General features: G+C 39.6%; 1 protein-coding gene across 3 annotated transcripts; it reads right to left on the bottom strand.

Moving 5' to 3' along the window:
* Positions 1-7528: 7528 nt before the first annotated feature.
* slc6a15 (solute carrier family 6 member 15) lies at positions 7529-51497 on the bottom strand. 3 transcript variants are annotated; one of them, XM_087997147.1, is made up of 13 exons: positions 51354-51497; positions 41333-41799; positions 40419-40576; positions 33832-33958; positions 32668-32849; positions 20432-20542; positions 17802-18043; positions 17519-17711; positions 16793-16985; positions 15218-15377; positions 12948-13110; positions 9927-10251; positions 7529-8081 (listed from the first exon to the last, which is right to left on the bottom strand). In XM_087997147.1, the coding sequence occupies exons 2-13, from the start codon at positions 41622-41624 to the stop codon at positions 8047-8049; spliced, it is 2181 nt and encodes a 726-aa protein (XP_087853273.1). In that variant the 5' UTR covers positions 41625-41799; positions 51354-51497; the 3' UTR covers positions 7529-8046. The 3 variants fall into 3 exon arrangements, with proteins under 3 accessions (XP_087853273.1, XP_043565627.1, XP_043565626.1); XM_043709692.2 differs by having other exon boundaries at positions 7529-10251; XM_043709691.2 differs by having other exon boundaries at positions 7529-10251; positions 41333-41802; positions 51354-51468.
* Positions 51498-59032: the final 7535 nt, after the last annotated feature.

Below are 59032 nucleotides of genomic sequence, written 5' to 3'. Positions count from 1 at the left end.
AAACACTACAATGTTGCATTGCCAATCCACCTAACCTGCACATCCCTAAACACTACAATGTTGCATGGTCAATCCACCTAACCTGTACAGCCCTAAACACTACAAGGTAGCATGGTCAAGCCACCTAACCTGCACATCCCTTAACACTACAATGTTGCATTGCCAATCCACCTAACCTGCACATCCCTAAACACTACAATGTTGCATTGCCAATCCACCTAACCTGCATATTCCTAAACACTACAATATCACATAGCCAATCCATCTAACCTACACATCCCTAAACACTACAATTTAGCATGACCAATCCACCTAACCTGCACATCCCTAAACACTACAATGTCGCATAATCAATACACCTAACCTACACATCCCTAAACACTACATGGTAGCATGGCCAATCCACCTAACCTGCACATCCCTAAATACTAGAATGCAGCATGGCCAATCCACTTAATCTGCACATCCCTAAACATTACAATGTAGCATGGACAATCCACCTAACATGTACTTCCCTAAACACTACAATGTACCATGGCCAATCTACCTAACTTATACATCCTTAAACATTACAATGTAGCATGGCCAATCCATCTAACCTGCTCATCCCTAAACACTATAATGTAGCATGGCCAATCCACCTAACCTGCATAACCCTAAATATTATAATGTAGTATGGCTAATCTACCCAATCCACAAAGGGCGGCATGATGGCTCAGTGGTTAGCACTGCTGCCTCTCAGCACCTGGAACCAGGGTTTGATTCCTGCCTCAGGCAACTGTCTGTGTGGAGTTTGCACATTCTCCCCATGTCTGAATGGGTTTCCTCCAGGTGCTCCAGTTTCCTCCCACATTCCAAAGAATGGCTATGCAACATCGAAGTGTTTAGGGATGTGCAGGTTAGACGGATTGGCTATGCGATATTGTAGTTTTTAGGGATGTGCATGTCAGGTGAATTGGCCTTGCCAAATTGCCCATAGCGTTAGGTGCATTAATCAGTGGTAAAGATGGGGTAGGGGGATGGGTCTGGTTGGTTTCTCTTCAGAGGGGCGGTGTGGACTTGTTGGGCTGAAAGACCTGTTTCCATATTGTGGGGAATCTAATCTAATCCCTAAACACTACAATGTAGCATGGGCCAATCCATCTAATCTGTAAATCCCAAAACACTACAATATCGCATAGCTAACCCACCTAATCTGCATATCCCTAAACACTACAATGTAGCATGGCCAATCCACCTAACCTGCACATCCCTAAACACTACAATGTAGCATGGCCATCCATCTAACCTACACATCCCTAAACACTACAATATAGCATGGCCATCCACCTAACCTACACATCCGTAAACACTACAATATAGCATGGCCATCCACCTAACCTACACATCCGTAAACACTACAATTTAGCATGGCCAATCCACCTAACTTGCACATCTTTGGACTGTGGGATGAAACTAGAACACCTGGAGAAAACCCATGCAGACACGAGGAGAATGTGCAAACTCCACACAGACAGTCACCCAAGGCAGGAATCTAACCAGATCCCTGGTGCAGCAGTTCTAAGCACTGACCATCTGCATTGCCAGCAAGATGGTAAGGTTTTCCTTAAAGATATAGATTGTGTCCCAATGGTATTATCAGGTGTTGACCTGCCCCATTTACCCAAGACCTGCTTGGTGGACAGGAGCTTCCTCACAAGGGCAAACGTCTGCTGGGAACAGAAGTAAGGATCAAGAGGATCCCAGAAAAGTAAATCCTTTCTGTTCTCTATATGTTCTGTTTCTCCAGGTCATACAAGAAAACCATTAATTTCACTTCTCCAGAGATAAGATTCCCATCTTTCAATCTCCAACCAGGCTTACCCTCCTGACATTTCCATGCACTAGACTTGTGTCAGTGCCTATACCCCAGGGTCTAATCAGCTTCTTGCCACTTGAGTTTAATATCTTGACAGCTTCCCATCAACTTTGGTCAGCAAACATTATAAGGTAAAGCATTAATCTCAGGTCTAGGCTGCCTTGTGCATTGCACAGACATGAAAAGACGCATACTGCCATGCTCCCACCCTGGAGTTCAACTTGAACCCAAGATTTCTAATATAATTGTGAATTCACAGTTAAGTTGATAACTTGTGTTTGTATTCTTCTAACATGGCTAGTCTCTTGGTCCTAATACCTTTGACTGAACTTGTGTATTGTGTGTCTTCTCAAGTTCAAAATATAACCCAAATGTACTTTATTTTTATTCTTACTTTAAAACAAGGAATTGGTTACTGTAAATTAATTCAGAAATATAATTTCACCCTTGCTTTGAACCACCCTTAAGCCCACCCAGGAAAGGGAGAATTTAGAGTAATTAGGATGCTTTAAACCAAAATGTATAGTTCCAAGTTTAGAAACAGATGGTTTAAGGCATTATCTTTACCACAGTGTTATGCATGCTTGTTGCAGGCATCTGTATTTTGGCTACCACATTATTTCCCATTATTAGTGCACAGTATCTATTAAAGTGTTTCCCAAACATTTTCCCACTGGGACCCAACTTCAAGGTTTGGAAATTGTTGTGATTTCCCCTAGAACAGGAGTCCATCAGTATGAGAGCACAGCTGTTTGTAACGTTGTCAGAGCTTCACAGTGGTGGGTACTGCCTCAGATCACATGACCCCGAAATTCTGGCTCGTGATTGCTTTGACTCTGACTTTGGCAAACCTGATCTATTAGGCCTGATGTAGCTTTAAGGATTATGGTAACCTGAATTAAATTGGGCCATATCGTGGTATTATCAATATCCTTACCTTCCTCCCTTGCCAATTAATGCTTTCATTTTGTTGTTTTTTCTTCCATGTTTTTCAGACACCGTAGTGACATTTGAATTAAAAACTTTCCTTTGGGATTTTTTTCCTTTCTTACATTGCCTTTTCAAGAGACTATCAGTTTTAATTTGGTTTAATTTGCCTTAATTTGGTTCTTCAAGTTTTACACAAAGGTAATTTCCATGGCCAGCACGTATTGTGGAGTGCATTAGCAGCCCTGAAAACACAATTTTGATTTCTTAAATTTCTATTGAAGTTTTGATTTGTATTGCAGTGCTTTGATGAGAAGCAGTAATTAGTTACATTTATTTCTTGGGTAATTGGACCTTTTTCATTGTTTATATAAAACAATATAAAGAGAAGTAACTAGGACACTGAGATGGTCGAAATAGCCCTATCTTTGCTTCTCCCTCATACGTGTACCTACCTTTTCCTTAAATACATCTAGACTAGACCATTTGCTTTAACTACTCTTCTGGTAGTGTGTCCAATAGGCATCACCAATCTTTGGGTAGAGATCCTTCCTCTGAGTTCCCTATTGTGTTTTTGGTGACCATCTTCTAATGATGCATGTCTTTCCCATAAGAGAAGCATATTCTATGTACCCATTCTATAAAAGTCGTTCAAAATGTTAAAACCTGAACCCTTTTTTAAGAGAGACTATCCCAGTACTTTTCTCACCCTGACCCCATTTCGGGACTTGAAAAATGTCTTGATTCCTCAGTGAGCTTTGGGAGCTCGAGGAGAAGACATACAGTCGGTTCTGATATAATGTGATAGTTCCCATCTCATGTTATAAGAAAATTACAAAAAAGCCACACCATTTAAACTATTTGGGCTGGAATCGCATTATTTCCAATACAGGTAAGGAAAGTTCGTGTTCCACAAATAACGGTCTAAATTCTGCAATCATATTAAAGCGGGTTCGTGTTGAAGAAGCACACATTAAAGCAAGGTGAAAGGTGGTGATCATTGCTGCCTGTACGTTACAATTCCCTGAGGGTCCCAACCCATACTTTGGGAATCCCTGCGATAGACCGTGTCAGTCCCTTTCTGATCTGCACACCAACATATTTCAGGATTTAATCGTTGTAAATCTTCTCTGAACTTCTCTTGTGACCCTATAGGATGAATTATACAGCTTTTTGGATAGCTCTAAGTTGTACTGAGTTTTAAAAGGAATTTCCAACGCAGGGCCTGGCATTCGTGATGAAGGGTTTTTGCCTGAAACGTCGATTTTCCTGCTCCTCAGATGCTTCCTGACCTGCTGTGCTTTTCCAGCACCACACGCTTGACTTTTTTCTAGCTGTGTTGTACTAAACGCAATGCATTAATTACCCACTACTTTGGCATCCTACATGTCAGACTCCAGCCCCATCTTATCACAGACCATTCTCAGAACAATTCACCATTTATAGCTGATCCCACAATTCACCATTATCCTTTGTACTCATGCCAGCTTTAAAAGTCTGATTGTCCAGGGTGACCGACTGACCATATCCAAGCCCCTGGACTGGTAACAGGAGCTACCCTTGACTGACTGTGTTGGAACTCCCTGAGCAAAGACTTCCCCCCCTTAATTAAGAACTACTGACAACCAGGTCAAAGATACTTCCTTTGTGCCTGCTCGAAAAGTCAAGACAGCACAGAAGTAATGTGAACCTGGTATCTCTTGCTGAGGGGACAAAGCACAGAAGGGCAAGGCAAGGTAGGAATGCTGTGAGCAAGCAGCTTGGCTTGGAGTGAGTTCACATCAACAAAGACCCTGATGATGCAGCCTGGTCCAGCCCATGAACTGGATGTATAACCCTGGGGATATGGTGTCCCTGCTGCAACATTGCAATAACAATTGCTGTTATGCCCCCAAAGGTGTGTCACTGAAGTGCAGAAACGTCCTATAAATACATTGCAGATATGCCAGGAAGGTTCTTAGAGGTTGGCACATATCAGCTGCCAATATCAGTGGATTTGGGCACTATGGAGCATAGGGTTTGGTTCCTGTTGTCCAATATGGAATTCATTCAGAGCAAGCAGTGAGCTAAATTCACCAGGTAACTACTCACCTTGGTTTCCATGAGTTTTCTCAATGTCTACCTTGTTTGGCGAGTTTCATAAGAATATTAGTGAAGTTAGTTGAGCCATCAATAAGGCATTTTATTTGCAATTACCCCCTTAATTGGCATCTCGCTACTGCCTAACAAAAAACACCCCCCCTTGTTTGTGAGAAGTATGAGATAAAGCAAAATGCTCTCCGTGTCAACATTAACCTCGTCAGACTTCTCATTCGATTCTGCCACAAAGTTTACCAGAACCCATGTCACTCAGGACCCTAAAAGGTTTCACCTTTTGTGCCTCTTTTTTAGTTAATTCGTGTTTGTGCCCATGGGCAAAATGACATGCTTAGCAAAATGCTGGCACAAACATGTTGCATTTAATGGCTTCTCTTGCTGTAAGTCATTTCCACTGCATCATGTAAACAGGCAATTCTGATGTAAGTGAAAGAGAAAGCTACAATTAAATCATCACATGTGCACATCCACAGCAATTTAAATCTTCATATTCCCGTGAAAATGATCTCTTCTACTGGGGTGGGAAGGAGTGGGGAGTTGCATATTTGCCGTGAAATGCATGCATCTAATGTAAAAGATCCTCAGAGATTGCTTAAAAATGAGCCAAGTGATTTGGCATCTAATTTTCCTCCTCATTTTAGAGATATGTTCATTTGCCTGCTTAAAATGTGTGGTCAGAGAAGCAATCTTACATTGTCACTCAGAATGGTGCATGAATTCGCTGATGAGTGTACAGTGTCAATGTTCCACTATTAAAGATTTCAGAATGGTTTTGTCTACAGCACAGAATGCATGGATGGTGGGCATAGCAATCACATTGCCTGTATGATGGCACCAGTGAGAGAGCCAAGACACATTCAAAGATATGCCTCATTTGATTTGATGAACAAGCTGTCAGCACAAAAGTTTTTAAAAAGCCTCTTGCCAATTAGAGAGGGTAAGAGAAAATGCAATAGTTCAGCTATGGAGTCAAGCATGAAGAAAACTTTTAAAGTAGTGGGGTAGTGGGGTGGATGATTAGAATTTGAAAATGTTGGATGAACACAGTGATCAGTGTTCCAAGTTTTTTGGGGGCTTTTCAGACCAGAAAGCTGCTCAATACTTAATTCTCCCAAGAAGCACACACATTCTGCCCTGTGAGCCACCAGAGCTGTGTTGGGTAGATTTCTAGAAACAGTGCAGGACCCCATATGAAATATTTTGCAGAATCACATGGCTGTTTTGTGCAGGATCACTGGTCACTTATTTTCATTTTCACCAAAGTTGAACATCAGAGTAAACACCACATTTTAATATTTTATCATTCCCTTTACTCTGCATAAATGGGGTGGGAACAAATGTCAATAGCATTTCTCCCCAATTTGATTTCAAAATGTGATATGTTGAAATTAATAAATTCATTTTGAGATGCTTTGCACTTGTTGAGGTATTTCCTCTTCAGTGACTTTGTATGTCTGCCCAGTTTGAAATGAGGTGAACTATGAACCCAGCCCCACCCACCCAAAATGCCACTTTCACCAGGAAATTGAAAGTGACGACTTTGGTGCTGGTGAGTCCAGCACACGCAGTGGAGGGGCACAGACATCATTAGGCAACTGTCTCTGGGTGGAGGTGGCAGAATGAAGATGAACTTTCTTTCAGCTTGATCTTTTTATTCTTAAATTATTCAAATTGCATCAGATCATGGTGACAGTTGCCATTTTTCACCGTATTTTGCCATGTTGTTCATTGTAGAGTACAGTGACCATTCACTCATTCTTTCAAATGCCAATAGCGCAGTGGTAGGTGAGGCTTATTGTGTGCAGGTTATGCCTGATACCTGGCATACAGCAATTAATAATGTTGGCTCTTATCTCCCAATCGCTTTACAAGATATCATTTCAATCAAAATAACAAACACAACTTTCGATAGATGCTTCATCTTCTAAAGATGACAATACTATTTCATGAATGACTAACATTTTCATGCTAATTTCTCTCTCAAAGTGCTGAATGTTTTTATTCAGTGGCTATATAATAACATGCAATTAATAATTTGCACAATACTGCAGGTGACCATTTTAACCATTGAGTTCATGCTGACATTTTGAACAGTTAAAGCCTGCAACCTTTTCTCACTCAGACATTCAATTCCCTTTTGAAAGCTAGTATTGAACCTACATACAGCACTATGTCAGGCAGTGCATTCCAAATCTTAAACCTTTATTGGAAATGCCTGTTCACTCACAGCAATATCAACAGTACTATCTAGTCTTGCGTAGCTGTGCCATTTTCTCCCAAATTTCAATAAGCATTGATGTGACGTAAGGCTAGAAGAGGTCATAGCCCAACTTTGTTCTCCTAGTCAGAAGTTGTAGCTTGCAAAGTTAAAATTACGTGGAACTATACATCTTCACAACTCTTGCAAAATCATATGCATAAATCCCCGGAAGCTTTTACAATCGATAACAGGGTAAGACAACACTGAATTATGACTGAATAGCTTCAAGTTTCACATATCCAATAAACAGGCCAAGCATTTGTCCTGCCAACTGCAAATCAGATGTAGAATGTAAACATTATAAAAATTATAAAAGAGGACATGTATTGTTTAAGTTTGAATGCAAAGTCACTTAGACCACGAGAATAAAAATCACAAAATCACAATTAAGCTTTATCACTGGGTGTTTAATTTCACATGAAATATAACAAAGGACTACAGAGCTCCAGAAGAACTCGAACCTCTCCTTCCTTTGCAGGAAAAGTCGTGGTACCTTTTCTATAATGAAACCAACTTAACCAAATTAACAAAGAATTTCATCGAAGGCTTATCAGTGCTGAAAAAAGCTTTTTTTTTGCATCAAAATGTTCAAACAAATCCAGGCAAATATACATATGTACACTTTGCAATATGCAATATAAATATATAACTTGTTCACTAAATATTCTAAACCACAATAAATATCTAAAATCATTAGGCACCAAATTAACTGTACTGATCAGTTTGATAGTACGAGTCAGTTTTGACTCTTCAAAATAGGACTTTACCTCTTCAAATTAATAATTGCAAACACTTTACACAAAATATATAGCCAGTTTTAAAATTACAACTCCCTCTAGCTACCTATAGCTCATGCCAGCCACTTACTTGAGGTCACACAGCAGAGAAGCAAATAATCTCCATTTTAGATACAACTGTTGAAAGGATCGATGCTGTAACCTGTGTGTTGAAGGATAAATTCTGCTCAAACGTGAGTATATCTGTTTTTCATCAGAATTAGCAAACAGCTAAAATAATTTGTAGCAATTCATGGGTCTGACATATGTAAGTTATATAAGTATTTTGCTAGTTTATTAATAATGAAGTGCGATAGAAATTCATGGGGAGGAGTCTATGATTCAGTCATTCCCCAATTGGGTACTAGTTTAGAAATGCGACATCCCCAGAGTCTAAGACTTGATCTCATTGTAATAAACAGTGATGAGAGTGCTGTGAAGAATGAGAATGGTCCTCTAGAACTGATGGTAAGTGACTCCAGAAAAAAAGCAACTGGGATGGGATTAAGAATCAGTGTAGAGAGTGCAGGGGATGAAGAGAAATATGAAACCAAGGAGCTCAGCCTGGTATGGGGGCAGTATTGAGGATTGCAGTTGCCTGTATCTGGAATTGAGAGTATTAGTGATTCAGCGAGGAAGTGGAGTTGTGGGGGAGATCTTTTTTTTAATGTAGATTGTTCTTTTCAGATCAACAGCTGATCTATTTCATTTATGTTCTTTTTTGTTACATGATCCAGCCCATAAAGTTTTGGCTGATTCAAAATAGACTAATTTTGGAAAGATGACTTCAGACTTGAACCCTGTGCACATTCAAATGACATGCCTTTTTGTATTAATTTGTAAGATGAGACGAAAAGTAATTTCTTCAGTCAGTGAGTGGTGAATCTGTGGAACTCATTGCCACAGAGGGCTGTGGAGGCCAAGTCATTGAGTGCATTTAAGATAGAGACAGATAGGTTCTTGATGAGTATGGGGATGAAGAGGTATGGGGAGAAGGCAGGAGAATGGGTCTGAGAAACAAAAGTCATGGTCAAATGGTGCAGATTCGATGGGCCAAATTGACTAGTTCTGCTCCTATACGTTATGGTCTTATGTGAGCATCACTTGTAAGGTCAACACTTATTATCCATCCTGAACTTTTCTTGAAAAGCTGAGGGTGAGCCATGGTCTTTAATCATTTAATTGATGTGGTATTGGTACAGCGAAAAATGGTTTTGGAGAGCGAGGTCACCTCTTGTTTGTCAACTTAGCCGGTATGGCAGGTGAATTATTTCTAACTAGAAATGTGTGCATGCTTGCTGCCCACACATTGGGCTTTAGCAATCCAAACATCTTCCTAAATTCAGCACTGCATGAAGTACCACCTGGATTTGTGTGTCAGGGAGCTGGGGCATTTATGCTGTTGCCACAATACTCATTGATGACCCCTATGGGCAAAAATGAGAAATTACCCCTTACCGGACTAAAGAATGTTCTCTCTAAATGTTTTCTTTTTTAAAAGAAATTTGAGAATGTACTGTGGTTTGACAAGGTACTGAATAATTTAAGATAAAAATCAGTTTGTATGTTGATTCAGTGTTGAAATGCATTTTAAATATTTGTCGTAACTTACATAAAAGTTCAAGAATAGAAAAATCTCAAATTTGCTAGTCTCAGTGATGTGGTAAGAAAGAATGCTCTGATCTAGGAAGCAAATTGATGTCCTTTAAGAAAAACAACATTTTTTTTTCTGGGAGGGATCACTGAATAAGATCTGTCAGACGCAGAAAAGTATAATGTTCAGCTTTGCTCGTAGCTACTTGTAGGCAACAATATTTCAGACAATATCATTAATATGGAAAAATATAGTCTATCTACAGGATATACATGATACATGTGCCACATCAGTACTTTGCGTGCTTTTTGAGTGGCAATTATGCTCAATGTAGCAACAGACACATAGACAGGCAAAGCTTGTTCAGAAGCTACAAGTCTGATTCAGGCATGTCAGCCATTAAGTATCCAATACCATAGCGGCCGTTTGGAGCGGTGTCTGCTTCCGGAGTGGGGGATCCATTTTGTTTTCGGTAAATGTTGTTTCCAACCATTGGCGAGTGCATCTCAGTTGGGGTCTTGCTGTGTAGAAGACTGGCATCATCTTCTTCCAAGTTGGAGTTCTCCTTCAGAATCCGTCCTTTTTTGTAAGAGACTGAGGCCAGAGAGTTGGAGCCATCATCCATTATGTTAAAATAACGGATGATGAAGACAACTGGGACAGGGAGTATGGCGACTAACACAAGGCCAATACAGACAGCCAAGCCCCACGTTGGGTAACTCAGAAATCTGTCAGCACCCTAGGAAAATAGACAGAAGAATTCTAAAACAGACGTATTTGAATAATTTGTAATTTGCTTCTACTATGGGTTCAGCACTTCTTGGATTTTGTTTTGAATTTGCACTAATTTTCATAGGGAGTGAAACTGGCCTCTGTCAGAACCCAAGCCAGTATGACAGGAAATAAGCAAATCCATTTCCTTCATTGGAAAATGTTGCAAAGTGGGCTTCCAATTGGTTTCACATTCCTGTGATAAATTAATATTGCCCAAACAAAATCTTGTATTTTTCAATCACACCTCGGGATCTCTAAGACTGAGACTGACTCATCAATTCAAGCAGCCATTTTTGCAATCTAAGCGACAATGATAGATATCCAAATGAGATGCAAAACACTTTTTTTAACAGATCTAAAGGATTTAATATAATTAATTAGATAATTTTTAAAAATCCCATGTTCAAAATTTGTCAGGGCTCAATCTTAAAGCATACAACTATCATGGATGACCCATGGCAATATATTTGACTCCAAGATCAGCTGCTGATTGCACAGCTCAGCTGTCATTACTTTCACCTCTGTAACATTTCCCAGCTCCATTCATTTCGTGCACAGCTGTTCTTTTACAACTCTAGGGGCAAAGCTTTTCCCTCGCTGAAAGTGATGAAAAAGGTAATGAAAAGGACAAAGATTGCGGGAGGGGGTGGCCCTGGAGAGATATTCAGCCCCTTCTTGCCTCAGCAACTGTGCTAGGAGAGCGGCTCCTTTGGGATCACATTCTTAGGGACAAGCGTTTGTAAGTTGGTCATTTGTAAATTCGAGGACGCCTGTATTTTTAATGTAAATCTTGTGCCCTCACTTCCTTTAACTTCAACAATTTCTCTTTCATTTTACAATAGTAGTAACTTCTGCTATTGACAAATGTAGCTTTCGACAGTATTTTTCAAATTGTTGGATGGAATTATTTGAACACCGATTTTTCGTCAACGAATGAGGAGCATTTTGGGGTGACAATAGTTTGGCCCGCACCTTTAACTCCTAAGCCATTAGTTTGCCATCTCACTCCTGATAATCTGATGGACAGCATGTTATCATGCAGAGCTAGCTATTTTCAGGTTGTCCAGCTGACACTAGGGACTCCCACAGAAACAATTTCCAACAGGATAAGGGGGTGAGGAAGGAATTGGAAAAGTTTGCCGTTGGGAAAGACGAAACAGTGTACCAAGGTACCTTTATGTGGTCAACAACAGCATTCCTGCTCCACTTGGCCAACAAGGAACTGCAACAGGTCAAAAGTAAGGACTTGCCTGCGTGTTGTGGTCTTTTGCTACCTTTTCTCAGCATTAATAACCCCTGGTCAGCCAACAGACAATTTAAAAAAAATTCTGTACTGTTAGTATTAATGGCAGGGCCAGTATTTGTTGCACAACCCTAGTTTTCCTGATTCTCTAAGCCATTTCATAAGGCACTTAACAGTCATCAACATCGCTGTGACCTGGAGTCACATGTAAATCAGACCAATTAAGGATGACAGATTTCCTTCACTCAGGGACATGAGTAAACCAGATTAGTTTTTACAACAATTGGCAATGGTTGTCTTTAGACCAGCTTTTGATTCCAGGTTCTTTTTTTAATTGCTTTCAGATTTGACCATCTACCACAGTGGGATTCAAACCCATGTCCCAAAACGTTAAGCTGACAGTCTGAATTACTACTCCAGTGATTTCTCTGTTACACCACCACCTCCTCCAGTCACAGTGGTACACTTAATGTGATAACATCATCACAATGTGACTCAACCAATTTTACATTAGTTCCTATCGCTGTGGCAGGTGATTGTTCCATGTCTGACTTCGAGCAAGTTGTGGAGGTTCCAGTGTTGGACGAGGATGGACAAAGTCAAAAGTCAGGTTATAGCCCAATAGGATTATTTGAAATCACCAACTTTCAGAGCCTAGCCCCTTCACCAAGCTCTAAAGGTTTGTGATTTCAAATAAACCTGTTGGCTATAACTTGGTGTCATCTGGCTTCGGATTTCAGGCAAGTTGATATTGTAGGTACAATTTGTGAACACATTGCAAAAACAAATGATGCTTCATAACTACCCTCAAGATTCCCATTTAAGTGGAGAAAGTGAGGACTGCAGATGCTGGAGATCAGAGCTGAAAATGTGTTGCTGGAAAAGCGCAGCAGGTCAGGCAGCATCCAAGGAACAGGAGAATCGACGTTTCGGGCATAAGTTTTCGGTTCCTGAAGAAGGGCTTATGCCCGAAACGTCGATTCTCCCCTGTTCCTTGGATACTGCCTGACCTGCTGCACTTTTCCAGCAACACATTTTCATTCCCATTTAAGTACCCATTTAGAACTCAAACTCCAAATAGAGTTTTTCTAGTTTGGATCTCCAGCTCATCTATCAGTTCTTTCCTCTAAGGGGATGGCAGTTTAAACATGACAATACTATGATTACAGTCAATGTTGGTCCATGGCTGAACATATTGATCAATATTAACGTTGGCCTGATATTTTTTCCTCCTGCAATGACAGATTCTGAAGTTCTGGAGCAGATAAGGCTAATTGGTACTTCTGATTGGGAATTGCATTAATTGTCTACCTATCCTTCTGTTAACAATTGAATGTTATGACCCCAAATAACACATGTGCACATATATACGCACAGAATCACAAAGCAGCATGATTATTGATGTACACAACACTCACCAATTCACTAATCCAGGCCTCGTAGCCTGGTGGACTCAAACACATCTGGACAATGCTTGCTACAAGCAAAGCAATCAAAATAAGTGGAGAAATGTATTTCCATGTGTAATAATAATATCGGAAAGGAGTGAATCCAAGCATATCCTTCAAGTCCTCCATGAACCTGATAAAATTCAACAGAAAATCAAATGTTCTTTTTGTACAATTACTTTTATCAGTCTATAAAACAAAGTTCCGGAAGAAAGGGCCTCTTATCATGTTAGTTTTATTGTGGCAAATACACCTATGGCATGTTTCGTTTTAGGGTGAGTTCGGCAGCTTTGTAATATACTGAGTGGAGAAATACTTTGGCTCTTCGTTGAGGACATAGAAAATCTGAGGGGAGAACTTCCAATTCTAGAGGCAGATGGGCAACATAAACAGGTAGGATGATGGCAATACCAGAACAGTGCCATCTTCCAACTGGGATTGAATTCTGGGTTGAAAGGTCAAGTTTGGGTTTTCCTGTCCCGCTGCCAGTTGAGACTTTAAGTAATTTATTAATGATCGCTGTATGAGCTATTCTCGCTAAGGCTGCAATTATTTCAACATCAAGCTGGACAAGTAAGAGTTGGCCAACCCAAATGGCAAATCAGCGAAGGTGAATAAAATAACTCGTATCCCATCACCAAACCACTCCTTATTTACATTTGGAGTGTCCTTGATGCTGATCCAACTCCCTCAGAGCCAGCTCTCAGAGTGAACAGAACCTCTGGCACTCCTGTTTATATCTGCCAGCCAGGGCTCCCTGATTGGAATGGATTAACAACCCCACTCTGAGGACTACCTGGCTGACCTGGTCACAATCACTACAACCCTCCCCTCTGAATCCCAGGACAATGGCCAGTTTCCTTTGTAGCTCCTCCTGGGGCAGTTTAGCACTGGGTCAGCTTCACCCAACTCTGCCTCTGACACGGGCAGCGTGTCATGCACAGTAGCTCGCCTCTTGTGCCCGGAGCGTCTCGGAAGAAATTCATTCTCCTCTTCAGGTGACACATGTATTGAGGTGGCGACATATGCCATGTCTATCTCAGATTCCATGGTATCTTCAGCACCTGATGAAGTGGGAGAACCCACAGGTTTAGGAACAGTCCAAAAGGCAGTTGAGGAGCTGGGCACATTTTGCGCACACACAGTTTGCGTTTTGCGTGTTTGTAGCTTTCATATTGTTCATGTGCTCGTTCAGGATCGTCACACCTACTCGAACTTTATATGTCACTAGACCTGACCTTGCATTGACCCCATGCCTCTTACCCATGCAAGGCCATTACCATGGTCCCTACACCAAACTTTATCCTCTGAAGTAAACTTTAGCAGAATCTTGTGTCTGGCACTGGCATTCCTAATGCCATTTCACCAACACCACCCCAGGTCCAGGAAGATCAGATTTAACATGGCTTGGAGTCTTCTGCCCATTAGCAATTCTGCTGGAGTTATCCCTTTAGTTGCATGATGGGTGGTTCTTTTATCAAATCGGAACTGGGACAGTTTGGCATCTAGAGAAGCTCTAGGCTGTTTGTTCAAGCATGCCTTCAAAGTTTGAACCTCTCTTTCAGAAGACCATTGGATAATGGATGGTATCCAGCTGTCCTTATATGAGGAAAACCATTCGACTTTAGGAAATACTCAACTTCCCTGCTAGCAAATGATGGCCTATTATCTTGACCAACACTTCTGGGAGTTCATGTATTGCAAAAGACACATTCAGTTTTTCTACTGTAGTCCCCGTGTTTGACGAATGAACTCTGACTCAAAGTGGCTGGATGTGCAGTGTCCACAATGACTAAGAATATGGAGTCCATGAAAGGACCTACATAGTTGATGTGGAACTGACTCCTGGGTTTACCCAGCAACTCCCATGAATGTGAGGGTGCTAATTTATAATGCATAAATGAACAGCTTTGTTTACGTCACTCCAATAAGGTGTCTTTGAATCTGAATTCAGAATGGTCAAGTATAAATATTAATCTTCACTCAGATGATCTCCGAGTTCTCCTTTAAGAGGTAATTCTCTATCACTAATTCTCATTTGTGTCACTAGATGGCGTAGTACAGAGTACAAAGCTCACAAAGAATAACTGCTGCCTGAACTGTGGAATAAAAACCTTGCATAACAAAACTAGAATATAATTTGATGGGAAATTATAATTGGCAGAACCAATATTTTCAGTCACTTCTTGTTACACCGCTTTTAGTAAATTTTGAAGTATCACAGGACTGTTGGTACATACTTATCTGTGCCATAAACCCAAGCGATAACAATATTTTCCAGGATGACCACAATTAGCAGGGGTAGTGTGGCGGAGTAATCATCAAACATGGTTACAAAGTAGTTTCCAGAGCGCTGCACAAAGAGGAGACCTACACTGAAAGCCACGAGACAACAGCCAACTAGAGTAAAGGAAAATATATATTACAGACCTGACAGATGGCCAAAGTACATTGCAAATCACCTACAAATAAGCTGACTGTAATCCTGTAATTGCTAGCAGAGTGAGCATGAAAAGGAAGCAGAGTTTTAAAATCGTAAGACTTTTCCACAATGTGATACTACAAGCAATACTCATTGAATAAAGGCACCAGTGTTCCCTGTCCAAAGCCATTCATGGGTCCACATTGAAAATAAAATTTATACATTGTCCACTGTGAGAGTTTCAATATTTATTTCTTTCACGTACAAAGTCAGAGACAGAGAACTTGCTTGTTGGCCGATTTTGTATTTGAAGAATTGCCCTGAAGTCAAAGCTCCACAATGAAATGCTGAATCTTTCATATAATTCCCAGGCAAGATTGAGCCACTGAGTCAAAATGTATGCTGAGTAAGCAAACTTTCTATTAGCTCAGTTGTGGCTCTTAACAATTTTTCTTTTTAATAATAACAGGGGGAGGAAGAACTGTTAGATTAACAATAATTTCTCAAGCTGTCAGTCGCAGTCTGCAATCAGCATGTGTGGCTGAGTAAGGGAATTGCATTTGAGGGTTTCCATCACTGACAAATCCTGGTGAAGTTAAGTTTCAGTTTCTGAAAGCAGTGAGGCATGGATCATGGTGAAAACAGAGAAAGCAGTATTAAGCATGTAAGCAAGCTGTTTTAGACGTTTTGAACTTTAAATTACAGAATGTTGGTAATAAACTCAAAGGGCATTGATAGGGTTGATAACAGGAAACTTTTTCCCATAGTAGAGGGATCAATAGCTGGGGAATAAATTCAAAGTAAAGGGTTGGAGGATTAGAAGAGATTTAAGGAAGAATGTTTTCACTCAGTAGGTGATGGTTCTCTGGAACTCACGTAGAGGTAAGTGCCATGACAGCATTTAATAAATATTTAGATGACCATTTGAAGAGCCATAGCTTATCAGACTACAGACTAAATGCTGGTAAATTGAACTGGGAAAAGTAGATTCTTGATGACCAGCATGGACACAATGAACTGAAGGGCTTCTTCGTAAAACTCTATGGCTATGATTCAAGAGGATTCTGTTTCTGCAGTAAGTTCCAAGTAGGTTAATAGCAGAAGGGGTCAATCTATCCATCCAAAGAAACTTTGGTACCGATGTATTTATTTTCTATCTAAATATGACTTTGTTTTTTGACAGCCTTATGTGACCAATCAAATATTATAAGAAAATCGACTGATGAAAACATAACCTCTAAATGTGCAATTTTAAATGGAATGATAAAGCCAAGCCTTCCTAAATCCTGTTCACTCGTATACAATTGAATGTTAACTGTCCTGGTAAAATTATCAAAGAGCAAAATCACAGCTTATTTTGGAACAAGACAAAATGTTTCACAAAGTTACTTACTGGTGAGAATTTCTTTGCGCATTTTGAATGTGTCAACAAGAGGGGTGAGTATTCCTTCAATGGTGCCAAACATGCTGCCCAAGCCTAGATTTACTAACATCAGGAAGAACAACACTGACCAGAAGGGTGATGCTGGGAAGTGAGTCATGGCCTCAGTGAAGGCAATGAAGGCTAAGCCAGTTCCCTGCACAGCCTGCAAAACAGAAAGCAAATAAAGAACATGTTAAGAATCAGGTTGTATGCATGTTAAAACACTGCAGAATTATGCTCCAGGATCTCGAATTCATGGGTAAATTTGGAATTTTTCAGCCTGTCTATAGTAAAGGTTTATTGGTGGTTCTAGAGACTGTACTCAGTCAAGTATAAGGTTTCTTCAGAACCTGAATCATTCACTGTTACTTTCGTATGAGTTCAGAATGGATCAGTTACTGACTACGTATGGCAAGAACAGACATCTCTTTTATTCAGGCAGATGTACCAGAGAGCATATGGCAGATGGAAATAATGATATTTGGGATGGCTTATATTTCCCTTTTATTCCAATAATCTCATCATTTCCATATACTCGCTAGGGTTGAGTGAGTTCTGCTTACACCTGCCCTCAGATTCAAAAGAATCTTTGACAGATGTTAAATCAATCAGTATCCTACAATAAATAACTCCATTACCCAGATAAGGTTTCCTTTATCCAGAAAAGCTCTATTCTTAGATTTACTGTAGACTTACCTGGTTAAGTTCATCCTCTAATTGACATGAATCCAGGCCTAACTTTGGAAATTCCTCTTCCTTCACCTCCTTTATAATGTTGTACATCTGATGATAATCCGTTGCTGAAACATCTGATAAATTAACATGATGAGGAATGAGATCATGACTGACTGCACCTACTTTAAGCATTTCCAGGATCTTGTCTGTGTTTCTGCAATGTAACACATGGAGCCAAATCAGTGTGAGTAACAACATGCAATCCTTGGGTGAAACTGGTATGGAATTGGGAATCATTACCCACCTCACAATACATTTTTCATTGATAATATTCGCTTTAAAGCCTAAGACAGCAAACACTACCAGTGTTGCTAACACAGATGTAAAGAAATTGATGAAGGAGACAAGGACAGCATCAAAATGGCAGTTGTTATCTCGTTTGTTGTAACTGGAGAAAGCAATCACACCACCAAATCCCAGCCCGAGGGCAAAGAATACTTGGGTAGCAGCCCCTCTCCAGACCTGAGGGTCCAACATAATTTCCAACTGTGAGGTAAGAAAAGATATTGTCATTAGTGCTCTGTGCAGACTCAGCCAATTCCATCATATATTCAAAGTACAGCAAAGATTTTTTGCTTACAAAGCACTACAGACCATCCCTAAGATTTGCTACTGTAACATAAACTAGCTAAAACACATTCACCTTGCAGCCTTGGCATGACCATTGCCACAGGGCACTCTAAATGAACATTCAAGATATTGCCATAAAAAACAATTTAAAATTAGCTGGTGACTGCCACAGAAGGTTCCACATAAACTTCTACTTACTATTACATTTTCTGATATATCTCCCCTCTTGTCACTCATATGGTACTGCGAGTTATTTCTGCATTTTCTCTGCAGCTTTCTTACTTGCTATTCATCTGTTTAGATATCAACTGTGTTCAAACTACTGTAATGACACACCAAATGTGTTCAAATGGCTTCCAATATCATGACAACTACCATCTAGAAGGACTAGGGAAGCAGATATGTGAGAATACCACAACTGCAAATTCCCCTCAAAGTCACTCACTATCCTGATGTGGAAATAAATCCCCAATCCTTCAGAGTCACTAGGTCAAAATCCTGGAAATCCTTCCCAGTGGCATTGTGAGTTCACCTACACCAAGTACTCTGCAGTGACAAAAGGAAGCAGCTCACTACCACCTTCTTAAGGGCAACTTGTGATGGGGCAATGAATGCTAGCCCACCCAGCAATGCTCATATCCAATGAATAAATGACAAAAAGAGGAGATATTGGAATAAGAAGAAAGAGAATGAATATATAAATAGAGGTTTTAAATAGTGGTGCTAGGTGCCATTTCTAAAAGTGAGAACTAATCGGAATTGGGACAACAGACAATCTTTCACTATGGTCTCTTTAATTAGATTGGATTTATGATGTATTTTGTAGATAACTAATTGCAGTACAATTTAAATGGTAAAATTATGTATAATTTACAATACAGAAGCATGCTATTCAAAGAAACTGGTCTTTTCTGGTGCTTATGCTTGTATACTCTACTTCCTCTAACCTCACCAGCATATTAATTTAGTCCTTTCTTCTCTCATGCCTCTCCTTACAGACACCAATACTAATCACCTCATCTGCTCCATATAATAGCAAGTTCTACATTATAACCACAGAGGAGAAAGTGAGGACTGCAGATGCGGCATGGTGGCATACTGGTTAGCACTGTTACCTCACAGCGCCAGAGACCCAGGTTCAATTCCCGCCTCAGGCGACTGACTGTGTGGAGTTTGCACGTTCTCCCCGTGTCTGTGTGGGTTTCCTCCAGGTTCTCTGGTTTCCTCCCACAGTCCAAAGATGTGCAGGTCAGGTGAATTGGCCATGCTAAATTGTCCGTGGTGTTAGGTAAGGGGTGAATGTAGGGGTATGGGTGGGTTGCGCTTCAGCGGGTCGGTGTGGACTTGTTGGGCCGAAGGGCCTGTTTCCACACTGTAATGTAATGTAATCTAATCTAATCTAAAAAAATGCTGGAGATCAGAGCTGAAAATGTGTTGCTGGAAAAGCGCAGCAGGTCAAGGAGCAGGAGAATTGATGTTTCCTGAAGAAGGGCTCATGCCCGAAACATCGATTCTCCTGCTCCTTGGATGCTGCCTGACCTGCTGCGCTTTTCCAGCAACACATTTTCAGCTACATGATAACCACACTCTGGATAATGAGGTTCCAAATTATTTACTGGTGGCTGTCTTATATGTAAGTGCTTGAGAACTTGGCCTCTTGTAACTGTTATAGCTATTTATGTTTGTCCATTTAAGTATTGCAATCTTTATAATAAGGAATATTTTGCTGGTGTAGCTTTTTAATACTGTCCATAATATAACTAGTGTCTGTTGTTGAAACTGCAAACTATACGAACCATTAATTATATTGACAGATTCATTAATCACATAACCTGTACATATCTAAGCAATAAAGTCTTGTTTGTAATTCTTTTGCTGAGTTTTGGAATAAAATTCCCTTGTGAGGAAAATAAATTAAAGTTTTAGATCTTTTTTATGATTCTTGTATTAGCTTGAGTGCATAGTTTGATCTGAATAGATTTATTCCTGGACTGGAATAAACTGGTGATACCTGATGAAGGAACGTCGCTCCAAAAGCTAGTGTGCTTCCAATTAAACCTGTTGGACTATAACCTGGTGTTGTGTGATTTTTAACTTTGTACACCCCAGTCCAACACCGGCATCTCCAAATCATGGAATAAACTAGTTTGTGACCACCATGAAGCTACTGGTACACTCTCTACCACTAGGTGGCATGCAATATAACAATTGTGTGTGCTTATCTGGAATTTCAGCACGACATGGTACTGACAGAGTCATTACGAAGCATTTTTTAATTGAACAATAAAACTGAGCAGACCATACCTTAGGGGTAAACATGTAACGGATTCCATCCAAAGAACCTTTCAGGAGAAGACCTCGAACCAGGAAGCAGATAAGTACAACATAGGGAAACAGAGAACTAAAATACATCACCTGAAAAATACGTGGAGGTTAATTATTTTCAACAAAAGAATAAAAAGAAATCCTTTTCACTTACAGAAAATATGTGGACACTTAACAATTTCATTACTGCATTTCAACCAATCTGCATGATTGAAACTTTGTTAAATGCAAGGGTTTTTCAGTTGTAATCAGTATTGGCCTTTATTGTATTTTTAGTGTAATAAAAGATTTTAATAAAGCTGGACAGTAGAAAATGTGCAGTTGACAATATTAATTAGATTCATACTGAACTAAATATGCAAGATGATCTGCAATTAAAACTACAAGATAAGGTAGCTGGTTAGGAACTCTAACCTCCTTGGCTGCATGATGGCTCAGTGGTTAGCACTGCTGCCTCACCACACCAGGGACCCCCAGGATTGATTCCACTCTCAAGGGACTGGCTGTGTGCAGTGTGCACATTCTCCCTATGTCTGCGTGGGTTTCCTCTGGGTGCTCCTTCCACTGTCCAAAGATGAGCAGGTTAGATGGATTGGCCATGCTAAATTGCCCGTAGTGTTCAAGGATATGTAATTAGATTCATTAGATAGACTTTGGAAGGCAGGAAGTGAGTCATTCACCATAGAATCCTGACAGTGCTGAAGAAGACCATTCATCCCATCAAATCCACACCAGTCCTCCAAAAAGTATCCTACACAGACCCCCCCCCCCCCCCCCCCCCATTACTGTAACCCTGCATTTCCCATGGCTAACTCAAGTAGCCTGCACATCCTTGAACACTATGGGCAATTTAGCATGGCCAATCCACCTAACCTGCTCATCTTTGGACAGTGGAAGGAGCACCCAGACAAAGCTTAAGTCAAGAGTGTATTGGAACATTCTCTACTTGCCTGGATAAGTGCAGCTCAAACAACACTTCAAAAAGCTGGCCCATCTGGCCTGCTTCATTGGCACCATGTCTACCACCTTCAACATTCATTCCTTCATTACTGACACACAGTAGCATCAGTGTGTCCCACCTGCAAGATGCAAAAGTTTAGCTCGCCTCATTCGACAGCACCTTGCAAACTCATGACCTGGACCATATAGAAGGCAGATGCTTGGGAACACTACCATCTGCAAGTTACGATTCAAGCCAATCATCATTCTGACATGTAAGTTTATCTCTGTTCCTTCACTGCTGCTGGGTCAAAATCCTGGAACTTCCATCCTAACAGCACTGGGTGTCCCTTCACCCCAAGAACTGCAGAATTCAAGAAGGCAGATCACCTTCTCCAGAGCAGTTAGGAATGGGGAATAAATCTTGGTCAGCCAGTGATACTCATATTTCATGATTGAATAAAATGATTATAGCTTATTTTTTTTAGAACCTCAGCAATTTTTTCTTCCTGGAAGAAAGTGAGGACTGCAGACTCTGATCTCCAGAGTCACAAAGTGTGGTGCTGGAAAAGCATAGCCGGCCAGGCTGCATCCAAGGAACAGGAGAGTTGACGTTTCCTGATGAAGAGCTTATGCTTAAAACATTGACTCTCCTGCTCCTCGGATGCTGCCTGACTTGCTGTGCTTTTCTAGCACCACACTTTTAGACTCTGATCTCCAGCATCTGCAGTCTTCACATTCTCCGAGTTGATTTTAACCTTACTATGAAGCCTCTTCCAAAAGGATGCTTACTCTGAAGAGGTTCTCCTCTTCCCTCTACAACTTCTTTCTTCCTGTCAACATCCTACAAATCTCTAGACAGCAATGGCTCTCTAACTGGTGGACAGTGCTACACCTGCCAGTCATCCTTTGACATGTTCTTCAAAATGAGCTTCACCAGCAGATTTTCCTGAGGGGTCAGATTGTTTCCTCACCAGAAGCTCACTCTAAAACAACTAGCTGAATTTGTATCGTCCTGTTAATACACTGCCATGTTTCCAATCCGGTATGTTTGGAAGCAAATCATTTCTGGATTTCAGAGGTTTGTGGATTAAGGAATGATATGGGCAAAATTAATTACAGCCACTGTAGAGATCAGTAGTAGAGAAGCAGGAGGCTGGAAGAACTCAGCAAGCCAGGCAGCATCAGGAGGTGGAGAAGTTGACGTTTCAGTTATAACCCTTCAGAGCAAACATTTATAGTTATATTGATATCAAAGTGATAGAAATGGGTAAGCGGAAGGATATCTGACATTTAAAACATAGCAGCCTGAATAAAAAGCTTTCAGCAGCTTCTGGCTACTTGCATTACATGAACAGTTGGAATGGGTAGTTCATGAATTGAGTGGGTCCAGTCATAGAAGTTCCAGCCAGTGGTGTTTCTGAAAAATAGACTTCCAGACTATAGAGGTCACAGGATATAGGAACATATTTCAAGGTTGCTTCCAGAAATTTAATTCGACAAACATTAACATCAGTCCAAAAAGGTATAACCAAAAGCCAAACCAAGGTATGGATTTTAAAGAACAATATGGAAGGAACTCCAGTTAGGGCACCTTTGGCTGAAAATGTGGTTGACAATGGTGAGGTGAAGAAACCTTGTGAGGAACAATGCAGAACTCTTAGAAGATGAGCAGGTTACAGAGACAGGGAGGGATCATGCTGTGGGAGATCTGAGGTCAATATAAATCAATAAGCATAGGCTAATGAGTGAATGGGTCTTTAGTTTCCACAGGATATGAACAGTAGCAGAACATGGATAGAACGATAGAAAGCAGAAGACATGCCTAGAAACCTCTAGAATAGTTCAGGTTATAAGTGACTGAAGATCTGGATGAGAGTTTTGGCAGCAATTAAGATAACGATGGAAAAGGGACAAATGACACTTTGGTGCTGGGGGTGGATAGGGAGTGTAGGATTTGAAGCCTTTTATGGTGCCAGAGAAAATGAGGGGCTCAGTGCAGGCTGTATGGATTTTGCAGAGGGACTAGACAAAGATCAATGATTTTTGTCTTCTCATCGTTTTACTGGAGGAAAAGGAGATTACTGAGAATGCATATTTTACAAGCAACCTCATAATAGGCAGAGCAGGAGATGAGATGGATGATACTGGATGAAGCCTATATATGTGTGAAACCCAATTCCATCTCTTCGGATGCTGATAGCTTAAAGCTGTAGGTAGATAAGGATGAGAAGACAACTTGATGCCTTAAGGGTATCAAAACGTAATTGTCTCAAAGTGTGTCATGAAGCCATCGATAATCAGAATCATATAGATGGAAAAAGACCTAGTGGTCTAACTCATCCATACGAACTACGTTTCCCAAACTAAACTATTCCCATTTGATCCATATCCCTCCAAACCTTTTCCAATCATGTACTTGTCCAATTGGCTTTTAAATGGTGTAACTGGACCAATTTCTTGGCAGTTCTTTCCACATATGAACCACACACTGTGTGAAAAGGTTCCCTCTCAGCTCCCTTTTGAATCTTTCTCCGCTCATCTTAAAAATATGCCCTCTAGTTCTGAACTCCCCTACCCTTTGCTCTTCACATTATCTATGCTCCTCATGAGTTTAAAAAACTCCATAAAGGCATCCCTCAATCTCCTACAGTCCCAGGCTGTCCAGCCTTTCCTTAAAACTCACCCCACCAGTCCCAGTAACATCCTTGTCACTGTTTTCTGCACCCCTTCCAATTTAATAACATTCTTCCTATAACAGTGCCATCAGAATAGGACACAGTATCCCAGAAGTGGCCTCATGTATTTAGATAAGTCAGAGTGCACTTCCCTGAGGACTTCACAGACTTCACTGTCAGCTTGGATTATAGGTTCAAGACAAATAAAGTGGGGTGGGGAGGGCGTGGGTTTGGAAAAAGATGGGTTCTAGGTTAGGGATAGGAAGCTTTTACAGCTTGGAGGGCAATGACTGTGGCACAAGTAGCTAAATAGATAGCCTATGAAAGAGTTCCTGGTGACCTTCATATTTGCTGGTGCTGTGAGCAGTTGGAGATGTTGTGGAGAAATATGGAGATTGTTGATCAAATGGTGAACAGGGAGAGAGCTTATTTGAGTATCCAAGATTGATCTAGAATAATAAAATGTTTTGAAGAGTATAGAGACTCAATAGTGTTTGATGCAATTCAGCAATACCTGACAACAGATAGTTAGAGCAATTGAGAGGAAATAATGGAACCTAGAAGATTTTTAGGGTTACAATGACAGCCAAAATACACACATGAATGGACATACCAGAAATACAAGTTACAAAGGCATAGCAAAGATTAGAGGAAATATGACTTAGTTGTGAGCAGACAATAGAGAGGAGACAGCCCCAAGTTAAAGCCTGAGGTCATCTGATGGGATGATGGTACCTTTAAAGTTGGCTTGGAGCATGACTGAAAAAATGTCCACTTTGGTCACACTTGTCAACTTAGGTGGTCTTTTATTAGACACTGCTTGTGTAATGGAATCTCCAGCACCAGGTGGCAACAGACAGGGAGCACACTAGACAGGGCAGCTACAGCAGTTATACCCGGACCTCCACTGAGCAGGTAGCAACAATGAGGGAACGTAGCTGGAGCAGTCAAATTGACCCTCTCTGAAAAAGAGGGTGTCTTTGGGGAAGAAGGTCTCATAAGAAAAAGGAGCAGACAAGCAAAGGATTCCTCAAGCTGATGTGAACTATATTTTCATTCATGTGCAGACAGCAACTGCTTCCTGGATAACTTTAATTTCCCTTCATGTTTGTGATGACCTGATGCTTTTAGAATAATAAATCCATGCTTCATGATTTTTGGACTGTGTGTGTGCATTCAAGTCTTATGTTATATTTCATTTCAATAAGGAGTGTCAAAAATAGCTGTGCTGCCCTCACCATGCCACTAACTTTAGTCTCACTATACTAGTGCACTCTGGGAGGTCAAACTCAGTCCTTTCAGCTCTGCATGTCTAGTTACTCAATCATCTTTTTAGACTGATCTTCAACATTGTGTTGACCTCTGAATTTCTGCCGACTTATCTTCAAAATATATCTTTCTATTCTTTATTTTTTCTAGTGGTTTTTAAATGTTATGGCTTATTTTAAAAACATTGATAATGGATCACTGTCACAGTTTTATGTTGAATAAACATAGCCCTAGAAAGGACCAACGGTTTCACATCAGTAACTTATTTTTGGGAACAGCATGGTCTCTTCTAACATCTCCTAACCATAACAAAGGTCATCAAGAACAAGTGAAACCTAAGTCTGAGAATCTCCTTCGAACTTCTCTAATGACATTTTGAGAAATCCCAAAAATATCTACTCAGCCTCAGGAAACTGGAGCCAGTTCAGTTAATGTTAAATCAACTTATTTTATTATTTTCATTGAATGGCAACTTTGAAAAGTTAGCTTAGTTTAGGGCTGTTCACTATAGATGCATGAAGGATTCACTGCATTACAGACAGAAGTGTCTCTCTATAACCAAACTTTTTCATTTAAATGAAGTTCTCAGGTCTCCCAAGGTGTGTCTTATTTTAATAAATTCAATGCTCCTGAAATATCTTGGACATCTTTTTCCTGTGACTATGTTCGTTCCACAATTTTCAAAATATAAGTAATTAACAGGCGTATGACAGCAATCAAACCACTTTCCAGATATGGACTTCCACAAATGTTAATCTGAAGCGGTTCTAGTGGTGTTTGACACAATAGTCTTTTCAATATATCAAAAATGAACTACTCATTCATCTCAATGACATCCATTGGACATTGCTAGTTCACGCATAACAAGTAGTGCTCACCAAAGGTCAATGCTGGTGATGTTACAAGCATGTTTTTCTAAAATCACATAATTTATGGAGCTACAAGAAATATATTAAGTTACTGGTTGTTTTCAACCATAGAATTGTGAGGTACTTTAATACAGTGCCGAGAATAAAGGCAACTCTAAAGGTTGGACAGTGTAAATGGATACCAGACAATTGAAAGGTCTCCAAATTTGATCTTGTTTATTAGTGCAGCAAAATTATTGGGCTGGCTATGAAGAAAATCATAATTTAAAGGCGATCTATCTTCAATTATTTGGTTGACCTATGCTAAACAGAACATGAGTGCTATTGCAGGCAGGCAATACTTGAAAGGCTGCATGAGCTTAGGGTCGTTAATGGCTTGGATTCAGTGTATTAAAGGAAGATGGGATCGAGTTCTTTTTCAAGCTCCATTAGAGAACAGGGGGTGAGGGATGGGGGGGGGGGAATTCACAATTTTGAGATGACACCAAACTTAAGAGGTGTGGTAAACAAGTGGTATAAATCACCTGCAACAGGTTAGCAGAATGGGGAGACAAGTGGCAGATGGAATTTAATTCAGCCAAATGAAAGGTGATGCAATTTGGCAAAAGAGATCAGAAGAGGCGATCTCAGCTTAGTAAACAATTCTAAAAAGACTGCAGGAACAGAGGGACTTGTAGATGCATGCATATTGATTTTTCAAGGTGTAAGGAGGACATATGAAGAGAGTGGTTAGCACAGCATATAGAAGCTTGTCTTCATAAAGATAGGACGGAGTACAAAAACATGGCTATACTGAAATTGTATAGCCCTCTGGTTAGGATACAACTAGGCTGTAGCATCCAGGCTGATCATCGCACCTTGGGAAAGGTATGAAGCACCTTAATGGGTTGCAGAGGAGAAGACCAAACTTGTTATAGAGTTGGAGGGTTTTAGTTTCAAGGTTCAATTGGAAAGGTCAGTGTTTTCCTTGGAGACAGAGAGAATAGGGTAGATTGATAGAGATGTCCACAACTATAACAAGTTTCGACTGAATGTAAAAGGAAAAGCTCTTCCACATCGGCTAGTGGTCAAAGGTCTGGGACTCAAATAAGATTCTGGGCAAGGCACACAGGACAAGAAAAGGAAGAAAACTTTTTACATTTTTTCTAATCAAACTGTTTAGATATATTATTAAATGCATTTGGACCATAGGGCTCTTGAACCCAGGCCTCCTGGCCAGAGGCAGGGGCACTACCACAGTGCCACAAGAGTCCTTAGAGCAATTTTTCCACAGAGAGTGTTGATCACCTTAAAATCACTTCCAATCAGAGTGGCAGAAGCAGAAACAATCAATTATTTCAACAGGAAGTAAACCTGTAGGGCTATAGGAAAGGAGTGGATGAGTGGGACAAACTTGATAGCCCAGCTGGGAAATGGTAGAATTTCAATAGGCCAAATGGCTTCCTTCTGTGTCCCAAATGATGATGATCATGGCAGCAACAAAGCTGGGGACAATTCCTCAGCAATCATTTCCCCCCAACCGAAGTTGACATTCTTCAGGCATTACCTGGTGGGTGACTGGGTCCAAGGCATCTTCAAAGCAGATGATCCACCTCCAAGACCTGCCAGCTCATCAGAGGCTAGCAGCTCTCTATTACCAATGGCACTACCATGAGCAATGGCCACTGATAGCACTACTGTCACGTCTAGAAGTAGACTCATAACTGAAGGCTTTGAGGAATATAGGGAGGATCCAACAGTAAGGGAGTGGGTCTGTTTAAAAGGAAAGTGGGGTCTTCTCATATGGGTCTTCCTTGCCATATGATCGTCCCTTTGTTTGAAAAGAACTATCCAGGTAGTAAAGAATTCCTCCTTAGCTGCATGTTTGCTTTGCAGGACTTGTCTGGCAGTTTATACTCATGCATGACCCCTTCTGGCTGCTAGGTGAATACCAGCTACAATAGAATGAGGCCAGTTCAGGCTTCAATTTGCCTCCTTCTTCCCAAATCTTAATCAGGGTAGCTGAGACGACAGAACGGTCTCCACACTTCTCTTTCTCATCCCATTATACACCAGCCCCACAACACACCGTTCTCCTTGCCTAAATCAGGAGGGTGTATTTACAGTCCATCTATTCTTGCTACATTCTGAGATTACCCTGAAAGAAATCTGATGTAAAATAAGGGAGAGAATAACTGGTTATCTCAATTTCTCATCAATTTTAGGGTCTAGAAATCAGACAGCTCGTTTTTCATCTGTTTAAACATTTCTATAATTACAGGCATATTATTGAAACTGCATCTACATGAATATTTATAATATTGTTAGGGCAAGGAAGGGTGTTTTATTGATGTAGCACATTTTCCTCAGGGAGCTGAGTAAGAGCTAATTAATTCTGCAAGTAAATGAATAATGCAGCTTACTGTATAATACACATTGAAGTGCATTTGAGGGGGATAAGGAAGCACATTTCTAATAATGTCAGTCTTAAAGGCTGCTGTGTGGCTGGTTGTTCACTTAGTTTTAAATCACTCGACGCACGTTTAAAAGGAGTGGTAAATACAAGACGACCACTCTGGGTTTCGACTGAGCAAGCGGTTCAGCTCGATTTTCAAGAAAGTAAAACCCAAAAGACAAAACAGGAGCACTCGAAAGAAATTTTGTAGAAATTCCCAGAGACATGCACAAAAGAGTCATAAGTTTGGTGTTTTTGTAGACATATTCCCTTAACCTGTGTATGAAATGAGATTTACCAACTAATACATGCATGGTTAAAATTAATTTTTTTTAAAAATTATGAATTAAAAAGTTTCTTTTTAACTGGTCCAGCCATAAATTTGTCATATGCAGGAAATTGGGTGTATAATTAAATAAGCATCAGTGGAGTGATTTAGCAATACTGGACAGATGGCATCATTAATAGACTGACTAGACTGTGACCTTACAAGCAGACATCTGAGCTAATCTCATTTAAATCCAGCCTACTTCACTGTGTATGCTTTCACAGCCAGGTAACTCAGGAGCTTCTTTGAATCAAAACGGAACAGACAATTATGATCAGAATTATTGTTTTGAGGGGAAAATAAAACTTTGGAAATTTTAGAATCCAAATCCTTAGAAATGCTGGAAATACTCAACAGGTCTGGCAGCAGCTGTGGAGAATGACAGATGTTTGGAGGTCTGTGACTCAAATGCTGTCTGACCTGCTGAGTATTTCCAACATTTTCTGTTTTTACTTCAGATTTGCAATGTTTGCAGTATTTTGCTTTTGCCTTGAGAATGGCAAAGAAGGATTTTCAGGTGAATTAATAATTGGACTTTGCTGAGTTATTCGAATTATATTATAGATGAGAACAAGGAGCAAAATGAGCCCATACACTAGTTTAACAAAGATATTATTTAAGCAATTAAATACATTTTTTTCCGAAATCACAGACTTCCATCATGGTTTACTTTAAAAAATCATTATAAAGTCTGGATGTTAGAATACATATTGCAAATTATCTTTTTTTAAAATCAAAGTACCATGTGTAGCCAGGCTATCATGTATGTTATGACTTCCATATCTTTCTGTTAATTTGCTTCTTTGTGGTCTAATTGTCTTGTGTTTTATATTTTATAAATATTCATCCACCATGCTGCACAAAGTAATTCTTATCACACCCTCTAACCAACCACTTGCAAGGGAAAATAACTTTTAATAAAAAAAACAAACAGGATATTTTCTTATCCCCATGTACTGCCCCCTATATCCCCTTCAAAGAAAAGGCAAACACTGAATCGTCACACAAACCATAAATATATCTACCATTCCAGCTTCAATTCCCCTGCCTTAATTGATGTTCTGAACTTGGGATAGAGCCTTCCTTCCCCCCCACATTCCACAGACTTCATGATTGTCACACAATTACCTGTCACAGATGTTCAGAAACTCCACCATAATCAGAGACAAAATGCATTTTCAGGGGAAACATTCCAATCCTTTGAACTAGTGCACTGCTGGGACTCAGAACCATTAAAAAGTGATGCATTTCTTTTTTTCATGTAACACAGACTCCCTGAGGCATACGCGCTTGGGGATTTTGTCTCCATTGAATGAGCTTCTGATTTTAATTTAGTAAAGCTGCTGTCGGGTAATCAGAGAGACACACACACATACGAAAAGGTAAATTTTCATCTTCAATGCCAGTGTGATCAGTCGATGCGACCAAACGCCCATCCTCTGTAAAACTTCTCTTCCTTTTTTTTTTATTTGCCTGGTTTTCCCTCCAGGTGTTATTCCATGATGTTAAATGAAGGTAAAGGAATTGATCTAACTGAGTTTGGATGGGAGAAAGAGTGTGCTGGGGATGGTTGAGTGAGGGGTGGGTGTGATGGAGGGAGGAGCTGGATCTGTGAGTGTCTAGAACCAGGGTCACAGTCTCAGAATGAGGACCAACCCATTTAGGAAAGATAGGAGAATGAATTTCTTCACCCAGTTAGAATGATCTAAACCAGGGAGCTTTGACTGAGTATGTTGATGTCAGTGAGTATGTCAAAGACAGGAATTGATAGATTTCTAGTTACTCAGGATATCAAGCAAGTTACAGATAGAACTGGAAAATGTGTCTGTAGATGATCAGCCATGATCTAGAACGGTGAAAGAGACTTGAGAGGCTGAATGGTCTATTCCTGTTCCTAAGTCCTAGAGCCAAAGACACAATGGTGGTTTGGGGTCCAGAGGGAAAATAAGCAACCAGATGTCTTTGCTGCTGCCTAAAAACATTTCAGAGACACCTGGCTTATTTTAGTTGTTACCACCACATTCAAAGAAAGAAGGTGCACAATTGGTGAACTGATTGGCAGCTTGTCATTTGGTAAGGTGGAAAACCTGGCAGTACAGGTATCTCACAAGGGCATCCAGTTTAAGGAAAGCAATGGGAGCTAAATAGAACAGCAGATTTGAACAGCACGAAAAGCAACAAAGAGATGGACTTTATAGCAGCCTTTAAGGCTCAGAACTCTCAAGAGACTAAGAAAACCTGCGTGAAATGCTTCCCTTTAAAGGATACCAAATAAATAGTGTTACAATAGACTCTTCCTGACTTACGTCATCTATGGTTTATGGGCAGATTAAGAAAATACGAGCAGTCGCTGGGTAGTGAATGGGTTCCATGCTGAAATCCATTTGCATGTAAGTTTATTTACAAGTTGGAGCACAATTCAGGGTAATAGAGAACAACTGTTCATAAGTAAGGAAACATCCATATATCACATCTTTAAACTTTAAAACCATGTCACATTTGTGAAAATGGGCATTTGTGAGTCAGATGTTTACAAATTGGGGAGATCTTCTAATCCAACAGTGCAAATTAAAACATAATGGTAAGGGTTCATATCATTTGACTTCTTCTTAAATACTTTAATTACTTTTCTCTCTGCTTGCATCTAGAGTTATAAATTATAATGTACTGACATGAACATTGATTCCACTTTTCTGGGATGCTGGAAAATTACTGTTTGAAATACAGAAATAAGAAAGGTACATTATTTTGATGGACACTTTTGTACCATGTTCTATGAGACAAACAGAAAAACAGCTTGGAAGTAGAAGAAGCTAAAGTCAAACATTTGATTCAGGAAACTAGAAATGTTAAAGTAGGGTTATATCATGACCCCAAGAGCCGAAGCTGCAGCTGAGGTATTCTAAGTAAACAAAACACATAGTAACATCAATTCTTGTTCGTGAAGTCTGGAATGATAAGATAGTGGTCAAGTTTACATGCCATCTTTATTGTCATTCAAATTAAAATGGATCTGTGATTTAGTAACAAGACAATGAGAAGAAGCTGTAAAATTACCAAGGGTAGTAGGGTACAAATAGTATGTGGCTTCAGCAACTCTTCCATTTCAGTGTAACAATTGCTCGATGCCTCCTGTGATGAAATTTTGTGTAATTCATCCCAGGTTGAAACCAAGAACCTACCATAAACTGATTGAAGCATGATGTTGTGACTTTTTTTTGCTAACTGCATTTTCTGAGCCCAGGTCATGAACAGTCAGGAAAAGAGTTTTTTTTCACCGTTTGGCTAGATTGTGTCAAAAACACATCACATCAACGTGAAAGGTTTGAATTTGAAGTATGTTTTGGATTGATTAATTCTCTGTTAAGAAATAGGGAAATATTCTTGTTCCAAAGATCAAAAAATTTAACCAGTTTCACAATTCTGTGTGTTAAATGAAGTCTGGATTCTTACGAGTAATGACTAAACATAGGCAGTGCTCTGAATCAAGCACAATGAGGTAATCTGTATGTCTCTTAAGCAAGCCTCAAAATTTTCAGGCCTGTAATTTCTATTTGAGAATAAATGAGTAAATATAATTTCTCATACTTCCAAATGTGACCAGAAATAAGTTGGATCACTGCAAAAATAGGTAGATCGGAGACAATCTGGAAAAAGATGGAAATCTTAATACTGACAGAGTCAAGAAAAGCACTAACCTTTCCTGAAGATTGAATGCCTTTGATCATGGCAAGACAAACCATAAGCCAGGCTATGAAGAGGCAGATAGTCATTTTCCAATTCAGACCCCCACTCTCTGAGATAGAGTTAGATATATCCAGCGCCTCTCGGTACCAGAAATATGTAGTGGCAGAGCTTTTCTCACATTCAGGCACAACAACTGAAAAGACAGGAAGATATCCACATTTGTTCAAAAGAGTCATAAAGGTGTACAACTCGGAAACAGACCCTTCGGTCCAAATCTTCCATGTCGATCAGATATCCGAACCTATTCTAGTCCCATTTGCCAGCACTTGAGCCATATTCCTCTAAACCCTTCCTATTCATATACCCAATTAGATGCCTTTTAAATGATGTAATTGTATTAGCCTCTACCACTTCCTATGGCAGCTCATTTAATACAGGCACCACCCTTTGTATGAAGAAGTTGCCCCTTAGGTCCCTTTTAAATCTTTCCCTTTTCACCCTAAATCTATGCCCGCTAGTCTGGACTCCCCCATCCCAGGGAAAAGAGTTTGCCTATTTCCCCTATCCATGCCCCTCATGATTTTATAAACCACTATAAAGTAACCCTCAACCTCTAATGCTCCCAGGAAAACAGCCCCAGCCTTTTCAACCTCTCCCTATAGTTCAAATCTTCCAACCCTAGCAACATGCGTGGAAATTTTTTCTGAACACAATGTCATCTCCTAACAGTAGGATATTATTCAGCCCACTGTGTTTGTTCAAGCTCTTCAAATGAGAAATGTTAACTAGAGCCAATCTCCTACTTTTATCCCATCATCCTTGAACACATGTCCAAATAATCATCCAATCCTCTCTTCAAAGCCTCTAATGAACCTGCCTCCACCACAGTTTCAGGCAGTGTTTTCCATATCCTAACTACTTGCTACCTTTTCTCATGTTGTAGACATGATATGGAGGTGCTGGCATTGGACATGGGTGGACAAGGTCAGAAGTCACACGACACCAGGTATAGTCCAACAAGTTGATTTGAAATCACAGGTTTTTGGAGCATTGCCCCTTCATCAGATGACCTGACAAAGGAGCAGCGCTCCAAAACCTTGTGATTTCAGTGTGACCTCTGACCTTTTCTCACATCACCTTTGCTGTTTTTGCACAAAGTTTTGTTGGATACTCACAGGTCTGGCTGCCATTTTTTTCCAAGGGACATTGATCCCAGGGCAATGGATGCTGAAAGGACTTTGACAAATAAAAGAAGCTCCATCCAATAATAACATTATAGTACAGAGCGACAAAGAAGCACACCTACAATGAAAACAACAAGAAGTATTTTATAATCCTTTCACTGGCCTGAATACAAGACATCCCACTGATTTTTTCTTATTAACAATATTTTCAAAAAATTCCTTTCCATTTAGACCAATTATAATCTGCAAATCATGCTGTGCTGAAATAGCATTTAATTGTAGACATCAAATTCCTTTCATTGCATAGTTAACACTGTTGGAGATTTGATATGAATGCATTCAATTAACGCATTCTATGTTATTCCAATTTTCTGGGTTGAAAGTTATTCGAACCTGTCAAGTTTGTAGCTGAGTCATGACCATCAAATCTTTGAATATGTTTTCTACCCTATAACTTTCAATGATTGAAAAGAAATTTCCGAAGTAATTTGTTTCACTTGTTTAATGACGAGTCACTGACGGAAGAAGGACAGCAATTGTATTAGCTTGAATCAGATCTCACATGTTTAAGTGTAGAAAAGCAATAAGAATTCTATGGGTCTTATGCTTTTTAATCAAATGTGATTCATTGAATAAGTCAGTGTGGAAGTGTGAAAATAAAGCTGGGTTGTGTCAGTATAGATGAAATTGGTGCTGTGTATTGTGTATATGAAGGACCACTAAGAGAATGAAGTAGCAATACAGATTTAACAGGAATCTCCAATTTGTATCCCTTCTGTAACTAAGATCTTGGGAAACATTAAATTTCCTTCCCCTGTCATTGTAACAAACATGCACGCTTAAAAATAATTCATTCTGTCGTTGTCAATGGCACATATTTCCTAATTAAGTTCAGGATTTACAGCAAAACAAAAGCCGTCTGGCCGGTAATTGACCTCTTGATCTGTGTCATACAATAAGTTTCTAATTGATCAGGAAGGCATGAAGAATCAAAGCCATAATTTTTCCTTAAAGGTACATACAGAACTCTCAATATTTATTTGATCTTGGAAGAAAATGTTGGAGTCCAAACGTTTTTTGGACTTTTCAGGCAAGGAACTTACAGATTTTCTTGACGTTCTGCAGAAATTAACTGCAAGATGATTAACATTTTTTCAATATTTTTCTCATTTCAAACTTTGTTCAGGATTCAGTTGACCTGTTAGGCAGGGAAGCAAATGCCATGTAATGTGAGCATTCTGACCAGACAGGAGAGGGCCAAGTTGGACATCATGAGGAACTTAATTATGAGAGTCAAACTGGAGGAGTCAGCCCATTTCTTTAACATTCTTTCACAGGATGTGGGCATAACCTGTTAGACCACCATTTATCAACGACAGCTCACTGTCAGTGAAAAAGAGGTGATAAACAATGGGAGTCTGTGCCAAAATGTGCTTGTTAGAATTGAAGAAGAGTCCTATTTCTCCTATCTCCATGATGCGGAGGTGCCGGTGTTGGACTGGGATGGACAAAGTTAAAAATCACACAAAACCAGGTTATACTCCAACAGGTTTATTTGGAAGTACGAGTGTTCAGAGTGCTGCTCCTTCATCAGGTAGCTAGTGGGGCAGGATCATAAGACACAGAACTTATTGCAAAAGATCAGTGCCACGCAATTAAAACGATATATTGAACAAGCCTAGATTATTGTTATGTCTTTCATCTTTTAGAATGAGCATTGCAAGTTTCAGTTCATTAATACTTAAATCCCAGAACTTCTTTTAAGTCACATTCTTGAGATAACTTAAGGTTATCTAGGTTTATTCAATATATCGTTTTAATTGCATGACACTGATCTTTTGCTCTCAATTCTGTGTCTTATGATCCTGCTCCACTAGTTATCTGATGAAGAAGCAGCGCTCTGAAAGCTAGTACTTCTAAATAAATCTGTTGGACTATAACCTGGTGTTGTGATTTTTAACTTTCTCCTTTCTCCTGCAGTGCAATGAAAATACCTGCCTCAGGCATCTCACCTCCTTTTAATTTCAAGGTTCCTGAGATACAGAATTCATGGCAAAAAAAAACAATCAGGTGAAATGGAAGCAGATGTACTCCTCACCCAACTCCATTAAAAGCAGAAGTGGAACAGCTCAGTCTGGATTTGAGAATTTAAAAGCTTTTTATCTTCCCACCCACCTTTCGAAAGTTAAAATTTGTTAAGTTGCACACAGCTGTACTTCAACAGCAAAACAATACTGCTTCCTGCCTTTCACATGAATTCATCATTTCAAGAAATGCATGAATATACCTGGATTACTGATTTATGGTTCTGAAATTAATTAAACTAGATTTTTATTGCAACCAAAAATGGAAGATTTTCCCGTTGGAATGGTTGGGTCATGGCTTTCTTGAAGCTGTAAATAGTGAAGCTCAATAATTATATCTGTTTAGCTATGCCTTAAAAATTTTAAAATGCAGAAAATACGGGAGGGGGGGGGGGCGTATGAGAGACAGTAACCCAGATTATAGACAGTCAAGGATATTGGGAGTGTGGTTCTAGAGTCTGGGGCTCCAGGATTGGGAATATTGGTGATGGGTTCCTGGGTTTGGAAGTAAAGGGACTCGGGTATGGAATTTATGGAACCAAAATCTGGAAGCAGTGGGAGGATGCTCTGAAGCTGAATTGTATTGGAATACTGACTTGTGATCTTGGATGTAATGTAATTGAGTGTGAAAGCATGGAAGAGGATCTTTGCAGTAAGATTCTGGGAAGTGGGGGTGACTGAGAAGTCACTGTGAACTTTCCAGTGCCTGGGATCAATGGGAAGAGCATGCTGACCTTATATCAATTAATAAAGTAGCAACATTTTATATATACACACTGACATAAAATCAACAAATAAAGTATACAAGCTCTAAATGCTCAGGAAACTTTTAATGACAACCTGCCCCTGCTTGTAGCATGGCTCATTGCCACACTCCTTTATAACCATGACCTGTACTACCTCAAGGTTCCTTAAAGTACTTCAAATACTTTTACTTTTAAATAAAACAACATTACAAATGACTTGAATAAATTAATGCTGACTCCTAGGTCACAGCTAAGAATGTACCAATCTGCTATTCCTTGAAAATAGGGAAAGGGGGATGTGGAAACAGCAAAACTTCAAATCAGAGCTTGACCTTCATATGTTTCAGCCAAATGCAAGCAGTGCAAACTGTATTTCAGGTTACCGGGGCTTAAGCGAGTCACACAAGAAGGAGAAATCCATCAGATGAAACTAGAAGAAATAGGGAAGTTTAAGCAAGAAAGCTTGAGAATTATTCTGCTTTGCATTCAGGACCTTGTTTCTATCTGTCACCTTTGATACATTATGAATGGCCCCTGATAATTCTCATAATGGTACAGTAAAACTGCAATGCTGATAACGAATGTAAAAATGAAGTCTCTGATGAATGGTAAATTCGGCTCTGTTTCTGATATCATTATGCAACAATCTTGAGGAACCGCAGAGTGAGAAAGTGAAGTCTTGGCCCCTCCCATCCCTGGAGAAAAAAAGGGAGAAGTTAGATATTTAAAGCAAAACCTCAAAGGCTCTGGGGTGAAAGTGCTATAGCACACACTGACTTGTGTCAAAGTTACTGCTAAATTCACTCCACTCTGTCAACAACGTCCTAGGTTGGATTTTATCAGCCCCTCGGGGATGAGCTGTGAGGTAAGAAGTCAGGCAAATCTTAGAAAACAGCACGTGGTGAAGGCATCATATTCCTACTGCTTTGCCATCTTTCCATTGGTGGGAAAGGTGGCATTTGGTCTGTCCATTCAAGGCCTATTTAAGTAAATAATTAGGGTCTCTTCCTTCCCCCAGTGGCATCTTGCAAGCATCCAGGTTTCCTCTATCATGTGCAGCAAGTGCCATATACACTCTGGCAGCTGTCTCTGGGAAGGTACTGTCTTCCTTTGCTGGCTAAGCATTGCCAACATTCAGCAACCCCATAAACCTCCAGGAGTCTGCATGATTTGCCCCAGTAATCTCCAGACAACACAAAACCATTGATGCACCCTTATCCTGGAGATGTAATCCCAGCAATGGCCACCATTAGTAGTGGCAGCACTGACGCTGCTGAGCTGTTGGCCTTCTGGTTGGGCAGCAACTCTTGGGGGCGATATGCCATCTTTAACAGGTAGAGCGGGTCACTGACAGGGTGTGAGCCAGGCTCCAGACTGACTGCCAAAACAGATTTTCCCCTCCTCCTCCACCCCTTTTCAGCTCCACTGATGGGACCTCTGATGACTCCATAAAATTCAGTCCCAAGCTTGAAGCTTTGACTGAACAAAGTTGGTTTGGACCACGACCACAACAAGCATTTCTTTGCAGAACAAACAGAATTAAACCTGTTTTGTTCCATGCTGTAAACAAATTTTTCCTCCCCCCAAAAATATCAAAGATGATATATTTAATACCAATACTTTTGATGAATTATAGTTCATAAAATAACTAATTCTCTTTTTTCAAATGGACACAAGACTCATGCATTAAACATCTGGTTGAGAAACAGACTTTGCAGAGAAGCTCAGGGTTATGGGCTTACAGTCCCACTTCCCATTTGTGCAATTTTCTTTCATACATTAATTCTCATTATTGTTTAAAATTGGTCTCTTGAAGTTCAAGACTTTGAAAAAACTCATTTCCCCTCAATCAGTGGTATTTTATAGAAAAACAGAGGCAGCCAATTGGAATATAGGAAAATTTTCATTGGGCGACAAGCAGAACTTAAAAATGCTCAGAGGGCAGGATTTTTCTCGCTCCTGTCACACAGTTACACAATGCTCTCGATGGTTTCCACCTCTCACTTGTGGGACAAGTCTTACCTCAGAGAGCTGCCAGTTGATCCGATTGGTCAGCAACTCTGTAGCCCAGACAACATGGTCAGTTAGTTCAGTTGACTGGATAGATGCTTTGCAATGTGGAGTGATATCAACACTGTCTGAGGTTACCATGAATATCTCTCCTTCTCAACCGCTCCCCTTGTCCGGGGCACGGTGTCTCGCAGGTTAAAACATCACCAGTCATCTCTCTTTAATGAGAGAGCAGTCCTATGATTTGGTAAGGCTATGGTTACTTTACCTTTAATCCAATCAGCACCTGTAATAGTCATGACCATGACTGGGACTACAATAATTTGCCAAATTCTAAAATCCCAGAGCCCAGGAATCAGATACAAGCTGGAGAGAAAAGGTGAGTGCAAGAGCACTGGAAGTATCAAAGCAGGTGTCAGCAATGCGAGTGATTACCCACAGGAGGCAGACATTAGCAGAAGGGGAGAGTGTTGACATGCCTTTCCACCCCCAATGTGTGAGCAGGCTGACCTGCTAGGCTGTATTCCTACCCGTGAACCCCTCCAGCCGCCTTCAAAATTGAGGGTGGGTGAGATGCAGCCATTAAGTGTCTAATAATTGCAGTGGATCAAAGGCAGAATGTTATGTCCCCTCCCCCCACCAACATCCTCCACTTCCACCCCCCCAATCATCCCACCCTGCGTTTTCAGTTGAGGAAGTTGGTAAAATTCCCCTCTGCTCTCATCACTGCCCTCCCACCTGGCTTCAATCTAATCCCAACTGGATGCAGAGCAGTGGATGAAGACAACCTGCCCTTGTCCCATAAAATATGCCAATTGAACAACCACTAATGTGTTAAATAACTTATTAACGCATTCAATTTGCCTCCCACTCTTTCCTTCTTGCTCTTGATTCTCTCATTTGCTGGTTTTCACTTCCTGCCTTTGTCCCGGTCACTGAATTGCCAACTCGCTGCCTCTTTCCTGCTCGCCACCCCTTCCTGGTGACTGCTTTCCTCTCCCATTCCTTTTTGTTTACTGTCACTTTCTCCTGAATCCTGGCTGTGAGTAAGGGTTCAAGAAGTGAGTGGGGTGAGGGGGTGGTGCAAGATGGGAGAAAGTTAGGGAGGGATTGAGAATGTCAAATAGGAGGACCAGCAAGTATGAGAGAGACAGTTGCTAGGGAGATGGTGAGCGGGTCATAGAAAAGATAATTGTCTGCATAGAGACTTTGAATTTTTATTTGGCGGCAACAACAGTGAAGCTGCTACAAAAATGCAATGCATTTCACATCAGAAGAGTTGCCAATGGAAGGCCAAATATATAGCGAATTGTCCAAATGGCCTGACTCCACATCTCTGCAGCTAATTGCCTTGGCGCACTTTTAACCAATATTGTACAGAGAGTTAGCCATTAAATTAAAGCTTATAATTACACGTACAGTGAGTTTTAATTATACTTGCTGCTGATCTGTAATTTTCAAATAACTGTAAGAAATGCTGAGATTTTTTGTTCCTTTAAAATAGCTCAAAGGTGCAATGTTTGCTATTAATTCCAATGTTTGATGAATCAGTTTAAAACACCAATATTTCAATCATCTCTTTTGATGCTCTAAAAATGCTCATGTGATTGGATCAGAACAAAGCAACCTTTCTGTCCAATTAGAGACAAATTGGAAACGTGGGGAAATTAAATTACTTCCTCAGGCATCATTCACTAATTCTTTGTGACCTTGCAAGATAAAACATTTAAAAACATACAATGCAGCTTGAAAATCCAATTCCTCCAAGTCTGGGGCTGATGAAATTCCATACACCAATACTGCCACGTCGGATCCTTTGGCCCACAGCAAGCTCCAAGAAAAACAGTGGGATCCCAATAATGAGCAGTAAAAGCAAATAAGGCATGAGGTAGGCACCTAAAAAAGACAGAAAATGGTTTTAGAATAAACTAACATTTTTGTACAGTTGTTTTAACTAATACAGGGGCATGCGCAATTTGGACTGAAGGGCCTGTTTCTATGCTTTACACCACCATGACTTCATTCAATACAAAGTCGTAAAGATTTGTGATATATTTATTGTTTATGAAACACCTGAATTTTGATTCATCAATTTTGTGGCATACTTTTCAAACTGGTGGACGTTAATTATATTGAGATCATATTTTCATGCTTTTGTTTCAAACAGATGCACTTTAATCAATATTTTTAAAAATCATTTTACTTTACTGCACTAAGAAAGATATATTCATTCAATCTGTTTTTTTAAACTATGTGTATAAAACTTCATAAATGTGCAAGTCAGCCTCAGAGCTCAAAACAGAGCATGCCAGTGTCACTACACAATAAATGAGCTTCATGATACACTTCTGCTTGAACCGATCACAAAACTCCAAATTAATAGACATGGCTGCGCATAAATTTGAGAATGGAATGCAAACAATAATCCTTCAAGTCATAAGAAAAGTAATTATACTTAATTATAAAATAACATAATCAGTTTCCTCATTTTCAAACACAGCACCCACTGGTCACGGTAATTACAAAATTTTGAAAACTACAAAAGAATTAAAATGATACAAACTAATCCTGTCTTAATTAAGGAGAGCATTGAGTTATTGCTCAATGCGTGTTCTAGCTCTAAGGAGAATATTTTGGTTGTTGTGCACTTACCTCCACCATTTTTTTGGCATAAATATGGGAATCGCCATACGTTGCCTAAGCCAACTGAGAATCCAACTTGTGCCAGAATATACTGAAGTTTGCTATTCCAGGCTGGCCTTTCTTCTTCAATATCAGATCCTTCTTCAATGTCCACATCTTTGTCAGTTTGGGAGTCATCTACATATAATGCACTCTTTTTAAATTGATCATCATTCATGTCCTCATTGGAAAGAAGGTCCTTGACAGACTCTGTGACATCTTCATCAAGTTCCCTCTTTGCAACTTTGCTATTTTTAGGCATTGGAAATGCTAGATCACTGATTCTGTAACACTGTACGAAAGTCTAGCAGCAATACATTCAGTCAAATGTAACTTGATGCAAAGAAACAAGCAGTGATACCAACAGACAAGCTGATGAATAGTTATTGAAGTCCTGAGATGATGTGAGTCTGACAGAATATTCCGTAGTTCAAAATCTGCTGAAGAAAAACATTCATACTTCATCACTAGTAGAACAAATATTAGAAGCAAGTTTATTCAGCTTTTTAAAGATCTGTTGTTTTATTCTATAACTTGTCTTATTATTCAGAACCGCCCGCAAAGAAATAGCATTGCATTTGTGTAACACCCTTCATTAGCATAACATTTCAGATACAAGATGAGGAGGATACTACACAGTAGCATTAGATATTAAGGAAATAGACAAAAATGGTCCATAAATTTTAACAAACATTTGTGAACAAGAGGGAGTGCGGGGAATGGAGGAGGAACTGTAATTTGGATGGATTTCTCAAGGACAGAGGTTTAGTGACTAAAACATCCATATCAAATGAAAGTGGATCAAAGGAGTCAGAGGATTGAAAAATGAACATAGAGTTACATACTCCGAATATATTGTTCATCTTGAACGGTTTAAGTTCACGAGAGATTTCAAGATGGTTTTCTTGAAAATAACATTCTGGAGGTTAGTGAGCCATTTGAGATTGATAGAGATGGACATATCCTTCAGTAAGAGGACATAAACCATATAAATTTGATTCACCAAAGTTTGGTGAATTGTCAGTCAGCCAGAGGATATTTGAGAACTTGATGTTTGATGCAGTGAAGGCAGGTTAAATTCAAAAAAGTACGGAGCCATGTAAAAAACCAATAAGTGCATGTTGTGCTAAATAGTTCCTGCTCCATGTATGCATAGTGAATGTGGCTGCAACTTATGAACTAATTAGACTAAAGCAGTTTAGTTCAAGCTATTCTCTAAGATGCAACATCTCACTGGCTTTGGGTGCACAAAATGATGGGATAAATGTACAGCCATATAGTTCCCACTATTAGGAATAGAACTCTGATATGAAAAGAATTATAAAGTCTTAGTAAACTAACCTTCAAAAGCTGTGAGATGAAAAACCCCAGAGCAAGTTCTCATTTCTATTCAACCAAGGTATGTTTTACAATTAGTAAGAAAATAAGGAAATAAAAGAGCTGCATTTTCCAATATTGGACAAGTCTGAGGCAATTCAATCAAAGGTCCAACAGAGAAACATCATGCAAAATAATGGAGGTTGTTCTTGCCAAGAAACTGCAGTCCTTTATTCTAAATTGAACTATCTATGGACTAAACAATCCCTGCAGCTTCTAAGAGACGTAATCCTCTAGGTAATGAAAATGGTCTAAAATAAAAAGAATTTTCTGACATTGCAAACATTTCTGCTATGGAAGCAAAAGGAATAATTTTGCTGATGGAAAAGTTATACCCATTATTGTCAGTTATATAGTGTTTTGCTTTGAGTTCCTGATAAAAATATAAATCTGTTTTGCTTCTGTGCTTCAGATGTAAAAAAAAACTCATACAATTTATCCAATCAGCCAGCTTCTTAGCATTGATGGAAAATCTTCTTTATCAGAAGTTCCACCGAGCTGGATAATAAAATGTCTCACTGTATGTGGTCAAGACAGGTGCATTCCATTGATTACTCCCTCCTTGCTTGTGAAGCTACTGTATTATGCCAAACTCAGTGCTCGTGTAACCATGTAATGAAAATTTTAAGAAGTTGAGACTCAGTCCAAATTATGTTACAGTTGTAAGTTCTCCTCGCTTGAATTAATGTCAGATTTCTTACCTTAATTTCTGTGTGAACTAAGGTCAGACAACCAACATTAAATGTGCATATTGAAGAATGATGATGATTAAGAATGCAACAGAGTTTTCTACTGTAAAATGTATGCTTAAATAAATGAAAACAAATTGTTTGTGGAATAAATGTCCTTATATGTCCATAATTCAATTGATATTGTAAAAGGGAATATGACACTTACTTGAGAATAAGGAGAAATTTTGGGGAATTGGGATTTAATAGATAAAGGCCACCAATGACAAATACCATGGTCAATCTGACTCAAAATACTGAAATCCTAGTCCTTCCCTTTTCTTTCTAAATTTCATTTTGGTGAAAGAACATTAGTGCTGTATTGAAAGTATTAGTTTTGAAGCAATGGCATCCAGTCTGAACAATGACATAGTTTAGTAACAGCATACGCAGAAAGGAGTTATGTGAGCAGAGTATAATCCTAAACAAATATTTGCAACTAGTACTTATTTTTATCTTTTTTTGTACCAACTTTACCAGAAATAGAAAAAAAGTTATTCCTGCAGCATATGCTTGAGGTTTTTCACTTTCTGCAGTCATAAGTTTTTAAAAGTATAAAACTCTTCATTTGAGAATCTTAAAATTAGGTCTGACATGGGCTTACACTAAAGTAGTTTTGAAAAGATTAAAAGGAAAAACAAACTATTTCCACTGGTTGGGAGCTCACAAGCCAGTGGGTTTGTATTTCACACTATCACCAAAGTTTGGATTTCTAATGCAACATTATTACAACATAATATTATTTGAAAGTTAACATATATAATTGGTGAAAAAACATAAAAGTTTATAGGGAAAGAGAGCAGATTGGGCTGAAATGCAAAACACTTTCAGGTCTAATGGGTAAAATGTTTCCTGCAGCACCCCCAAGTAAATGAGGATCTAAACCTCCTCCAGATCTTTGAAGGCAGTTGCAATGTAATGTATGGCATTCCAAGATGAACCACACCTTATTGTTACTGGTGGATAGGGTTTTGGCTATTTTTATATTAAAATTAAGAAAACTCTCTGTTGAATGTGCTTTAGGCTTGGAAATAAAAGTAGGAATTTGTCTTTACCTGTCAGTGTTATGCATATGCATCAGTTTTTCATGCAAAATAGCAAACAAAAATATATTTCTTCTATTGTGTTATCTTTTCCCTTATTGTGCTGAAAAATCAGTGTTGCAATTTATCACAGCTTGCTATCAATTTCTTAAAAATTGTGTCAGAAAAATGAAGTGATGTCCTACTACCTCCAAGACTCCATGGCCAATGTGCAAGTTGGTTCTTCACCTTCCATATTGTAAATTATGACAGATTACATTAAAAATGCCAAATAAACTTTATCGTCCTGATTGCTGTGGAGGATCAGTGAGCTCAGTTAATTGGATGGCTGGTTTACAATTCAGAGTAATACCAACAGCACAAGTTAAATTCCTGTATTAGTTGAAGTCACCATCAAGGTCCCACATTTTTAACCCCACGCTCCACTTGAGGTACAGTGATCCTCAGGTCAAACTCACCACCAGTTATGGCTCTCTAATGAGCAAATTGGCCTATGTAACTTTATCTTTTATTGTCCTGGTTATGGTTCTAAATATATGATGCCCATTTCTGATAATGTTGCCCTATGATCTCATGGCCTTAAACCCGGAACAAAGGAATAATCCATAGAACAATGGCTCCATGTCAATGAACAAGAGATATTCTTTGAATGAACAAACTGAAGGTTTTGTTCTCTTCTATACATGCAATCCCTGAGTCTTTCAGATTTTCACAATTTGATACAATTCTGATATGGGTTGCATGGTGGCTCAGTGGTTAGCACTGCTGCCTCACAGCACCACGGGCACCACGGTCCTGGGTTCAATCCCAACCTCAGGGCGACTCTGTGGAGTTTGCACATTCTCTCCATGTCTGCGTGGATTTCCTCGAGGTGCTCTGGTTTCCTCCAAAAATGTGTTGGCTCAATTGCCCAGTGTCCAGGGATGTGTCGGCTAGGTGGGTTAGCCATGGGATATGTGGGTTTACAGGGATTTAGTTACAGAGTGGGTCTAGATAGGATACTCTTTGGAATGTCGGTGTGGATTCAATGGGCTGAATGGCCTGTTTCCACACTCTAGGGTTTCTATGATGGAAAGAGGTGAATCAATTCAGAAGAACCAGCATGGATTTGTTAAGGGGAATATCAAGTCTAACTTTCTGGTATTTGTCTGAAGAGACAACAGAAAGGGCTGTTGAGGGAAAGGTTGATGATGTAGTGTACATCAGCTTCCAAAAAGTTTTGACACAATGCCAGACTACAGACTTGTGAGGAAAGTTATAGATCTTTGAATAAAAGGGACAGTACTAACATGGATTTAAAAAAAAACTGGGATAAGAAACAGAGGGTATGGCTAATGAGTATTTTTTGGGCTAGAAGAAAGTTTTGACTGAGTTCCCAAAGGATCAATATTGCTTTTACTGATATATCTATAGATAAGTGATCTAGAACTTGATGAGTAGAGGGTGGTTTTGAAATTTGCAGATGACACAAAATTTAGGAGAATTATAAATGGTCAGTAGGACAATGGTGAATTTCAAAGTGATATTGAGACATTAGTGGAGTCGGCAGATAGGTGGCAGATGAAGTCCAATGTGTTGAGGAGTGAGGTAAAGCACTTTGGGACATTACCTCAGACAGAGACAGTATAAAGGATTATATTCTAAATGGTGTGCAGGAGCAGAGAGATCCAGGCATGACTGACATAAATCACAGATATAATTTAGAGGGCAGATGATGACTCAGTGGTTAGCAATCCTGCCTCACAGTGCCAGGTTCAATCCCAGCTATGGGTGACTGTCTGTATGGAGTTTGCACATTTTCCCTATGTCTTTGAGGAGTTCCACCAGGTGCTCTGGTTTCTTCTCACAGTCCATGATGTGCAGGTTAGGTGGATTGGCCGTGGTCAATGCACGGATAGGGTGGGGATGCCAGAGTCTGGGTGGGATGCTGTTCAAAGAGTTGGTGCACAGTTAATGGGCCAAATGGCCTCTTTCCACACATAGAAGATAGGAGCAGCAGAAGGCCATTTGGCCTTTCAAGCCTACTCCACCATTCATCAGGATCATGGCTGATCGTCCAACTCAATAGCCTAATCCTGCTTTCTCCCCATTACCTTCAGTCCCATTCACCCAAGTGCTATATCTATTTGCTTCTTGAATACGTTCAATATTTTGACATCAACTAATGAATTCCACAGGCTTACAACTCTTAGGTAAAGAAATGTCTCATCTCCATCCAAAATGGTCTACCTGGAATCTTCAGGCTATGATCCCTGGATCTGGACACACCCAGCATTGGGAACATCCTCCTTGCATCTACCCTGTCTAGTCCTGTTAGAATTTTATAAGTGTCCATGAGATCCCTGCAGGGATTTGATGATTAAAGGTGCAGGATGAGTAGACAGAGCTAAGGATCAAGCAGACAATATCCTAGACTTCTTAAATAGTGAGAAAATGTACAAGAGCAGGGAGGTTATGATGACATTAGATAAAACACTGGTTAGATCTCAGCTGGAGTACTGTGAACAGGTCTGGGTTCCAAGCTACAGAAAGGATGTGAATACATTGGACAGAGTGCATGAGGGATGTACAATGAGATACCTCAGTTATGAGGGAGGAAATGAGAACTGCAGATGCTGGAGATCAGAGTCAAAAAATGTGGTGCTGGAAAAACACAGCCAGTCAGGCAGCATCCGAGCAGCAGGAGAGTTGGTGTTTCAAGCATAAGAGCTTATGCTTGAAATGTCAACTCTCCTGCTGCTCGAATGCTCCCTGACCAGTTGTGCTTTTCCAGCGCCACACCTTTTGACTACATCAGTTATGAGGAAAGATTGAAGAAGCTGGAATTGTTTTCCTTGGAACCCAGATACAAGAGGAGATTTGATGGAAGTTTGGAAGTACAGTGTCAAGTGAGGCATTGGATGCTTGCTTCTATTTAAACAAAGTGCAAGGTTACAGGGAAAAGGCAGCACGTTAGCAACAGAAATTCTCAGATAGCTAAAGCAATATGACTGGATCGAATGATTTCTTCTGTGATTTTGTGGCTCAAACCCACTTCCAATCACTTTGGAACACCTGCGAAGAAATGACACAGTTTAAAGGAAATTTTGAAACAGACAGACCTGAGGGAATAAGCCCCTGAAGTTCTGATGATGTTTGGTGAAGTAAAAAAAAAGCACACAAGATCCTTGGCTTTATAGAAGAAACTGCAGAATATTAGAACACAAGAAATTATGGTAAACCATTATTAAACTGCTGAGGCCTGAGCTAGAATACTGTGCCCAATTTCAGACAACACATCTTTGGAAAGATGTGAAGGTTTGGTGAAGTAACAAAAGAGAGTCCAGACTGGGATGAGAGAGTTCAGTTATGGGAAGAAGGTCCATATTTATCCTAAAACAGAAATGGTTAAGGAGATATTGATAAAGGTATATAAAATGTCAGGCTTTTAAAAATTCATTCAGGGGCATTGTTGAATCAACCAAAACGTCCATTTCTAAATGTTCCATAGAATGTGGTAGTGAGATGCCTTCTTGAATTGCTGCAGTCAATGTGGCATAGGTACATGCAGAATCTAGTTAGGGAGGGAGTTTAAGGACATTGACCCAGTGACAGTGAAACAATGATGACAGTTCCAAGTCAGCATGGTGTGTGCCTTGGAAGTAACCTGAAGGTGGTGATATTTCCATACATTTGCTGCTCTTATCCTTCTGGGTAATAGAGATTTTGGGATTGGAAGGTGCCGCTGAAAGAACTTTGGTGAACTGTTGCTGGAGGGATGTAACCAAAGGACTCAGATTTAAGAAAACAAGTAAAATAAATCCCGGGGATGGTTGAGATTTTTTTTAATACAGGGTTCTTTTAATCTGGAATAGCTAAAATGATGATGGAAGCAGATTGAATCATACATTTGACCTGGGAATTGGAGTTGAGATTAGCCATGATCTTTTTAAATGACACAGCAAGGCTGAGGGGATGAATGGCTTACTCTTGCTTCTAGTTCCTATTTGAAATGTATGTATTTTGACTTCCTGCTATTACCAAGTGAATAGATGAACAGATTAGCAACTGTCCAAATTGCTCACTGCAATTATCCTGTGCTTGGGTCTTTTGGAGTGTGGAATCTTTACCACAAAGGGCTGTTAAAGCTGGGTCATCTTACATATTTTAAACTAACATAGATAGATTTTTCACCAGTGCGGCAATCAAGGATAACAGGGAAAAGGCAGTGGAGTTCAGGATTATCAGATCAGCCATGATCTCATTGAATGGCGGAGTGGACTCAATGGGCTGAATGGCCTACTTCTACTCCTTTGTCTGATGGTTATATATACACTGAAAAGGAGAAACTTACAAGACTATGAAGAAACACCAAGTGGATCATAAGAAACAGACAGCTCTTCAAAGATTATTCTTCACTGAGACACAATGGGTTAACTGACCTCCCTTTGAGCCCAATGTGGAAGATGATCACCACTTTTGCACAGGAGGAATCAGCAGCTATTCAGTTCAGCAGAAAACATGCTTCCTCACTACTTTGTCTAACAACATTATTTATGATGAACGAGTATATAGTTTAAAACACAGAACCCCAGCCCACCAGTCATCATAATAAATAAAAATGTATGAATCAAAATTCCATTAGGATATCAGCATTACTTAGTTATAGTTTCTGAAACATTCCCCAACATGGAAATTTCCAGCAATATTAGACCTAAGCAACTGATTTTATTTGTAAATAGAGTTATGTCTAAAAAGATGTGTCAAGACTTGATGAATAAAGGGGTGTTAGGTATCATCAGGATGTACACGTTCCACTGAGGATTAATCAGCCTGTAGCACAGTCACTTAACCATAATTATCACCAGGAATCAAATTCCTAAAATACAGAGTTTCACTTGTAAATCTGTATTAGAAGGAAGACGTCGAGTCAATTAACGTTTGGCAAGCTTCTTAATGTTTGGGATTTCGTTTATGGAAAAAGGGAATACACGCAGCTAACGCCTTTAACAAATTCGATAGCCTTTGCAAACGCAATCTCAAATCTGAATATGAATGATTCTGAATGTTAATCTGGATCACAGAATCTTGTGGCGCGGGCGGCGGTCATTCGGCCCATCGTGTGTCTGCTCCATGTTAGCCACAGAGACGCGGTAGGTTATGTGTGTTAACCAACCGTAATTTTGAAACAATTGATAGCTACCGTTGGATTGTCAAATCTTCTTTCCAATTTAATTTGCGATTCTCACACAATGCTACATTGAGATCTCGTCTGAAAACCTGCTAAAAATGCCAAACCAGCCGCAGCCAGCGCCAAAGTGTTCAACAATCTGACATGTCAACGGGGATGATGCAAAAGCGGGATTGGCCATTCGAGATGGCGGTTTGTGGCTTTAAAGCAGAATGCTGTAACTTTATATTTCCAGCTGGCGTCTTATTTAACCAAAATAAAAGAGAGTCAGTATTCAAAATATCCAGAAAGCTGATGCCGTTATTTCAGATTAATTTCATTTTTGCCTCAGCGACCTCTCTAGAGAGGAATCAAACAGATTGCTCTCCAATGCCTATCAAGCTGTCCCCATGAAATCAATAGCGACTCAAAGTAGATATCCCACCTCCGCATTACACCAGCTGCCTGGCAAATCATTTCATGGATATTAGGCTGGTGTGTAGAATTAAAATGAAATACAAAGAACACACACAGGCAGGTGTCAGACTGAGATACTCACTAATTCCTGTTGCATCACTCTGACACAACCAGGGGTCATTTTATTCAATAAGCCGGTTACAAGATTGACTGCTCCCCACAGTCACGGGATGCTGAAAGATGAGAGTGCGGCTGGATGAGGATCATCGCGTCCTTCAGCAGCCTCCCCCACCTCTGACAGCAAGTTTTATCTCCCCATCACAACCTCTTCTACATCTACACACACTACAACAGCCCCATCATTCTCAACAAGGGCTGGGTTCCATCCTCTCAACCTCGCGTCTGCCCACAGAAATACGGTCAGTACTGGAGAGTTATTTCATTGACAACAATATTCCCTCTTATCCATCAAATATGAAGCGAGAGGAAGCCAACGTGAAACCATTATCCATTAAATTCGACAGGTGTGGGTCGAATAAACTGACAGGAGGGGCGTGTGGGGAGGAGGGTCGCAGGACACACTTTAAGCGACCTTGGAATGAAACTTGTCAATACAGACTGCAGCAGATTAAATGCAGCGCACACTGCAGCACCACGCAGCGTTATCGTTCATTGCATATAAAGAAATAAACTCCTGTGCAGTCTGATGGGTTTGTGTTTACACTGACATGCGAGCGCTTCCATGTGTGTCGATGTATTTGTGTGTGTTTGCATTAGTGCCTGTTTGTATCTGAATGTCTGTGTATATATTATTGTATGTGCGGCACATACAGACGCAGTGGGCCGAGCAGACACACCCGCTAGATGAAATTTGCATACAAGCCCAAACATACGCAAATCCCATCCTCTCTCAGACAGCCGCCATCCAACCAACTCCGCCAAGTTACCAACCAAATAAAATCAAAGAACTGATTTCGCCGGTCTCTGTTCCGCCCCCGTCTACAACACCGTTTGCTTTTTGCAATACAATAAGTGCAGGGACTGCAGCACCATAAATGAAATGCTCCCGAGCTGAGCGAACGTCTCCGCGTATTATTTTCTTCACAATTCTCAAACGCACGGACCTATTCCAATAGATTTACCCTACCTTCACTGGAACATATCCAAATTACAAAATCGTTCTAAATTAGAATTACGTTACAAATTACAATCGCTTTTTTAAAACAAAGGTAAATACAATTTGTGGCTATGACTTGTAACGCTGCGCATCATCTTACCTTCTCGCAACGCAAGTGAAATGAGTGAAGGCTCTCTCTGTATTGGCTTGCTGAGGGACTGAAGAAGTGGCTTTCACATGATGAGAGACTTGAATGTTTCTAACAGAGAGCCACACCTTCAATGAACACACACCCTCCAGTGACGAACGTCAATAACACAAGCTGTTCACTTAAAGGGATTTTCTCGGTCGACTTCCAATAAGGTTCCACCTCCTCCCGATTTCCAATTTCGTGATAAAAGAGATTTTGTTTTATTTTATGCAGTTTACACCTCCCCCAGATTAGTATTGTTCAGATCGAAGATTTACCCAAGGGCCAAAATCCTGGACAGGATTAAGATTGCATTGTGGCAATGTACAGTGTGCCTCATTATACTTTGGGTGATATCTCAGGCTCTATTCATCCTCCAAAAACAGTTCAGCCGGGCATAATGTCGCACCTTTCCCTTCAATCTCAGTAAAGCTCTTTAATTTAACCTACTAATTATCTATATAGTACTTGGCCAAACAGTTTGAAGACTTCAAACTCAAAGGGGCGTTGACACAAAAATTGAGAAAAAGGATTGTGCATTTTCCAATAACCAATGCAATGTCTTTGATTGCTATCGCGAAAGTGAGAAACGGCATGAAAATGATTGGGCAGCATCCTGGTCACACTAATGTTATTGATCCGGCTTCCCTTTTGCAGACCTGTTCCTGGTGCTCTATCTTCGCCCGTACTCCAGTTATTAAAACTCACAGATGTTCAGTTTCCTACTGCAGTCAGATTTGCAATTAAAGTCCCGGAGCACTGCGGCAGCGATAGAGATTGTAACACTTTGCTCAAAGTCTCATTCTGACGAAGCCGAGGCGATTTTTGCCCGATTGGGCGATATGTTGTGCAGTTTTCAAGGATACATCCCTAATATTGTCTTTCCCAGGGCATCTTGATTTATAGAATATGATAGGTCTCTAGCACCCTAATCCTGAACTATGCATCAGAAGATTACCAGTACGTTACTGTCAGACAAGAGAGCCGGCGCCAAGTTTTGGGGATGTGATGGCCTAGTATGGCCAAACTATTAATCCAGAGACCCAGGTAATGTTTTAGGAACCAGGGTTCAAACTATGCTATGGCCGATGTTGGAATTTAAATTCAACAAAAAAGACTAGAATTAGGAATCTAATGATAGCCATTGTCACTTGTTAGAAAAACCTACTTGATTCATCACCACCTTTTAGGGAAGGAAACTTTACCTGGCCCGACTTACATGTGTCTCCAAACCCACAGCAATGTGATTGACTCTTAAGTGTCCTCTGAAATGACATAACAAGCCATTCCATTGTATCAGCTGCTCGAAAAAAGTGAAAATGAACCACCTGGCACATGGACAGCAGCATTTTAGGAAGGGAACTCAAGGGCAACTAGGTATGAGCAATAGTACTAGCCCAACCAGTGATGCCAATATCCCATGAGTGAATATATAACAAAAGTCTTTGCATGGAGCTATTTACAAAAAAAATTCAACTCTGATATGTAACCTGATAAAGTCACCTTAGTTCCATAGGGATGCCATCTCAAAAGAGAGAGACAATCAGTGGTAGTTTCATGACACCTCAGGCATGGTGAGAGTTTAGGGAAGGGTTGAGAAATGGGAACCTTTGTGGTAATTTCAGCTGGTATGGGTATGGAACCCACACTGTTGGCATCACTCTGCATTGGCATGCAGGACTCTACTACTAAACAGGTACTGTAATTTAGATTGCTACACACCTTGATAGAGGTCATTCCAAAACTTAAAAGATGCTTGATGCTTTAGTGGTATCATTCTCTTCATGATAAAATACTTATTATTTGCTTATTTCCAACAAGAAGTTACACATCCTCTGTTTTCTCTTATTCATACTCTCCCTTTTATCACACCTGAAACCTTTAGCTTTTGCATCTCATCACATTTCAAGTCCCGATATTCTCCAACTCAAATATGTGTCTCTGAGGTGTTTCACAATGGAGAGGATATTGTATCTAGCAATCTCTGAGAGGAAAGAACAACATCATTTTGTTTTATGATGGCATAACCATTTTTCTTACTTTTCAACTGCTATGTGGCTTTCTAAAAATAGAAGCAGCAGCTGACAAAAATATCGAATAATCCATATGAATATTTCAAAAGGCTCTTTCAAACTTAGTGAAGGGACGTTTCCATCCTCACTTACTAGCTGAGAGTAGAAGCCATTTTATTACCATTACTTTATGTTTGTTTGGTGCCATATGCCAGATGTTTGTATATTGTGTGCTGCCTTCTGCAGGACGAATGAATAGTGTCAATTGGCTGCTGCAGTCTGCAGGTCCTACGCTCACAATCAGAATTAATGATGGAAATAATAGGAAGAGTGGAGCTGGGTTTTGCTCACATGGATAACAGCATGTGAGATACAAAATGTTGTCAAGTGACCTTACGTCTGTGGCAAGGAGTCAGGTGTCATGTGGGATACTTTTAAAAAGTAATCCTTGACTGTTGTGATTGTATTAAAAATCACAGAACACCAGGTTATAGTCCAACAGGTTTATTTGGAAGTGCAATCTTTCAGAACACTGCTCCTTCATCAGGTACCTAGTGGGGCAGGATCATAGGACACAGAATTTACAGTAAAAGATCAAAGTGTCATACAATTGATGCGATGTATTGAACAAACCTAGATTACTGTTAAATCTTTAATCACTGAGAATGGGTTACAGGTTTTGATTCATTAATATGTAAATCCCAGAACTTCTTTCAAGTAACATTCCCAAAATAACTTTAGATTTTTGAAAAAAGGTGACAGCTCAGACAATGCATTAAAGTTTTTATGAAATCTTAAGTTATCTCAGGGATGTGACTTGAAAGAAGTTCTGGAATTTACATATTAATGAATCGAAACCTGCAACCCATTCTAAGTGATTAAAGACTTCACAGTAATCAAGGTTTGTTCAATACATCGCATTAGTTGTATGATACTTTGATCTTTTACTGTAAATCCTGTGTCCTATGATCCTGCCCCACTAGCTACCTGATGAAGGAGCAGCGCTCCAAAAGCTTGTACTTCCTAATAGACCTGTTGGAGTATAACCTGGTGTTGTGTGATTTTTAACTTTATCCATCCCAGCCCAACACCAGCACCTCCACATTGTGGCTGTGATTATAGATTATTATTTTGCTTTGTCCATGTTGATCTATGAAGTTATTAAACTTCTTCCACCAGTATAAGACAGTCCTCTTAGTTTATGGACTGATCACTCACAGCCACTTCCATTTCTTTCTGATGTCTTTAGCAGTTACGCATGATGCCTATTTCCTGGAAACCCAACAAGGAGCTTACCAGTTTCATTCTCCAGCTTCTTGGCTCAAGTTACTTAGTCCCTTTTCTAAGAACTGCTTAGCCATTTAACTCCATGATTTTCTTTAAGTATAGAGGTCTTGCCCTTAGTAGCTGAACATACAAGTTCTGACAGTTTCTCCAATTTATTTGACATTACTTCCACTTGATCGCACTTACACCCATGAAATGGGCCCCCAGGAATTTCCAGTCAAGCATTTCCAAACCTTTGTTGTAGCCAACATTTATCCTTCAACTGTTATCACACTAAAACAAATTAACAAGTAATTTATTATATTTTATCTGCACCTTGCTGTGAACAAATTGGTTGATGCATTTATTTATATCACAACAGTGACTACAATTCAAACCTAGTTCATTGTTATGAAGTGCTTTAAGCTGTCATGAAATACAATATATTAATACAATTTCCTTCTTTCCCTATTGACTTGTCGATTACATTTTCTGAGTATATCTTTTTTATTCCAAAACTATGACTACACACTTTTTTTAATTAACCCTTTTATTAAGGCTTCCTGTCTAATTAAACCAGATTTCTGTTTCTACTAGATTCATGCTCAAGAGATTTATTTTGAAGTTTGCCATACTGTCCATCTCTTATGAGTAATCCGAGGCTACTATTTTTCATACTTTTTCTTTGTACTGCAAGTTTGATTTCTCATGCTTCAAGACATCTAATATAGTCTGTGCAGACCTTGCTGTTTTTCACTAACAGTGATCTACTGATCAAATTTCCACAATTGTTTTTTGAAGTTATATACTTGCAGTTCTACTTTTTTCAGAAATGAAAACATATATTTTATTCTGCAACTTCTTAGAGATTCAATGGCTCTCATCCTTCAGCTTCTCACCAAAATGGTTCTCTAACCAACTTCATCTCTGGCATTCCTGTTAATATAGGCATTCTACACTGTTGATTGCAAAAAACACAGATGAATGAAATCAATCTATGAAATTAACAATGACAAGAAACCCAAAGGATATCATGGATAATTAGTAAGAAACTGTGTGATGAATGAAATCAGGAAATTTCAAATGTGGTATTGAACTACAAATAAATGCTTGACTAGTGACAAAAATACCTGTGTAATTTTAGTTAAATCAACAGTATCAGAAGTCAACTGATGCATTAGTGTTGTGATCAGTGTAGTAAGTTGCAATGTAGATGTTTTACATACATACCAAAACATTTCTAAACTCACAGACAACCAACTACTTTACTTAACAAACTAGATTGCCCAGAGTATTACCAGTATAAATTATTACACACTGGTAATGCTCCCCCCAAACTGATTCTTTAATTACCTGTCTATAAAATATGTAACATATAGCTATAATATTTATTTAATGTACATGTTTCAAAACTCTGTAGTTAACATGTAGATTGAGATGAGCAATTTGTTATTTCAACTGCACTGTTAAAACAATACAGCAAATGGCAGCATTGGCAAGTTCCTTATTATGTGTATGTTAAATACAGCAAATTAGCAAATCACCAGTATTAGCAAAGTCATGAATCATGTATTCACCTATCCTCACCAAAAAAGTAAGAACAAAATTCAATATCCTCAGGCAAAACTTGTGTATCTGCCATTTCTAACCTATTTTTAATCTATTTTTAAATGAGCTCTGCACTCTCAAATTTAGTTATTTGTGGGGATTCTCAGGTACAGAACTTTTCTGGGTCAAGAAGAATGATTATCTTTTTTATGGGAGGTACTTTATATAATTTTTTTTTATTTGAATGCAGTATTCTTAGATCTCAGGCAAAGTTAATTTTAATTGGAAAATACAAATATACAATTAACAGAAATGTTAAGTTGACATTGACAATATAAAGTAGCAGATGTATAATCTCCCCAAATCTTCCTTGAACAAAGTGACAATTATTCCCAATTTTTTTCTTGTATAATTCCAGATCTGGTGGTAGACATGCCATTCTCTTAGGTGGAGAAATAGTTATTATCTCCTGAGTACCCAGTTTGTATTCCATTGAATTGATTTGAATTGAATTGAATTTATTGTCACATGTACCGAGACACAGTCTCAAGGGAATAATAGTGTTGAAGGCTGAACTGTAGTCAATGACTAGCTGTTCTTGGTATCAAAATGTTCTAGGGAGGAGTGAAGGGCAAGTGATATGGCATCTGACGTGGATCTGTTGGTCCGATAGGTAAATTGGAGTGACTCAAGAGTAGTGGGGAGGCTGGAGTTGATTAATGCCAAGACCAGCCTTTCAACAAACTTCATGACCACTGAAGTTAGGGTCACTGGACGGTAGTCATTGAGACATGCTGCATGACATCCCTTCTTAGGCACAGGGATGCTGTTGGCCCTCTTGCAGCAGGCAGGGACATGTTCTGCTGCAGGGAGAGATTGAAGATACCCGAGAAGACCTCTGCCAGTTGATCTGCGCATGCTCTGATCGCTTTCCTTGGATTTACATAAAGGAAAACTGATCTAACCTCTGATGCAGTGACTGTTGGGATAGATTCATTAGGACTTGTCAGAATAGGTGTTACCTCTCCGCCAAAGTTCTGCTCAAAGCGAGCGTAGAAGATGTTGAGACGATCTGGGAGGGATGTGTCACTGTCTGCTATCTTGCACTTCTCTTTTTAGAGCCTGTGATGTCATTCAGTCCTTGCCATAGTTGCCGGGTCTGTCTGGGTCTCTTGTTTGGATCGGTATTGGTCCTTGGCTGTCTTAATGGCTCTGCGAAGGTTATACTTAGATCCCTTATATTTGAGTGGGTCTCCTGATCTGAAGGCTTCACGCCTGGTTTTTAGCAGGTTCTGTACTTGCCATTTAGCTTTGGCTAGTAATTCAAAGTTATCAGTAGGCACGTTAGCAGTATCATTTAGATGGCACAATATTAGCTAGAATATCAAGCTAATACAGCAGTGACTGCCTTTGCACAATAGCCATAACCTGTTTTATTCACAAAACAAAATCAAAGAATAAATTAAAAGTAAAATTCAAGTTTCGGCATGTTACCAGTATATGATAAATAATTTGTATTTGATAAGTTCATCAAATCTCGGTAGAAAAAGTTGTCATAGCAATTAATTAAACTTCAAGGGGAACACAATTCAAACATATTAAACTCCTCAATTTGAGAGCTGTAAATTAGCATGTTTTAAGTTATAATCTCACATATCATTTGTTAAAATGTTACACAATGTAGCTATAATGCTTGTGCATATCACATAAACCTCTATAAGAATACCCTTCAGCCTTTTACGCTCCAGGGCAAAAAGTCCCAGCGTATTCAGCCTCTCCTATAACTCAAACTCTCCAGTCCCACTAACATCCTTGTAAATCCTTTTTCACCTTTTCAGTTTTAATAACATCCTTCCTATAGCAAGGCAACCTGAATTGTATGCAGTACTCCAAATGTGGCTTTATTTGATGCTGTGAACGGTGAAGGCAAGCATGCCAAACACCTTATTTACCATCTTGTTTACCTGTGATACCACTTTCAAGGAACTATGTACTTGCACCCTCTAGGACTTTGTTCGACAACACTCCCCAGGACCCTACTATCAATTGTGTAAATCCTGCCTGGTTTGTCTTACCGAAATGTAACACCTCACATTTATCTAAATTAAACTCTACCTGCCATTCCTCGGACCATTGGACCAGTTGATCAAGATGCCATTGTACTCTTAGATAACCTTCTCCACTTTCCACTACACCACCATATTTTGGTGTAATCTGCAAATTTACTAACCATGCCTCTATGTTTTCATCCAAATCATTTATATAAATAACAAACAACAGTGGATGCAGCACCAATCTCTGGTCACGGGCCTCTATTCTGAACAACAACCCGCTACACCACACTCTGTCTCCTACCATAAAGCCAATTTGTATCTAATTCGCTAGATGTCCCATCATATATATCATATGGAACCTTGTCAAAGGTCTTGCTAAAACCCATGTAAAACGATGTCTACCATTCAGTCTTCATGTATTTTCTTGATCATCTCTTTAAAAAATTCAATCAAATTTATAAGACACGATTTCCCACACACAAAGCTATTTTAAACCTTACAGAGGTTTATAAAATCACGAGGGGCATAGGTAAGGTGAATAATCAAGGTTTTACCCCCAGGGTAGGGAGAATAGCTAAGGTTTGTCCCCCAAACTATAGGGCAGAGTTTTAAGGTAAGAAGGAAAAGATTTAGAAAGGACCTGAGAGGTAATTTTTTCACAAAGAGGATGGTGTGTATATAGGCGAGAAAGTGGTAGAGGCGGGTACTATTACAACATTTAAAAGACATTTGGACAAGTACTTGGATAGGAAAGGTTTAGAGGAATATT

The sequence above is a fragment of the Chiloscyllium plagiosum genome, unplaced genomic scaffold (genome assembly GCF_037043375.1).
Source record: "Chiloscyllium plagiosum isolate Xiang-an unplaced genomic scaffold, Cpla_swu_hap1 HiC_scaffold_19, whole genome shotgun sequence".
Taxonomy (NCBI): Eukaryota; Metazoa; Chordata; class Chondrichthyes; order Orectolobiformes; family Hemiscylliidae; genus Chiloscyllium; species Chiloscyllium plagiosum.
The sequence above is the reverse complement of the archived record's forward strand: the minus strand, read 5'-3'. Positions and strand labels throughout refer to the sequence as shown.

Excerpts from the sequence above, each read along its gene's own strand:
- slc6a15 (XM_043709692.2), bottom strand. The coding sequence starts at position 41,624 with ATGCCTAAAAATAGCAAAGTTGCAAAGAGGGAACTTGATGAAGATGTC. Across the intron at positions 18,044-20,431 it reads GTTACATGTTTACCCCTAAG|TTGGAAATTATGTTGGACCC; the intron begins GTATGGTCTGCT and ends CTTACCTCACAG. Across the intron at positions 13,111-15,217 it reads TGGGTTTATGGCACAGATAA|GTTCATGGAGGACTTGAAGG; the intron begins GTATGTACCAAC and ends GAATTTTATCAG.